We start from the raw sequence: 72,089 nt of genomic DNA, 5'->3' as shown, positions 1-72,089 counted from the left end.
CCCGGAGCAAAGCTCCCGCGGCGTGCGCGGCGGCTCCGCGCGCTGCCGCCGGAGCTGAGCGAGATCCTCGCGCCCAAGCTGGTGCCCGGCTCGCCGGCCGACACCGGCGACGTCTCCTCGCTCATCCCGATCAGGCGAGTGCGACTGTAAACTCTGTGCCGCGTACGCGGCTGGCGCTCTGGTTTTGTCGCTGTGTTTTCTGACTTTGCATGGTGGTGTTCGGGGGCGCAGTGCCGTCATGCTGCTCTTCTACTTCGTGTCCAACTGGGTGTTCCCGGCGGTGGTCATGCGGGGGATGCAGCCCAACGCCGAGGACGAAGCCGCCGCTGCAGAAGCAGAATCCATGGGGTCGTCGTCGCAGCCGCAGCCAGGGGATGCCGTCGGCGGTAAGATCCGGCGCAAGGTCAAGAGGAAGAAGAACAGAAAAGCCGTCACGGAAGGGTAACTCGCTTATGCATGTCGTCAGAAAGGCCTTGTCAGAAATTCAGAATAGACTCCTCTTGTTGCTCTGACAGTAATGTCAAAAAGATCAGGACAGCGGAGTTTTTTTTGTCCTCCAAGAGAAGAACAGACTGATAATCTCTGTGATCAGAAATATCGGTGCTTATTTTTTGCATCTCATATTACTATATTAGTAGTAGTAGTCTAGTATACCACCAAACATATATTGGTCGTGTAAATGGTGGTGAACATTTCTGGGGGGAATTGTCAGGATGTGACAAGAACTTTCTGAATCCAGGTTTAGCTAGGTGCAGAAACGAATATAAACAGAACTGATCGGTAGAACGCTCATATATTCGCTTCAAATCTTTTGAGTTCATGTTAGTTGTAGTTTTCTAGAGAAGATGGGGGAAGGAGAGAGTGACAGCTGGCATAATACGTATACAGTACTACTTACTGCTTACACGACGGTGAGACATGTTGGTATAGCTGAACCGAGGTTTAACTGTTCAAGGTTCAGAAAAACATTTCGCAGCTAGTTGTTGAGTTTAAGAGACTGGCATCCCCGGGAGAAGGCAAAGAACAGCATTGGCGCACGTCGTGTTCGGCTTATTTGTTTGGTGGGCTGAACTCCACCATTATTCACGTTTACCATTCGGAGTATCAGCAGTTGTTGCCATCGACAACAGCATGATGGAAAATGCTCGAGGTAGGCAGGATCATGAACTTGCAACCATGCACGCAGATGCAGGGCACGGTTTCCTGCTTTCACATAAGCATCGATCTCTGTCTCTCAGACTCCATGATACCGGTTTCTCACTATAATTTCTATACAAGAAACTCTGTGATGAACAAAAATAGTTTGCACCAGCTGTGTAACTCATCGAGTGGAGTGACTCGGCAGCGAAGAGGTGAGGTTGTAGAGACAGTCATGGGCATCCATACAATGAAAGAGGATTATTTGGTACGACTGAGAGACCTTTTTCTTTTCTTATGCCCACATTTATACACACATGTGTATTTTCAGTAAAAACTTGGTGTGATTTATGAATATATGTTCGGTCCCTATCAATGCTAGAAGCATGTTTCAAAGGCAGACGTGCGTATGTGTGTGATTGTGTTTTCCTCTTGGTATGAAAAATGACAAGTAGAAGCACTCGACATCACCCATCGGAGTTCAAACCATCACACTCATGTTTATACTATAGTGAGTTTGCCGGAAATCAAGTGAGATCCTCATAGTGTGTCTAGCCCCAGTCAATACAAGCGGTTGAACACTCCCGTCCGAGAGGTTAGTATAATGTCCAAGCAAAACACAGTTAATCTAGAATCTTGAGATTTCTACAACTATGATTGTGTAAATGAATAAAGTATGTTTCTTCAAAATGTATCAGGATAAATTGACCCCGCGGTCACATATGAGCATACCTAGACGACAATGGTTCTAGTTAGCTCGCTTTTTCTCGTGAGAACGAAAACTTAGCCATTGGATTTTATTTTTCAAGAACTTTGGAATGTTAACTTTGCCATTTCTAGGTGCAACATTTGTCTCGACGACATATAAAGCCCATTGTTTGTCTCGACGACATATAATCTCTATTGCCTCTGACCTACCCAAGGACAGGTTTCACAACAAAAGAATTCTCCACTATTCACCTAGCAAAGGACTGATGACTTATATCACTGCATACCATTCAAGTCGTCTATAAGGAGCAAGGAAATGTAAGGAAGGGATAGATAAATAGCGCTTCACATCGCTCATATTACTCCTCAATGGTAATACTTCCCAATCACATTTCAGGTGCTTTTTGTTGTGTCTCTGCGCATTAGCGATTTGAATATAATATCTTTAGGCATAGAAGACACTGGGAATTACTGATGTGTTACCGGAATTAATTACAACTTGTACTCCAGGATTCATGTCGCTATTCTGAGGTTGTCTTTTGCTCTACAGCCTCAGCTAGTTTCCATCTGCCTCGTCCTTCAGTGGACATCAAGCAATCCTACTCCAACCATTCGATACTCCGATACAACATTCTTGTGTGTGATCTGTAGGAACCTTGGAGTCAGTGTTGGACTTGGAGGAGCAGTGAAGCTCATCAGGTCTTGCTTCTGCTCACCAATAATTACTCTCGCTAGATTTGTCTTTCACAGCTAGCCTATAAGAAATTGAGAAATAATTTTTTTCCTCGTAGGAATCGATACATAAATAGCACCAAGGTACGCACAACAGCATGGTGATTTTGGTTAACACTTGAGAGATTTTTCATGTAAACTAGAACTTCGGCTAGTTAACTAACCGAAATAATAAACTACTCCCTCCGTAAACTAATATAAAAGCATTTAGAACACTAAAGTATTAATCTAAACGTTCATTTAGAACACTAAAGTATTGATTTAAACGCTCTTATATTAGTTTACGGAAGGAGTAGTAACTTAGTTGGCTCATTCAATCGCAAATATAGCCAGACAAGCTTATCTTTCGTACTTTGCTTCTGAATCTAGAACACTCTGGTTCTTGGAACAACTCAGGTAGGAAAGAGGAACACAAAAGCCTAGTCTTTCTTGCGAAGAGTACCCTTGTCTTTTCCTCTTCTAGCAAAAAAAAATGAGCCTCTTCTAGCCGTAATTGAATAAGAAATTCATGGACATCTTTTTGTGGTAAAGAAATTCATGGTCATTACTTGTAAAGTCATATGAACCTTACTAGATCCGACTGTACCTCATCAAGTGAGTGAATCGGTAACGAAAACGGGCATCCTCTCATCGGAGAACTCGTCGGAGCCTGGAGGTTTGTAGGGATAGTCAAGGGTGTTCATACAATAAGATAATATTTAGCACGACTTAGAGCCACCTTTTCCTGCATTACACAGTACAACTCTAAAGATGGACTCGTGGTAGGTGGCTGTGGCGGCCTCATACCCGGCAGGCGTCCTGGTTGAGAAGTGCGCCGGACTGGTAGGTGCCCCATACCAGGCAGGCGTCCTGGTTGGGACCTCAGGTCTTAGATGTTTAGGTTTGGCTGCGATGTCTGTTTGGTATTAGGCCCAGGCTATCAGCGCCCCTACATCATTTGGATAGGTGTAGCGACAGTTGTTGCTTAGACGGTGGCTTTAGTCTTGCTGTCGTATTACTTTGTAAGGTCTTGTGAGTATAATTAATAAAGTGGCCGTATGCATCGCCCAGATGCAGAGGCCGGGGGTCATCCTCCTTTTCTAAAAAAAAAACTTGGCCGATGTGCCAGATGTCACGCCGCTTCTCCGTCGCGAACACCATCTGTTTCCACTGGTCTCATCCCCTCCGCCTGCAATTCCTCTAACCGAGCACCCAAACGCTTCAGGCGGCGTCTTTAAGAAGGGTATGACACACGTAGTGCCATCGCCGCCCAATCTAAGAAGATTTTAGGTTTTCACCCAGGCATGGGGTCGGGGTGGAGGGCAGGGACCTCGGTGGCGCCTGCGAGGAGAACGGCGACCCTGGTCGTCGCCATCGTCGGGATGAACGAGTCATCCAGAGTTTTCTCCGGTCCGATGTCATCTCTACCAGCCCCCGCGAACACAACGAGGCCGACGACCGCGATCGTAAGCCACCAAATGCAGCGGGAGAGAGCCTGCAGCGCGGAGGAGATCCACCAGCAACTCACCGCCCACGCGGTCAAGACGCCGTCCATCCATCCCCCGCGAATGTCGCCAGCCGAGGACACCGTCGCCATGCCTAACGGGGCCGCCGCCCTAGGTCTAGGTTCCTCCACGATGGCCGGAGTGGCGAGATCCCCCACGAGCGACAAGATCCCACCATGCAGCCGGCGCCATTGTCCAAGCCCAACGTCGACCGATCCCGCCGCTGCCGGGAGCTCGCACGCTGCCAAGAAGCCCACACCCATGGATCTGGGCGCTCGTGCACCGCCGCGAGCCCGCCGCCACACCATCGGGAGGGCCGCACCCCGCGGATCAGGACGCCTGTGCCACCAAGGATCCGGGAGAGGGAGGAGAGACCCTCTGTCACCGTCGGAGCACGCACGGGCTTTGCCCGGCGCCGACCATCGGCAGTGGCGGAGGGGGAGAAGGGCGCTAGACGGTTACTAGGTGGCGGCGGCTGAGCCCTCCTGAGCCGCCCGCGGGGGAGGCGACGCGGAGCTCATGCCCATTCTCCTATGTTTCAAAATTCAAAATGTTATCTCGGTATAAATCTTGCAAAGTATGTATTGTTGTCACGTATGATTTTTTAGTGACTACAACATGATTTGACAATCTCCTAAGCCAGTCATAACTTCTCCTAAGCCAGTGGTCATTACTTCTGGCGGGACGTAGACTGACCCCATAAATTAATACTAATCTTTTCTGTGCACTTTATCATGACTTGTGCGCATCCGGGAGCAAATTTCCGATCGATCACCCATCCTGAAATTACTCCAAGCTAAGCACACTTAACTTTAGAGTTCTGTCCGAATGGGCTTTCGGAAAAGAAGAATTTCCTTATCGATATGATTAGTCTATCATCCCTATTAAGGGAGGCTATCATATACACCCTCACTCAGAGGAACCGACGTCCTCGTCGGGCCACAGGAACGTTCCATCTTGGCACATACGTCTGTGCTTCCAGTCCGGCACATGTGCATGTCGTGTGCCACGATGGGTCACAAACGTCATGCACAACATGACCGCGCAACTATCCGCAAACATCTGTGTAACCGTGAGGGTCGGCTCTGATACCAATTTGTAACGCACCGGACACATCTGCCGATGGTCGTTACTCCTGGCGGGATCTAGAATGGTCTCACAGATCAATACTAGTCTTTTCTGCGCACTTTGTCCTCACTCGTGCACACTCGGGAGCAACTTTCTGGTCGGTCACCCATCCCGAAATTACATCAAGCTGAACACGCTTAACTTTGGAGTTCTGTCCGAATGGGCTTTCAGAAAAGAAGGAATTCCTTATTGATATGAGTAGTCTATCATCCCTATTAAGCCAGGCTATCACATTCTATTGCCTCTGATCTATCCAAGGACAAATTTTATACAAAATAATTCTTCGCTATTGACCTAGTGAAGGACTGATGACTTATATCATTGCATACCATTCAAGTCGTCTATAAGGAGCAGGTTAAGCAATGGATAAATAGTGCATTCCTCTTCTTACTCCTCAATCCTAAATCTTCCCAATCATATTTCAAGTGTTATTTGTTGTGTCTCTGCGCATTAGGGATTTGAGTAGAATATCCATAGGCATATAGAAGACACCGGGAATTACTGATAGGCTGCCCGGATTAATTACAACTTGTACTCTCGGATTCATATTGCTATTCTCTTAAGCTATTCTACATTCTCAGCGCATCCATCTACCTCGTTCTTCAGTGACATCAAGCAATCATGTCGAACCATTCGATACTCCAATACAACATGCTTGTGTGTGATCTGTAGGAACCTTGGGGTCGGTGTTGAACTTGGAGGAGCAGTGATCAGGTCTAACTTCTGGCCACAAATAATTACTCTCGCTAGATTTGTCTTTCACAGCTAGCCTATAAGAAATTGAGAAAGAATTTTTTTCCCTCGTAGGAATTGATACATAAATAACACCACGGTACGCACAACAGCATGGTGATTCTGGTTAACACTTGAGAGATTTTTCATGTAAACTAGAACGCCAGTTGGTTAACTTATTTTTTCTGAAAAGGGGATTGATTCCCGGCCTCTGTATCAGAACGATCCATACGACCATATTATTAATAAGCAAAAGGTTCAACGTAAATCTTCAGGTCTAAAAAATGAAAGGAAAAAGGCTCACAAAGAGCTAACAAAATAACAGGATAGCCACAACTGGCTGGCATAAAAAAGATAGGAAACAATAAATGCATATTCTATTACATGACCGCCATCCAAACCGGTTGAAGATAGCCCGAGCTACCGTCTCCCATCGGATAGATTCAGTAACCATACGCTCCCTGGCCTCCGCCGGAGTGAGTAGTGGCCACATACGGATCAGTGCAGTGGCTCGGAAAATAACCCGCAAGAAATGAATATTTGTTATTCTGTTAAAAACCAAATAATTTCTGCAGTTCCAGACTGCTCATAATAAAGCACATGCTCCTACATGGATGTGTCTCGCTGTTTCTGAATCTATCCCGTCTAGCCACGTCCTAAATAATGTGTTGATAGTATTCGGAGGAGTAATATTAAATGCTATGTGGACCGACCGCCATATTTTTTTTGCCAAAGGGCAGTCGAGAAAGAGGTGTTTGATGGATTCATCACGGTCACAGAAGCTACATCTTGTAGATCATGTCCAGTTGTGTTTTGCCAAATTATCCTTAGTTAACATGACTTGTTTATGGACAAACCACGTAAACACTTTATTTTTCAAAGGCACTTTGACTTTCCAAACATGTTTCGAATGCGGAATAGAGATAGAGTTGATAACATCCAAATACATGGATTTAACTGAAAGCTCTCAATTCTTAGTTTCCAGCGCAACTGATCGCGCTGTTGAGATAGCTAAACATCCATCAATCTTCTGACAAGATGGAGCCAGGCTTCCCAATGGTTTCCCACTAGTGTCCTCCTAAATTGAATATTAAGAGGATTGGACTGTAATACTGTTGCAACGTAAGCGTCTCTTCGCTGAACAATATTATAAAAAGAAGGATATTGAAGTGCAAGGGGCGTCTCCCCTAGCCATGTATCTTCCCAGAATCTTGTGGTAGTACCACTTCCAACTACAAACTTTGTCCTGTTGAAAAAACTGATTTTACTCTCATCAGTCCTTTCCAAAAAAGGCGAGTAATTCGGCCACACCGTCACCTGGGATAAGGTTCTGGATTGAAGGTACTTATTACGCAGAATCTGGGCCCATGTGGCATCCGTCTCTACAGATAGCTTATACAACCACTTGCTGAGAAGACATCTGTTCTTCACCTCTAAATTTTCAATGCCGAGGCCCCCTTGGTCTTTCGGCCTACAAATGATATGCCATTTAGCGAGTCTATACTTTCATTTTAGTTCATCGCTCTGCTAGAAGAAGCGCGATCAATAGAAGTCAAACCTTTTTCGGACTCCAACTGGTACCTAAAAAAAGGACAAGAGAAACATAGTCATACTTGTGAGAACGGAGTTAATGGGAATTAGTCGGCCTCCGTATGACATAAGCTTGCCCTTTCAGCAACTTAGTTTTTTCTCAAATCGATCATCAATTCACTTCCATTCTTTGTTAGAAAGCTTGTGATGGTGGATTGGTATACCCAAGTGCGTGAAGGGTAAAGACCCCAATTCGCACCCGAACAATTGTTTGTAAGCTTCTTGTTCGTCTTTAGCTCTTCCAAAGCAGAACAATTCGCTTTTATGGAAGTTAATCTTTAACCCGGTCAATTGTTCAAACAACCATAACACTAGCTTCATGTTCCTTGCTTTTGCCAAATCATGCTCCATGAAGATGATAGTATCATCAGCGTAATGTAGGATAGACACACCTCCGTCAACTAAACGCGGAACGAGGCCACCTACCTAGCCAGCATCCTTAGCCCTTCCTACTAGAATTGTCAACATGTCGACCACTATGTTGAACAGAATAGGTGACATCGGATCTCCTTGCCTCAGACCCTTGTGTGTCTGAAAGTAATGACCTATGTCATCATTCACTTTGATTCCAACACTCCCTTTTTGCGTGAAAGAGTCTACCTGGTTTCTCCAGGACTGATCGAAACCTTTCATACACAAGGCCTGTTGAATAAATGGCCATTTGACCTTATCATACGCTTCCTCAAAATCCACTTAGAAAACTACCCCATCTAGTTTTTTTGTGTGGATTTCATGAAGCATTTCATGTAGGACCACAACCCCTTCTAGGATGTTTCTATCCGGCATGAAAGCAGTTTGAGACGGCTCTACCACATAATGCGCAATCTGCGTAAGCCTATTAGTCCCAACCTTGGTGAACATTTTGAAGCTGACATTAAGAAGACAGATCGGCCTGAATTGCTCAATTCACACAGTCTCTATTTTCTTAGGAAACAAAGTGATCGTTCCAAAATTCAAGTGAAATAACTGCACCTGTCCAGAAAATAAATCATGGAACATCAGTAGCAAACCCTCCTTAATAATGTGCCAACACTTTTTATAAAACTCCACCAGAAAACCATCAGGTCCTGGAGCTTTATTATTCTTCATTTGTGAAATTGCTTCAAACACCTCTTTCTCCGAAAATGGGGCAGTCAAAATATCATTCTCAACCGCAGCAAGTTGAGGGACATCCTCAACGCTGGACTCATCCAAGGATACGAAATTATCCTCGGGAGGCCCAAACAGCTGCTTATAGTAATTGGTGATGTATAATTTTATGTTCTCATGTCCTAAAATCGTCTCCTCATCCCGCTCAAGCTAAAATATTCTCTTATTTCGATGCTTGCCATTCGCAATCATACGGAAGAATTGAGTGTTATCATCCCCTTGGACGATATTGCGAACCCTAGCTCACAGTGCCCACTTCAATTCCTCCTCTTGAAGCAGTTCTTTCAGTCTCATTTCCGCCTCCACTTTAGTTTCTGATAACCCATAAGTATAGGGGATCGCAACAGTTTTCGATAAGTAAGAGTGTCGAACCCAACGAGGATCTAAAGGCAGAACAAATATTCCCTCAAGTTCTATCGACCACCGATACAACTCTACGCACGCTTGATGTTCGCTTTACCTAGAACAAGTATGAAACTAGAAGTACTTTGTAGGTGTTTTTGGATAGGTTTGCAAGATAATAAAGAGCATGTAAATAAAAGCTAGGGGTTGTTTAGCTAAAGACACAACTAAATTAGTTTTAGTAGAGAGCTTTTTGTCAAGAGAAAGTTATTTGTCCCTAGGCAATCGATAACTAAACCGGTAATCATTATTACAATTTTATTTGAGGGAGAGGCATAAGCTAACATACTTTCTCTACTTGGATCATATGCACTTATGATTGGAACTCTAGCAAGCATCCGCAACTACTAAAGATTCATTAAGGTAAAACCCAACCATAGCATTAAAGCATCAAGTCCCCTTTATCCCATACACAAACAACCTACTTACTGGGGTATGTGCTTCTGTCACTCACGCCACCCACCATAAGCAAATCATGAACATATTGCAAACCCTACAACGGGGATCCCTCACGTTTGCGTGACACGGAGAGCACCATAGGACAGCATCAATAATAAAACATGCAACTCAAACCAATCTTGATCATCAAATAGCCATTAGGACAAAATGGATCTACTCAAACATCATAGGATAGCCATACATCATAGGGAAATAATATATAGCGTTGAGCACCATGTTTAAGTAGAGATTACAGCGGGTAAGAGAGAGGTTACACCGCTGTATAGAGGGAGGGAGAGTTGGTGGTGAAGGCAGTGAAGTTGTTGGTGAAGATGACAGTGATGATGATGGCCCCCGGTGGCACTCCGGCGCCACCGGAAGCAAGGGAGAGAGGGCCCCCCTTCTTCTTCTTCCTTGACCTCCTCCCTAGATGGGAGAAGGGTTTCCCCTCTGGTCCTTGGCCTCCATGGCGTGGGAGGGGCGAGAGTCCCTTCGAGATTGGATCTGTCTCTCTGTCTCTCTCTGTTTCTGCGTTCTCAGATTCTACCCTTCACCGTTTCTTATATTTCCGGAGATCCGTAACTCCGATTGGGCTGAAATTTGAACACGATCTCTATCCGGATATTAGCTTTCTTCTGGCGAAAGAAGGGCATCAACCGCCTTACGGGGTGGCCACGAGGGTCAGGGGCGTGCCCCCTACCTCGCGGCCCCCTCGAGCATTATCTCGCGTTGATTTCACTTCCCAAAAATCACATATATTCCCAAAAAATCTCCGTCCGTTTTTATCCCGTTTGGACTCCGTTTGATATGGATTTTCTGCGAAACAAAAAACATGCAACAAACAGGAACTGACACTGGGCACTGGATCAATATGTTAGTCCCAAAAATAGTATAAAAAGTTGCCAAAAATATATGAAAGTTGAATAATATTGGCATGGAACAATCAAAAATTATAGATACGACGGAGACGTATCAGCATCCCCAAGCTTAATTCCTGCTCGTCCTCGAGTAGGTAGATGATAAAAAAGATAATTTTTGATGTGGAATGCTACCTAGCATAATCTTGATCACATATCTAATCATGGCATGAATATTAAGACACGAGTGATTCAAAGCAATAGTCTATCATTTGACATAAAAACAATAATACTTCAAGCCTACTAATAAAGCAATCATCTCTTTTCAAAATAACAAGGCCAAAGAAAGTTATCCCTACAAAATCATATGGTCTGGCTATGCTCCATCTTCACCACACAAAATATTCACATCATGCACAACCCCGATGACAAGCCAAGCAATTGTTTCATACTTTTGACGTTCTCAAACCTTTTCAACTTTCATGCAATACATGAGCTTGAGCCATGGACATAGCACTATAGGTGGAATAGAATGGTGGTTGTGGAGAAGACAAAAAGGAGGAGATAGTCTCACATCAACTAGGCGTATCAACGGGCTATGGAGATGCGCATCAATAGATATCAATGTGAGTGAGTAGGGATTGCCATGCAACAGATGCACTAAGAGCTATAAGTGTATGAAAGCTCAAACTAAAACTAAGTGGGTGTGCATCCAACTTGCTTGCTCACGAAGACCTCGGGCGTTTGAGGAAGCCCATCATCGGAATATACAAGCCAAGTTCTATAATGAAAATTCCCACTAGTATATGAAAGTGATAACTCAAGAGACTCTCTATATGAAGAACATGGTGCTACTCTGAAGCACAAGTGTGGTAAAAGGATAGTAACATTGCCCCTTCTCTCTTTTTCTCTCATTTTTTATTTTTTTATTTTTTTATTTTTTTGTGGGCTTCTTGGCCTCTTTTATTTATTTTAAAAGTCTGGAGTCTCATCCCGACTTGTGGGGGAATCATAGTCTCCATCATCCTTTTCTCACTGGGCAATGCTCTAATAATGATGATCATCACACTTTTATTTACTTACAACTCAATATTACAACTCGATACTAGAACAAAGATATGACTCTATATGAATGCCTCCAGCGGTGTACCGGGATGTGCAACGATCTAGCATAGCAATGACATCAAAAAACGGACAAGCCATGAAAACATCATGCTAGCTATCTTACGATCATGCAAAGCAATATGACAATGAATGCTCAAGTCATGTATATGATGATGATGGAAGTTGCATGGCAATATATCTCGGAATGGCTATGGAAATGCCATGATAGGTAGGTATGGTGGCTGTTTTGAGGAAGGTATATGGTTGGTTTATGGTACCGGCGAAAGTTGCGCGGTACTAGAGAGGCTAGCAATGATGGAAGGGTGAGAGTGCGTATAATCCATGGACTCAACATTAGTCATAAAGAACTCACATACTTATTGCAAAAGTCTATTAGCTATCGAAACAAAGTACTACGCGCATGCTCCTAGGGGGATAGATTGGTAGGAAAAGACCATCGTTCGTCCCCGACCGCCACTCATAAGGAAGACAATCAATAAATAAATTATGCTCCGACTTCATCACATAACAGTTCACCATACGTGCATGCTACGGGAATCACAAACTTCAACACAAGTATTTCTACAATCCACAACTACCCACTAGCATGACTCTAATATCACCATATTTATATCGCAAAACTATTGCAAGGAATCAAACATATCATATTCAGTGATCTACAAGTTTATGTAGGATTTTATGACTAACCATGTGAATGACCAGTTCCTGTCATCTCTCTAAATAGATATAAGTGAAGCAAGAGAGTTCAATTCTTTCTACAAAAGATATGCCCACGCTCTAACAAATATAAGTGAAGCAAAAGAGCATTCTACAAATGGCGGTCGTATATGTAAAGAGAAACAGGCAATCCAAGCTTCAAATGATATAAGTGAAGCACATGAAGCATTCTATAAAGCCATACTAAAAGAATATAAGTGAAGTGCAAAGAGCATTCTATAAATCAACCAAGGACTATCTCATACCAGCATGGTGCATAAAAGAAAAATGAAAACTAAATGCAAAAGACGCTCCAAGATTTGCACATATCACATGAATGAAACGAATCCGAAAACATACCGATATTTGTTGAAGAAAGAGGGGATGCCTTCCCAGCATCCCCAAGCTTAGACGCTTGAGTCTCCTTGACTATTTTCTTGGGGTGCCTCAGGCATCCCCAATCTTGAGCTCTTGCCTCTCTTCCTTCTTCTCACATCGAAACCTTCTCAATCATCGAACACTTCATCCACACAAAACTTCAACAGAAAACTCGGTAAGATCCGTTAGTATAATAAAGCAAATCACTATTCTAAGTACTGTTGCAAACCAATTCATATTTTGTTTTTGCATTGTGTATACTTTAATATAACTTTTTCGTGGCTTAATCCACTAATATAAATTGATAGTTTCATCAAAACAAGCAAACTATGCATCAAAAACAGAATCTGTCTAAAACAGAACAGTCTGTAATAATCTGAACATTCACCATACTTCTGATACTTGAAAATTTCTGCCAAAATTAGGAAAAATAAAAAATTATATAGGAAGACAGTGCAAAAAGGATCAGAACCAATTGATGTTCCAGCAAAATATGTAAAATCGCGCACTACAGCCAAAGTTTCTGTCCTGCACCATACAAACCATCAAGCAAATGTAAACATCCTAAAGGCAAACCTTGGCACATTATTTTTATTTCTAAACTTTATAAAAGCACACAAAATAAATAAATGACTCTCTAAAACTTCCGAGTTTTCTCCCTGGCAGCGCTTTCTTTAAAGCCATTAAACTAGGCATTTAGTGCTCAAGTAATGAATCCACCCGGATCCCAAGGTATATCAAAGCCAATTTTAATTAACAATGATTTAGCATTTAGTAGTGATCACAAAGTAACATATATCATGTAACAACGAAGTCTAACTCTCTTCATATGCATCGGCATGTCATAAAAGAATAATTCATGCACACATAGTAAAGGCCAATGCATAGTATAAATAGTTTCTTGCAATTTTATCATATTGGAAACATAGAGAGGTGGAGATATAGTTCCTCTCTCATAATAATTGCAAGTAGGAGCAGCAAGCACATGCATATTATATTCATCAAAATCATCATGTGCAACGGTATAAGGCAACCCATCAATATAATCCTTAATAAGCACAAACTTCCCCGATATAGTGTAGTTTGGAGAATTCAAAAAGATAATAGGACTATCATGCGTGGGTGCAATAGCAACAATTTTATGTTTAACATAAGGAACTATAGCAAGTTCATATCCATAAGCATAATTCATATTGGCATCTTGGCCACAAGCATCATCAAAAGGGGATATTTCAAAAGAATCCAAGGGATCATAACAGTCATCATAGCAATCATCCTTCGGTAAGCACGAAGGGGAATTAAACAATGTATGAGTTGAAGAGTTACTCTCATTAGAAGGTGGGCACGGGTGATCAATCCTCTCTTCCTCCTTTTGTTCTTCTCTCTCTTCCTCATCTTTTTCATCCAATGAGCTCACAGTTTCATCAATTTCTTCTTCCATGGACTCCTGCAAAATATTAGTATCTTCTTGGACAGCGGAGACTTTCTCAATAAGTGCATTAATTTCGTAATTGTATTCATAATTCTCATAGCAATACTTGAGGATAGCTAAATTTTCAGATCTATAAACAACATCATCAAAATCTTCAAACTCTTTACACATAGATTCAATTTCATAAGCACCCATAAAAGCAACAAATTCTTCTATTTGTTCCACATCATAGTAATCATATATACCATTAGCATAAGAAGCTAAGGTTTTATTATCATTGGATTTGCATGAAAAGGGAAGGTGTGGAGCCTTCATCCTAGAGCAACAAGTATAATCATAACTCACGCATAATTGCCAAGCATACCACTTCAATATATGAATTTGATCCCATAATAGTTTCCCTTTTTGTGTCAAGCGACAATCCCTAAAGTATTCACGTTGATCTCATGTTACTCCCATTACATAATTAAATGGGGTTTTCTCAGGATTATTAAAGTAGTACATAATATCTTTCACATAACCAGCATCGAGGGTTTTAGGAGGTTCCCCATCTCCATGAGCAGAAAGTACACCTAATTTTTTTGGTATTTCATGTTCCATATCCATAACTAAAGATAGATAACAACTAAGAACAACAAATAAAAATTACTTAGTGATAAAGCAAACAAGCACACATGAGAATATTCACCCCACACTATTGCTCCCCGGCAACGGCGCCAGAAAAAGGTCTTGATAACCCACAAGTATAGGGGATCGCAACAGTTTTCGATAAGTAAGAGTGTCGAACCCAACGAGGAGCTAAAGGCAGAACAAATATTCCCTCAAGTTCTATCGACCATCGATACAACTCTACGCACGCTTGATGTTCGCTTTACCTAGAACAAGTATGAAACTAGAAGTACTTTGTAGGTGTTTTTGGATAGGTTTGCAAGATAATAAAGAGCATGTAAATAAAAGCTAGGGGCTGTTTAGGTAAAGACACAACTAAATTGGGGGAGAGGCATAAGCTAACATACTTTCTCTACTTGGATCATATGCACTTATGATTGGAACTCTAGCAAGCATCCGCAACTACTAAAGATTCATTAAGATAAAAACCCAACCATAGCATTAAAGCGTCAAGTCCCCTTTATCCCGTACGCAAACAACCTACTTACTCGGGTATGTGCTTCTGTCACTCACGCCACCCACCATAAGCAAATCATGAACATATTGCAAACCCTACAACAGGGATCCCTCACGCTTGCGCAACATGGAGAGCACCATAGGACAGCACCAATAATAAAACATGCAACTCAAACCAATCTTGATCATCAAATAGCCATTAGGACAAAACGGATCTACTCAAACATCATAGGATAGCCATACATCATAGGGAAATAATATATAGCGTTGAGCACCATGTTTAAGTAAAGATTATAGCGGGTAATAGAGAGGTTACACCGTTGCATAGAGGGGGGAAGAGTTGGTGGTGAAGGCGGTGAAGTTGTTGGTGATGATGATGGCCCTCGGTGGCACTCCGGCGCCACCAGAAGCAAGGGGGAGAGGCCCCCCCATCTTCTTCTTCTTCCTTGACCTCCTCCCTAGATGGGAGAAGGGTTTCTCCTCTGGTCCTTGGCCTCCATGGCGTGGGAGGGGCGAGAGCCCCTCCGAGATTGGATCTGTCTCTCTCTGTTTCTGCATTCTCAGATTCTACCCCTTCACCGTTTCTTATATTCCTGGAGATCCGTAACTCCGATTGGGATGAAATTTGAACGCGATATCTATCCGGATATTAGCTTTCTTGCGGCGAAAGAAGGGCATCAACCGCCTTACGGGGTGGCCACAAGGCTCAGGGGCGCGCCTGCCCCCCTGGGGTGCGCCCCCTACCTTGTGGGCCCCTTGAGCATCGTCTCGCGTTGATTTCACTTCCCAAAAATCACATATATTCCAAAAAAAATCTCTGTCCGTTTTTATCCCGTTTGGACTCCGTTTGATATGGATTTTCTACGAAACAAAAAACATGCAACAAACATGAACTAGCACTGGGCACTGGATCAATATGTTAGTCCCAAAAATAGTATAAAAAGTTGCCAAAAGTATATGAAAGTTGAATAATATTGGCATGGAACAATCAAAAATTATAGATACGACGGAAACATATCAGTTTCCAGCTCCCTGGTATCTAGAATGGAGGACTCGGCTTTTAAATCTAGGGATTGAATAAGTATAAGGAGCCTTTCCTTTTCAACCTTATATATCCCACTCAAATGTTTGGCCCACCCACATAAGAATCTTCTTAGGTGCCTTATCTTATTCTGCCATCTTTCAACATTCGACCTCCCTGCTGAATCTTTAGCCCATTCTCTTGCTATCAGATCCAGGAACCCTTCTCTTTCAAACCACGCTAATTCAAAATAAAAAGTATTTTTATTCCCCACATGTGTTGCCTCTTCAGAGTCAACCAACAATGGGGTGTGGTCAGAGATCGAGCGCGATAACGCTTGGACTGTTACCAGGTGAAACTTCTGCTCCCATTCGAAACGATGAATTAGTAACTTAGTTGGCTCATTCAATCACAAATATAGCCAGGCAAGCTGATCTTTTGTACTTTGCTTCTGAATCTGGAACACTCTTGTTCTTGGAACAACTCAAGTAGGAAAGAGAAACAAAAAAGGCCTATTCTTTCTTGCGAAGAGTATCCTTATCTTTTCCTCTTCTAGCATTTTTTTTGCGAGGCTCTTTGTCGGTGCCAAAACCGGCGGATCTCGGGTAGGGGGTCCCGAACTGTGCGTCTAGGCCGGATGGTAACAGGAGGCAAGGGACACGAAGTTTTACCCAGGTTCGGGCCCTCTCGATGAAGGTAAAATCCTACGTCCTACTTGATTAATATTGATGATATGGGTAGTACAAGAGTAGATCTACCACGAGATCGAGGAGGCTAAACCCTAAAAGCTAGCCTATGGTATGATTGTTGATGTGTACGTTGTCCTACGGACTAAAACCCTCCGGTTTATATAGACACCGGAGAGGGTTAGGGTTACACAAAGTCGGTTACAATGGTAGGAGATCTTCATATCCGTATCGCCAAGCTTGCCTTCCACGCCAAGGAAAGTCCCTTCCGGACACGGGACGGAGTCTTCAATCTTGTATCTTCATAGTCCAGGAGTCCGGCTGAAGGTATAGTCCGACTATCCGAACACGCCCTAATCTAGGACTCCCTCACTCTTCCAGCGGTAATCGAATAAGATATCCATGGTCATTTTTCTCGCGGGAAAGAAATTCATGGTCATTACTCATGAGGTCATGTGAACCTTACTTGATCTCATCATTCATCAACTGAGTGAATCGGCGAAAAAATGGGCATCCTCTCATCAGAGAACTCATCGGGGCATAGTCAAGGGTGTGCATGCAATTAGATAACAGTTAGTAGTACGACTTAGTACACCTTTTCTTATGATCACATTACACAAAATGGGCGTTTCTGTAAAAACTTGGTCTGATGTACAAATATATTTTATTTCCCATCGATGCTATAAGCATTCTTCAAATGCAAAAATGGCGAAAACTTGAAACATATCTTGGTAGGAGTTACATGGATATAAATCATTTGACTCCACCCACCAGAGATCAAAACATGATAGGAATTAATTTTATTAACTAAGTGAGATCCATGTAATACGTCCGGTCTCCGTCAATATTAGTATTCCCTTGGTTCGGAAATACTTGTCAGAGAAATGGACGTATCTAGACATATTTTAGTTCTAGATGTATTTCATGAACTTTGTAGTAGTAAATTATTTGTTGGCTAGACGCATCATACTAATCAAGAAAAATATTCTTTTCAAAAGGAATGGCTAAAAAAACTAGCATAGGTATGAACGAACGTTTAATAAAGCAAACTCTCATATTTTTGACATACCAAAAGATAAATTCGCAAGATTCTTATATTAAATATTGACGTACCAGAGGATAAATGGCTTAATGTCACCGGTCATGTCTTTTATAGCCAAAGTCTTTTATAGGGCAAAGACTTCTACAAGCAGATGATAAATAGCTCATTCCTCATTTTACTCGAGTGTCTTATAATATTTCAACCCTAGTTGGTTTGGTATTTTCTTTGTCTCTACTCATTAGAGATTTGAATTTGATATCCATAGGCATAGAAGGCACCAGGAATTTCCAAAGAATCGCCAGAACTACAACATGCACTGGTATGATAGCATCAACGTCATGCCGCTCCCTCCTACTTCTCCGACCCACCTATTTTCCCTTTGCCTTGTCCCTTCGCTCCCCATCAAGCAATTCTGGCGCAACTAGCCTATACCCCACACTCTAATGTGATCTTGAGAAACTAGCTTGGTAGAGAAGCCTCACTTGGCTTGCATGGAATGAATTGGGATACACGGCCGAATGATTAGTATCTTCATTTTGTGACGGGTATGTGCATCTTCGGGTATGTTGTAGGCGGATAATACTAATTGTGGACGCTTGCTAAACTGGTCCATTAAAACCTAATGATGCAATGAGAGACATGATGGGCTCAGAACTACATCTAGCAAAACACAGTTGTCAGATTCATGTTTGTGCTTATGCAGAATGATTAGCCTAAAATTAACATTGTCCCTGCTATACATCGTGTGACTTATTCAACCAATTTTGGCTACTAGCTAAATAATAAGGTCAAGGACCGTAATACCATTTGTGGTACATACCATTGCGTTATTAAGTTGCAAAACCTGGTTGTCGCGCCTCACTGGCACGGCTTCATAATAGCTTCTGCCCCCACACGCCCCACGAAGCTAGCGCACTAGGTGGGTTGTTGCTCTACAGTAAATATTCAAAAAAAAAACTAGCGCACCAGCTAATGCTACTTCCTGATATGCTCTCTAGTGAGCAATCAGCATGGGCAGTTGTGCATGTTTGTTTATTTTTTATCAGCCATTTTTAACAATGAATTTGATAGTGCAACTATCAACATTCCAAAGTAAACATGGGCAGTTGTACATGTTTGTCGGTTCTGAGTTTGTTATACATTTTGAAATCAAATTTCATATAGCTATTACAGTTGCAATTATAGCAAAAAACCACAGTCCGCTTCTTTTAATTCATGGGAGTTTGTGGCTCTTCGGAAGATTGCTTGTATGCCAAAAACACCTGTTGGGTAGTCCTTTTAACAACAATTCATGGCAGCATCAAGATACCAAGTTTGGCTAGATGCACTATAGAGAATTCTAGGCAAGAAAATTATACTCAATAAACTGTTGATAGCATGTTGCGAGAATTTTGCTATGGTACAAAGTATGCACACAACGAAGGAGAAACAAAATGACAGCCTTGGAATACTGCATTGGATGCATGCAATGAAATTTGGTAACCGAAAACCACATCAGAAACGCAATTCTTCTCCTGCCTCCAAGAAGCAACAACCACACTCCATGTACCCCTTCAAATGTAGCCCACTCAGCTAACTCGCACAATATATTATGATTCCTATTCATCATCATTGAGGTTGTCCAAAGGGACCTCACTCGGTTTAGCGACGTCAGTATCCTTCCTAGTAAACAAAACATTTTGCACTGACATAAGTAATGCAAAATCCCACGAGTTTTTACCTGTGCTATATCCTAGTCCTTCAATTTGGAACCAAGCATGTATGTGCCACATAGAGGGGCCCACCCTGGCTCATCTTCGTGCTCACCAATATTTTGGTAAGCCGATCAATTATGAGATATTACATGCACATAAGTACATGAATTAAAATTTTGCAACATTGTTCAAAAATATGTTGCAAAATACTCCTCTGTACTAACTATGTACTAAATCTGCGAAACTTATTTTGGGATGGAGGGAGTACTTAGGAACTAGGTAGTTCAGCTAATTAACTACACCAACCAGTGAACTGCAGCTTAGTTGGCTTAATCAATGATCCACCTTTTATGATTGATGTTAGCATCCATTGTTCACCTGATATTTATCCCCTAACTATTTGATATATCCTGCAGCTTTTATCGCCTTATGGCTCGTGATAAATCCTCATTTTCAAAATTATTAGCTTCAACAAAGAAGACATAGTGTGCTCAGACTCCACTATACCAGGATGGTTGGTTTCATATGGAAAACAACAGGGTGCACTGCGGGCTTTGCTTTATGTTTCATGTCAATTAAATTGCACTGAGGTAAAACTCCACTATACTCTATAAACCAAATAATTTATTTCAAAATCGATTCGTATTTGAAGCTTAGCGCGAGTGCTTGATGCACTAGCAACAATGACTTCCATAGTCCACTAAATTGAATCGGACGACACACTATTAGTACTTAGTATCGTAAGCCCATAAACTAAATGGCCACACTTTACTGAAGAAAGAATCAGGTATAACTACCTTTGAGAAATTGGAAGATTTCTGGCTTGTTGTGCTTGGTTAGATGGTAAGACGAACAGGAAACCAATCAACCCATTTGGATGTCGGTATAGAAATGGTTGTGAACATCAAAACTGAATGCAGAAAATAAGCATGATGTGCATGACCATGGGCCAACATGAATATATATGATGGTGTACTCCATCAAAAGAACCATAGCATGTGACATCTCCAGCTGTTTTCAGTTAGAATTGATCAATACTAGTAGTTGATTAAAGAAGTCCTCCCCTAAGTGTGTGAGTATAATGTCCAAGTAAGCAAGAGACAGAGGACTGCAAAGTGTTTTGGTGGTGATTTCCTCGTGTACCTCGTGGATGATGACACTCGCAGTTCCATTTCAGAAGCTTATGCATCTCCGGATGCTGACTACTGGAAGGATGCGGTCCGTAGCGAGATGGATTCCATCTTGGCTAACGGGACATGGGAAATCACTAATCGTCCTTATGGTTGCCAACCATTGGGATGTAAGTGGGTGTTCAAGAAGAAGTTTAGGCCCGATGGTACTATTGAGAAGTACAAGGCTAGGCTTGTGGCCAAGGGTTATACCCAGAAAGAAGAAGAGGATTTCTTCGACACTTATTCACCTGTATCTAGACTGACAACCATTCGAGTGTTACTCGCTTTGGCTGTCTCGCATGGTCTTCTCATCCACCAGATGGACGTCAAGACGGCTTTCCTTAATGGAGAGATAGACGAGGAAATTTACATGCAATAGCCAGATGGCTTTGTAGTAAATGGTTAGGAAAGAAAGGTGTGCAAGCTAGTGAAATCTCTGTATGGCCTGAAACAAGAGCCTAAGCAATGGCATGAGAATTTCAACACTACTCTAACATCTGTTGGCTTTGTTGTGAACGAAGCTGACAAATGTGTATACTATCGCTATGGTGGGAGCGAAGGAGCTATACTGTGTCTGTATGTCGATGACATACTGATATTTGGGACCCACCTCAAAGTCATTGAGGAGGTCAAGGCTTTTCTATCTCATAACTTTGAGATGAAAGACTTTGGTGTGGCTGATGTTATCTTGAACATCAAGCTGCTGAGAAATTATGAGGGTGGAATTACACTTTTGCAATCCCACTATGTTGAGAAGATTTTGAGCCAGTTTGGATATTTGGACTGCAAACCTGTGCAACATCATATGATCCTAGCGCGCGGATTTGAAAGTTCGAAGGCACGACTATAGATCAATTGAGATATTCTCAAGTGGTTGGTTCACTGATGTACCTAGCATGTGCTACTCATCCTGACATCTCATTTGCTGTGTGCAAACTGAGCCAGTTTGTTTCCAATCCGGGAGATGTGCATTGGCATGCCGTTGAACAAGTGATGTGTTATTTGCAAGGTACTGCGAACTATGGAATTCACTATTCTGGGTACTCGACGGTACTTGAGGGGTATAGTGATTCGAATTGGATATCTAATGCTGATGAGATGAAAGCCACAAGTGGACATGTCTTCACACTTGGTGGTGGTGCTGTTTCCTGGAAGTCTTGCAAGCAGACGATCTTAACCAGATCGACTATGGAAGCAGAACTCACAGCATTAGACACATCATGCGTCGAAGTAGAATGGCTTCGAGAGCTTTTGATGGATTCGCCCGTGGTTGATAAACCAGTGCCGGCTGTCCTTATGAACCGTGACAATCAAACGGTGATTGCCAAGGTTAAGAGTTCAAAGGACAACATGAAATCCACAAAGCACATAAAAAGAAGATTGAAATCTGTCAGGAAATCAAGAAACTCCGGAGTGATAGCGTTGGATTATATGCAGACGGCTAAGAATCTGGCAGACCCTTTTACAAAAGGGCTATCACGGATTGTGATAGAAAATGCATCGAGGGAGATGGGTATGAGACCCACGTAAGTTGCCATGGGGGTAACCCAACCTATGTGATCGGAGATCCCGTGAATTAGGACCTGGGAAAACAATCCAGCGATCAACTGAGGAGAGTATCCTTATTAAACCCACTCCGTTGGAGATGTAGTAATACTCTCAATTCTGTAAGGCAGGCTAACTTTTGTCTTGATGTGTTCCAAAGCTTATGTAAGCAAGATTCTAACCTATAGAGCATTCTTTGGAGGAACACACCTATGTGAGCCTGACTGCTGGTTGCAACGTCTTGAGCTTGCGTTGGTTTTCCCCGAAGAGGAAGAAATGATGCAGCAAAGTAGCGTAAGTATTTCCCTCAGTTTTTGAGAACCAAGGTATCAATCCAGTAGGAGCCCACGCTCAAGTCCCTCGTACCTGCACAAAGTGATAGCTACTCGCAACCAACGCGATTAGGGGTTGTCAAGCCCTTCACGGTCACTTACGAGAGTGAGATCTGATAGATATAATATTTTTGGTATTTTTGATATAAAGATGCAAAGTAAAAAGTAAAGGCAAAGTAAATAGCAAAACAATATAAAAGTGATGGAGATTGATATGATGAGAATAGACCCGGGGGGCATAGGTTTCACTAGTGGCTTCTCTCAAGAGCATAAGTATTCTACGGTGGGTGAACAAATTACTATTGAGCAATTGATAGAATTGTGCATAATTATGAGAATATCTAGGCATGATCATGTATATAGGCATCACGTCTGTGACAAGTAGATCGAAACAATTCTGCATCTACTACTATTACTCCACTCATCGACCGCTATCCGGCATGCATCTAGAGTATTAAGTTAAAAATAGAGTAACGTCTTAAGCAAGATGACATGATGTAGAGAGATAAATTCATGCAATATGAAATAAACCCCATCTTGTTATCCTCGATGGCAACGATACAATACGTGCCTTGTTGCCCCTTCTATCACTGGATAAGGACACCGCAAGATCGAACCCAAGGCTAAGCACTTCTCCCATGGCAAGAACTACCAATCTAGTTGGCCAACCCAAATGGATAATTCGAAGAGACTTGCAAAGATAACCAATCATGCATAAAAAAATTCAGAGAAGATTCAAATATTATTCATAGATAGACTTGATCATAAACCCACAATTCATCGGTCTCAACAAACACACCGCAAAAAGAACATTACATCGAATAGATCTCCACGAGAGAGGGGGGAGAACTTTGTATTGAGATTCAAAGAGAGAGAAGAAGCCATCTAGCTACTAACTATGGACCCGAAGGTCTGAGGTAAACTACTCACACTTCATCGGAAGGGATAGGATGATGTAGAAGCCCTCCGTGATGACGGCCCTCTTCCGGCGGAGCTCCAGAACAGGCCCCAAGATGGGATCTCATGGATACAGAAAGTTGCGGCAGTGGAATTAGGTTTTTGGCTCTCATTCTGATCGTTTGGGGGTACGTGTGTATATATAGGAGGAAGGAGTACGTCGGTGGAGCACCGAGGGGCCCACGAGGCAGGGGGCGCACCCTAGGGGGGCGCCCCCACCCTCGTGACCACCTCTTTGATCCTTTGCAGTAGGGTCTAAGTCTCCTGGATCACGTTTGGTGAGAAAATCACGTTTCCGAAGATTTTATTCCGTTTGGACTCCATTTGATATTCTGTTTATCCGAAACACTGAAATAGGCAAAAAAACAACAATTCTATGCTAGGCCTCCGGTTAATAGGTTAGTCCCAAAAATAATATAAAAGTGGAAAATAGAGCCCAATATAGTCCAAAACAGTAGATAATATAGCATGGAGCAATCAAAAATTATAGATATGTTGGAGACGTATCAGGCATCCCCAAGCTTAATTCCTGCTCGTCCTCGAGTAGGTAAATGACAAAAAGAGAATTTTTGATGCGGAGTGCTACTTGGCATAATTTCAATGCAAATCTTCTTAATTGTGGTATGAATATTCAGATTAGAAAGATTCAAGACAAAAGTTTATATTGCCATAAAAAATAATAATACTTCAAGCATACCAACAAAGCAATTATGTCTTCTCAAAATAACATGGCCAAAGAAAGTTATCCCTACAAAATCATATAGTCTGGCTATGCTTCATCTTCCCCACAGAAAGTATTTAAATCATGCACAACCCCGATGACAAGCCAAGCAATTGTTTCATACTCTAACTTTTTTAAAACTTTTTCAATCTTCACGCAATACATGAGCGTGAGCCATGGATATAGCACTATAGGTGGAATAGAATGGTGGTTGTGGAGAAGACAAAAAAGGAGAAGATAGTCTCACATCAACTAGGCGTATCAACGGGCTATGGAGATGCCCATCGATAGATATCAATGTGAGTGAGTAGGGATTGCCATGCAACGGATGCACTAGAGCTATAAATGTATGAAAGCACAAAAGAAACTAGTGGGTGTGCATCCAACTTGCTTGCTCACGAAGACCTAGGGCAATTTGAGGAAGCCCATCATTGGAATATACAAGCCAAGTTCTATAACGTAAAATTCCCACTAGTATATGAAAGTGACAACATATGAGACTCTCTATATGAAGAACATGGTGCTACTTTGAAGCACAAAACATGGGACTCGCTATATCATGGTGCTACTTTGAAGCACAAGTGTGGAAAAAAATATAGTAGCATTGCCCCTTTTTTATTTATATATTTTTGGGCCTTTTTTGGCCTTTTTCTAGGACAATGCTCTATTGAATGATGATCATCACACTTCTATTTATTTACAACTCAATGATTACAACTCGATACTAAAACAAAGTATGACTCTATATGAATGCCTCCGGCGATGTACCGGGATATGCGATGAATCAAGAGTGACAAGTATGAAAGAATTATGAATGGTGGCTTTGCCACAAATACTATGTCAACTACATGATCATGCTAAGCAATATGACAATGATGGATGTGTCATGATGAACTAGATGGTGGAAAGTTGCATGGCAATATATCTCAGAATGGCTATGGAAATGCCATAATAGGTAGGTATGGTGGCTGTTTTGAGGAAGGTATATGGTAGGTGTATGATACCGGCGAAAGGTGCGCGGTATTAGAGAGGCTAGCAAGGGTGGAAGGGTGAGAGTGCGTATAATCCATGGACTCAACATTAGTCATAAAGAACTCATATACTTATTGCAAAAATTTAAAAGTTATCAAAGCAAAGTATTACGCGCATGCTCCTAGGGGGATAGATTGGTAGGAAAAGACCATCGCTCGTCCCCGACCACCACTCATAAGGAAGACAATCAATAAATAAATCATGCTCCGACTTCATCACATAACGGTTCACCATGCGTGCATGCTACGGGAATCACAAACTTCAACACAAGTATTCTTTAAATTCACAACTACTCAACTAGCATGACTTTAATATTATCACCTCCATATCTCAAAATAATTATCATGCTTCAATCTTTTGTTAGTATTCAACACACTCAAAAGAAAGTTTCACAAATCTTGAATACCAAGCATATTATTATTAGGCAAATTACCATGCTATTAAGAGACTCTCAAATTAATTTAAGTGAAGCATGAGAGATCAATAGTTTCTTTAAAACGAATCCACCACCGTGCTCTAAAAGATCTAAGTGAAGCACATAGAGCAAAATTATCTATCTTAAAGGATATAAGTGAAGCACATAGAGCAAAATTATCTAGCTCTAAAGATATAAGTGAAGAACATAGAGCAAAATTATCTAGCTCAAAATATATAAGTGAAGCACATAGAGTATTCTATCAAATTTTAATTCATGTATGGCTCTCTCAAAAGGTGTGTACAGCAAGGATGATTGTGGCATACTAACAACAAAATACACAAAATAATACAAGACGCTCCAAGCAACACATACCATGTTGGTGAATAAAAATATAACTCCAAGTAAATTACCGATGGAAGTGGACGAAAAGAGGGGATGTCTTCCGGGGCATCCCCAAGCTTTGACTTTTTGGTGTCCTTGGATTATGTTGGGGGTGCCATGGGCATCCCCAAGTTTAGGCTCTTGCCACTACTTGTTCCATGATCCATCAAAAGAATTCACCCAAAACTTGAAAACTTCACAACACAAAACTCAAGATAGAAAACTTGTGAGCTCCGTTAGCGAAAGAAAACAAAAGACCACTTCAAGGTACTGTAATGAAATAATTCTTTATTTGTATTGGTGTTAAACCTACTGTATTCCAACTTCTCTATGGATTATAAACTATTTTACTAGCCATAGATTCATCAAAATAAGCAAACAACACACGAAAAACAGAATCTGTCAAAAACTGAACAGTCTGTAGTAATCTGTAGCTAGCGCAAAATCTGGAGCCCCAAAAATTCTAAAATAAATTGTTAGACATGAGGAATTTATCTATTAATAATCTGCATAAGAATGAACTAAATATCACTCTTCAAATAAAAATGACAGCAGTTCTCGTGAGCGCTAAAGTTTCTGTTTTTTACAGCAAGTTCAACAAGATTTTCCCCCAAGTCTTCCCAACGGTTCTACTTGGCACAAACACTAATTAAACACAAAAAACACAAACAAAACAGAGGCTAAATAATTTATTTATTACTAAACAGGAGCAAATAGCAAGGATTTGCCTCCCAACAAGCGCTATCGTTTAACGCCCCTAGCTAGGCATAACGAGCAAGAATAGATCTAAGTATTGCCATCTTTGGTAGGTAATCCATAAGTGGCTCTCATGATAGTTTCATATGGTAATTTTATTTTCTTTCTTGGAAAGTGTTCCATGCCCTTTTGTAATGGAAATTGAAATCTAATATTCCCTTCCTTCATATCAATAATCGCACCAACCGTTCTAAGGAAAGGTCTACCAAGAATAATAGGGCAAGAAGGATTGCAATCTATATCAAGAACAATGAAATCTACGGGCACATAATTCCTATTTGCAACAATAATAACATCATTAATTCTTCCCATAGGTTTCTTAATAGTGGAATCCGCAAGATGCAAGTTTAGAAAGCAATCATCAAAATTACGGAAATCTAGTGAATCACACAAAGTCTTGGGAATAGTAGAGACACTAGCACCCAAATCACACAAAGCATAAAACTCATGATCTTTAATTTTAATTTTAATAGTTGGTTCCCACTCATCATAGAGTTTTCTAGGGATAGAAACTTTCAACTCAAGTTTTTCTTCATAAGATTGCATCAAGGCATCAACAATATGTTCGGTGAAGGCTTTATTTCGACTATAAGCATGTGGAGAATTTAGCACAGATTGCAACAAGGAAATACAATCAATCAAAGAGCAATTTTCATAATTAAATTCCTTGAAATCCAATATAGTGGGTTTAGCAACATCTAGATTTTTATTTCTTTCCATCCCACTTTCATCAATTTCATCATTAAGATCTAAACACTCCGAATTTTTAGAATGCCTTCTAGGTAAAGGAAGATCATATTCAGTTTCATCAAGATTCATATTGCAAAATAAAGATTTAATAGGAGACACATCAATAACTTTTAGATCTTCATCTTGATTTTCATAAGAATTAGAAGAACACGCTTTAATAAAGGCATCTTTGGAAGCACGCATCCTAGCGGTTCTTTCTTTACACTCATTAATTGAAATTCTCATGGCTTTTAGAGACTCATTAATATCATGCTTAGGTGGAATAGATCTAAGTTTCAAAGCATCAACATCAAGAGCAATTCTATCAAGGTTCCTAGCCAAATCATCAATCTTAAGCAATTTTTCTTCAATCATAGCATTAAAATTCTTTTGCGAAGAAATAAATTCTTTAATATTAGATTCAAAATCAGAGGACATCTTATTATAATTTTCATAAGAGTTGTTGTAGGAATTCCCATAATTATTAGAAGGATTACTAGGATATGGCCTAGGATTAAAATTCCCTCTATAAGTGTTGTTACCAAAATTATTCCTACCAACAAAATTCACATCCATAGATTCATTGTTATTCTCAATCAAAGTAGACAAAGGCATATATCATTAGGATCAAAAGAAACACTCTTAGTAGCAAACTTCATAAGTTCATCCATCTTTCCACTCAACACATTAATTTCTTCTATCGCAGGCACTTTTTTATTAGAAGTTCTTTCAGTATGCCATTGAGAATAATTAACCATAATATTATCTAGGAGTTTAGTAGCATCTCCTAAAGTGATTTCCATAAAAGTGCCTCCCGCGGCCGAATATAAAAGATTTCTAGAAGCAAAATTCAATCCGGCATAAAATTTTTGTATAATCATCCACAAATTCAAACCATGAGTAGGGCAATTATGTATCATTAATTCCATTCTCTCCCAAGCTTGTGCAACATGTTCATGATCAAGTTGTTTAAAGTTCATTATATCGTTTCTAAGAGAGATGATCTTAGCGGGAGGAAAATACTTAGAGATAAAAGCATCTTTGCACTTGTTCCATGAATCAATACTATTCTTAGGCAAAGACGAAAACCAAGCTTTAGCACGATCTCTAAGCGAAAAAGGAAATAGCTTCAATTTAACGACATCATTGTTGACATCTTTTTTCTTTTGCATATCACATAAATCAACGAAGCTATTCAGATGAGTAGCGACATCTTCACTAGGAAGGCCGGCGAATTGATCTTTCATAACAAGATTCAACAAAGCAGTATTAATTTCAGCATCGGTAAGAGGAGCAATCGGCATGCTAAGAAAATCATTATTATTGGTATTGGTGAAGTCACACAATTTAGTAGTCTCTTGAGTCATCGCGACAAACAAGCAATCTAACACACGAGCAAACAAAAAGCAAGCGGACAAAAAAGGCAAATAGAGAGGGAGGATAGAGAGAGAGGGCGAATAAAACGACAAGGGTGAATTGGGGGGAGAGGAAAACGAGAGGCAAATGAAAAATAATGTAATGCGAGAGATAGGGATTGTGATGGGTACTTGGTATGTTGACTTTCGCGTAGACTCCCCGACAACGGCGCCAGAAATCGTTCTTGCTACGTCTTGAGCTTGCGTTGGTTTTCCCCGAAAAGGAAGGGATGATGCAGCAGAGTAGCATAAGTATTTCCCTCAGTTTTTGAGAACCAAGGTATCAATCCAGTAGGGGCCCACGCTCAAGTCCCTCGTACCTGCACAAAGTGATAGCTACTCGCAACCAACGCGATTAGGGGTTGTCAAGCCCTTCACGGTCACTTACGAGAGTGAGATCTGATAGATATAATATTTTTGGTATTTTTGATATAAAGATGCAAAGTAAAAAAGTAAAGGCAAAGTAAATAGCAAAACAATATAAAAGTGATGGAGATTGATATGATGAGAATAGACCCGGGGCCATAGGTTTCACTAGTGGCTTCTCTCAAGAGCATAAGTATTCTACGGTGGGTGAACAAATTACTGTTGAGCAATTGATAGAATTGTGCATAATTATGAGAATATCTAGGCATGATCATGTATATAGGCATCACGTCCGTGACAAGTAGATTGAAACGATTCTGCATCTACTACTATTACTCCACTCATCGACCGCTATCCAGCATGCATCTAGAGTATTAAGTTAAAAAAAGAGTAACGCCTTAAGCAAGATGACATGATGTAGAGAGATAAATTCATGCAATATGAAATAAACCCCATCTTGTTATCCTCGATGGCAACGATACAATACGTGCCTTGCTGCCCTTCTGTCACTAGGTAAGGACACCGCAAGATCGAACCCAAAGCTAAGCACTTCTCCCATGGCAAGAACTACCAATCTAGTTGGCCAAACCAAACGGATAATTCGAAGAGACTTGCAAAGATAACCAATCATGCATAATAGAATTCAGAGAAGATTCAAATATTATTCATAGATAGACTTGATCATAAACCCACAATTCATCGGTCTCAACAAACACACCGCAAAAAGAAGATTACATCGAATAGATCTCCACGAGAGAGGGGGGAGAACTTTGTATTGAGATTCAAAGAGAGAGAAGAAGCCATCTAGCTACTAACTATGGACCCGAAGGTCTGAGGTAAACTACTCACACTTCATCGGAAGGGCTAGGATGATGTAGAAGCCCTCCGTGATGACGGCCCTCTTCCGGCGGAGCTCCGGAACAGGCCCCAAGATGGGATCTCGTGGATACAGAAAGTTGCAGCGGTGGAATTAGGTTTTTGGCTCTCATTCTGATCGTTTGGGGGTACGTGTGTATATATAGGAGGAAGGAGTACGTCGGTGGAGCACCGAGGGGCCCACGAGGCAGGGGGCGCACCCTAGGGGGGCGCCCCCACCCTCGTGACCACCTCTTTGATCCTTTGCAGCAGGGTCCAAGTCTCCTGGATCACGTTTGGTGAGAAAATCACGTTTCCGAAGATTTTATTCCGTTTGAACTCCGTTTGATATTCTGTTTATCCGAAACACTGAAATAGGCAAAAAACAACAATTCTGGGCTGGGCCTCCGGTTAATAGGTTAGTCCCAAAAATAATATAAAAGTGGAAAATAAAGCTCAATATAGTCCAAAACAGTAGATAATATAGCATGGAGCAATCAAAAATTATAGACACATTGGAAACGTATCACTGGTCACAGTCTATGCGATTGGGTAATCTCTAGTAAGCTCATGAGAAGGTACAGAGTATGACTAGTAAGCTCCACCTGTGGGGTTTAGCCTTCGACAGCCACGTATCAGCTGACAATAGGTGAAACTTCTGTACGCCAAACTGACAATTCAAGGCATAGTCCATTGTTCAGTTGTGAAGAAGTCTAATCCTGTTGCTCTAGGTGGAAGTTCAACTTAACAGTCTCCACTGAAATTTCTGATATATCAAACATTGTTTGGAACAGTTGACAAACTTATGTGCCTCGAGATCTGATGGGGGATTGATGGATTATGGATGGGCTTAGGCCCATATAAGACACTAATCCCCGGTTAATCTTGAGGCACATGTATGAGATGGCAGGTGGTGGAAAGTTTAGTCCCACCTTGCTAGTTGAGGAGAGCTGATACCCCTTTATAAGGGCTGCTCTACCACTTGCCATTGGGAGCTTGGGAAGAGGAGTGGTACACGCACGCACGCTCCTCCGCCTCCCGCCTTGCCTCGCCCCGCCTCGTCACGACGCGCACGCACCGCAGGTTGCGGGAATGAGCTGAGCCGGAGCTTATTTTTGCCGCTCAGGAATGAATTAATTAATCAAGGATTAATTAATGAGTTACTAACAGGTAGGCCACTGTCCGAGCTGTGGGGTCACTGACTTGCGTTCCCGGGATTCGTCGACTCCGTTCGCGGGTGTGCGACCCTTCTCCGGGAACGACGACTCCCTTCCCTGCAGTGCGTCGACTCGGTCGTGGGCCTCCGCCCAGGCCCACGACTTCCTGCCCGACGGCCTATATAAGAAGGATCTGCCCAGTGGAGTGACCTAGTCCGGTTCACTCACCCCTTCTTGCGTAACCTAGCCGTCATCTACTGTTCCTCACTTTGTGCTGTCTCCGGCGACCCCATCCCGACGACGTGCATGGTTGGTCGGGAGAGCAGGTGCCTCCGGAACCCTGTCATTCGAGATCCTGCCAAGGAGAACGGCAATAAGGTTTTTGGGGAGCGTCTCGTCGCGACTGCTCCCGATCCGTCCCCAACTCCGCCCGCCTCTGCTTCCACTGTTTCCCCTGCATCGACACCATGGCTGACGCCGCAGCCGCCAAGAAGAAGGCCACGGACGACGCCGAGGCCGCCGCTGCCGCCGCCGCGTTGGCCTGGCCAACCGAAGGGTATGATCTGTTCATCCCTCGTTTACTCGTACGTGTACTAGCCGTATATGTGCTCCTCATAGATGGTTCGCTTCTATGTTCTGTACGTGCTAGTATGCTTAGGTATCACTATGAGATGCATACCTTTTACGCCATGCTTACTGTTTACTCGTGGATTAGTCTAATCGGAAAAGTGATAATATTTCCAACAAACCATACACATCATTGACTCTAAAAAAAAGTATACATCGTTGCGGCAGAAATCAGGTTTGGCTTAATGCACTACAAAGAATTCCGGCAAAAAATTATACTATATAAGCTGTGATAAAGTTAGAAGTTGAAAATAGTTTGTGGATTTGAAAAAAGGTTCACGGATTTGAGAACAAAGTTCATGGGTTTAAGAAAATGTTCATGAATTTGAAAAGTTAAGAAAAAGTTCATGATTCAAAAATAGTTCATGAATTATAAAAAATAAAATTAAATGAAAAAATAAAAAGAAAGTGAAAAATAAAAAAGAAGAAAAGGTGGACAAAAAAGGGGCTCGTGTTGGTTAATATTATATTTAAAGAAAAAAAGGTAACTAGATACAACAAGAAAGTAGTCCAGTTGGTTACCGCGGTTGAACTAAGCGTACGAATGTTGGGTTTGTATCTCGTCGGGCACTCGTATTTTGAAGGTTTTACAGAAGAGGAAAAAAGTGTAAAATGAGCCGGCCCAGGGTGGTACGTACACAGGCATGTATTGCGCTTGACGTGCGCGACGTACTTTAAAAAAAGACTATCTTACTCTTCATTATGAAGGGTATGAAGAGATCTCCAGATACAAGTCCATCGCTTGTCTCTTCCACATACGAGCTCTATTACCTCTGACCTACCCAAGGACAAATTTCATAACAGAAGAGTTCTTCTCTATTGACCTAACGAAGGATTGATGACTTATATCGCTGGGTACCGAGTTGTCTATAAGGAGGAAGGACTCGTATTGCATTCATATGCATCGCATTCCTTATCTTACTCCTCATTCTTCAAACTTCCCAATCACATTTCAAGTATTATTTGTTGTGCCTCTGTGCATTAGGGATTTCAATATAATATCTATAGGCATAGAAGATACCGGGAATTACTGGTGGATTGCCAGAATTAATTACAAATTGCACTCCCGGATTCATATACACCAATAATTGCTCTCGCCAGATGTTTTTTCATATAGCTAGCCTATAGGAAATTCAGAAAGAATTCTTTTCCTCATAGCAATCGATACAATAATAGCCCTATGGTACAGGTACACACGAAAGCATGGTGATTCTGGTTAACACTTCAGAGGTTTTTCATGTAAACTGGAACTTGAGCTAGTTAACCACACCGAACAATGAACCAGTAACTTAGTTGGCCCATTCGATAATCCAGCTTTTATGACCACAATTAGGATTCATCCGGCTGTCCTAGTATTTTGATAAAAAAAATATCGCCAGGCAAGCCAAGTTTACGCACTTCGCTTCTGAATCTGGAACACTCTAGTTCTTGAAACAACTCAAGGTTGAAAGAGAAACACAAAAGGCTAATCTTTCTTGTGAAGAGTATCCTTGTCGTTTCCTCTTCTAGTGGGCTTTTTTCGAGGCTCTTCTAGCGGTAATTGAATAAGAAATTCATGGTCATTGCTCATGGGGTCATATGAACCTTACTCGATCATACTAGTACCTCATCAAGTGGACTGAATCAGCGACGAAAACAGGCATTCTCTCACCGGAGAACTCGTCGGAGCCTAGAGGTTGTGGGGATAATCAAGGGTGTGCATACAATAAGATACTAGTAATAACATTTAGTACAACTTAGAGCCAGCTTTTCTTATGCTCGCGTTACACAAACATGGGTGCTTTCTGCCAAAACCTTATGTGATTTACAAATATATTTTATTTCCATGTCAATGCCAGAAGCATACTTTGGAATAAAAAAAAAGGTGAATGGAGACACATATTGGTAGGAGTTTACGTGGATATAAATCATGTGACTCCACCCACCGGAGTTCAAAACGTGGTAGGAAGTAACTAAGTGAGAACCATGTACTGTAATACGTCCGGTCTTCATCAATACTAGTAGTTGGTTAAGGAATTTCACCCCTGAGTGTGTTACTATTATTAATGTCCAAGTATATATGGGGTAATCATTTTTTTTTTGAAACTGGTAATCATTTTTCTTGTAGTTAAAAAGTATGAGTAGCCTAAACTCTTGCGATTTCTGCAACTGTGAATCTGTGATTATATACATAAATAATATAGTTCTACAAAATGTATGAGTATAGTCCACAATCACATATGACCAGACCTACATGATATTGTTCTACTTAGCTCAGTTTTTCTCGTGAGGATGAAACATTTGCCGATGGGCTATATTTTCATGAACTTTATAGTACTCAAGAAAAATCATACTAATCAAGAAAAAACTTTCTTTTCAAAAGGAAAGGCTAAGAAAATTCATCGCTTGTATGAACGAACGATTAATAAAGCAAAGTCTCATACTTCTGACCTACAAAAGGACAAAGTCACGAGATTCTTAGATATTGACCTACCAAAGGACCAATGGATTTATGTCACTGTTCCACCGCCCATGTCTTCTACAAGGAGCAAGGCTTTTGCAAGCAAATGATAAAAAGCGCATTCCTCATTTTACTCATGTGTCTTACAATATTTCAACCCTGATTGGTGTGCTATTTGCTTTGTCTCGATATGAGTTTGATATCCATAGGCATAGAAGGCACCAGGAATTTCCAATGAATCGCCTGAACTATAGCATGCACATGAAGAAAAATGTCATCGATGTACCTCTCCCTCCTACTCTGCCGACGCAATTATTTTCGCTTTGCTTCGTCCCTTCTCTCACCACCAGGAAATTCTGCTCCGATTAGCCTATACGCCACGCTCTAATGTGATCTCGGTCACTTGGCTAGAATGTAATGAATGGGGATACATGGGCAAAAGATTAGCATCTTCATTTTGTGCCAGGTGCGTGCATCTTCGGGTATGTCGTAAGCGGATAATGCTAATTGTGGACACTTGCTAAACTGGTCCACTAAGACCTAATGATGCTACGAGAGTGGAGAGATCTGGTGGGCAAGCGACTACGTGCTGCAAAATATAGTTGCTTCCTAGTGATTTTTATGCAACACGATTAGCCATCAGTCACACTGTCCCTACTATACATCCTCCTATGACTTGTCCAGCTGTCTGGTAGCCAAATAATAAGATCGAGGACACGGTGACACTGCACTGCTTGCAAGTTGCAAAACCTGGTCCTCTCGCCGAAGCTCCATCATTGCGCAGCTCCGTCGTTGCTTCTGTCCCCCCACACGCCGCAAAGAATGAGCAATCAGCATGAGCTATTGGGCATGTTCGTCAGTTCTGAGTTTGTTATACATTTTGAAATCAAATTCATATAGCTAATCCAGTTACAATTATAGCAAAGCACTGCTCGCTTCTTTTAATTCATTGGAGTTTGCCCATCGCCAGTGGCTCTACGGAGGATTGCTTTTATGCCAAAAACATCTCTCCGGGGAAACTGGGCTCTTTTACAACACATCATTGCAGCAGATATCAGGTTAAAGAATTCTGGCAAAAAAAAATTGTACTCCATAAGCTGTGACAACGAGTTTGCAAGAGGTTGTTGTAATACAAAGGATGAAGAGAAACTAAAGCTACATGTTTTTCTTAGATGAAAACTACAGGCTTCGCATTAAGAAATCTTGCGCTCTTGAAATCTACTAGCACGGAGTACTAGCAGAAAACCACATCAGAGACGCCATTCTTCTCCTGCTACCAGGAAGCATCAATCACACTCCATTGAAACCATAGCCCCTCAGCCAACCATATATCCCAGTCTTTCAATTTGGAACCAAGCATGTGTCACATAGAGGTGCCCGCCCTGGCTCATCTTCACCTTTGCCAATATTCTAAATTTCTAATAAGCAGATCAATTATGAGAAATTACATGCACAGAAATCCACGAGTTCAATTTCAGTTATATATGCAACATTTCATAAAAAAATATGTCGCAAAATACTTAGAAACCAGCAGTTCAGCTTGTTAACTGCACCAACCAGTGAACTAGAAATGTAATTGGTTTAATCAATGATCCACCTTTTATGACTACTATTAGGATCCCTTGTTCATCCGGTGGTTCTGGTCGGTATAACGGTATTTATCTCTTAATAACTATTGGATATATCCTGCAGCTCTCTTGTCTCTTAGGGCCCATGTCAAAGTCTCTTATTTTTTTCAAAATTGCTAACTCCGTATTCTCGAATTATTATTATTTTCGCAAAAAAGAAATCAAACTGTACTGTACTTCAGTATATGCAAGAGAGCAGGAGTGCATAACGGGCTTGCTTTAATGTTTCATGCCAACCTGCACTGTGGTAATTTTTTCAAGCTATTATTTTACATGTTTCGGCTATGCAAATTATTCATTTACTCCTTTGATAAATTGGAAGATGACTGGCCTTTGCTGTCCTTGCTTAGATGGTAGAGTGTTTTGTCAAAGCTGCTAGGGTGAACATGAAAGTAATCATCCCATTTGGAAATCAGTATAGAAATGGTTGCATACATTAAAACTGAATGTAGAAAATAAGCATGATGTGCACAATCATAGGTCGATAACTCGATATGATAGTTTGTGACATCTCCAGGGTTTTCAGTTCTGCTTGATTTTCAAGATTCTGTGCAAACTATCAAACAAATGTATGTGTACTATTCTTACACTAAAACATCAGGTTGTCAATTCAAACATTCTAAGATGCTAGCAGTTCTATGCCTTTCCCAACACTTGTTCATTCAGTGGACCATGAAATGGTATGGTTTTCATAGGGTAGATAGCAGAATTGTATCCTGCTCCACGAAAACACTAAGCAATCTCAACCTGAACTTTGAAGCTCCAGACAGCACCTAATAATTAGGTAAAGGCTTCTGAGTCACCAAATTTCAGTGGTCACAAGTTGAACTCTGCCGTTGAGATATTTGAAAACAAGATTTCATATAATCCTTTTCAAGCTTGATTAAACAAAAACTATTCTCAAGACTCCAGAAATACACATCACTAATTAATGGCTGTGTGCTGATGTTCTTGGATGCAAAGTGCAAGCAAATAATAACAGTTCTTGTGTTAACAACTTAATAATACGGTTCATGCGGTCACAATAAAAACTAAAACAAACTAACAACCAAAAGTGACAACACTTGTAACACACTTCACTGTTAAATCAACACCTTTCTACCTCAGAGAAAATCATTTTTTGCCTCCAGCAGTGAGCACTTTGGGTACTCCCTTCTTTTTAGATGATCAGTCCTCATGTTAGTAGCATAGTGAAATATGGCAAACGACTCAATCCCAGCGGTCATTCTCTTCTTCAGTGAGATCCTCTGCCTTTTAGTCCAGGGGTACCTGCCAGGCTTCTTGTCCGGGCAATTGTCACACTCCAACCCACAACACAGGAACACATCCTCTAGATTGACTGCCGCCGCGAGAACACGTCTGACATAACTCACAAAGCAATCTTCAGATTCAAAGCCAAACATGACGAGTGTGACCAAACTGTGGTGTTGGAAATCTGCCGCGGCTGAGTCCCACTCTACACCCTTGTTCTCACTATATGATTCTTCTTTCCTCTTCTCCTCGTCCATTTCCATTTTACACTCATGATCCCATACCTGCATGGCAGCAAAAAGGGCAAAGACGAAAATAAATTGTCAATAGAGCAGCCACCTTTGGTATCTGGTGAGACAATATTGCAAAAACTTAAGCCCATGTGGCCAAAAAAAATATCTTTAGGTAAACACATACCGTTATGTATAGCTCCTTCAGTAAGGGCGCAGCTTCAAGAAAATACATTGTCCAGGTGAGATCATACCCTTCAGGAAGATCAACTATATTCAAAAACCTTAGTTGGCGGAAAACAGATGCCAAACATTGCGTCGGACATTCTGGCTGCACCCAAATCTGCAACGAACAAGCACATGATGAGATGGGCAGAGAAAAAGTGAAGGCACACAGCTCGCAAAGCAGCAATCACGACTTACCTTTTCGGAACAAAATCGCAACTTCAGGTCTCGTATAGAGCTACCACTAAGAAACTCACTTAACTTCACCATCTTGTGGTAACTAAGGCTGAGATTTGTGAGGCTTACAGCCTCCAGCAATGGGACATGACAATGAACAGTGGATCTTGGAATTGCAGCCAGCCTTCAAAGACCATCCTTGTGAGTTGAGGGAGCCAGTTCAGCATAACTCGTTCGAGACTACAGTGGACAATACTAAGCTCACTGAGATGAGAATGTTCAACTGGCAGTGTGCTGCAATCACCAGAGTCGCAATTGTACAAACGAAGACGCTTCAACCGCTTGCAAGTGATGAGGACATTGGATATGTCTGATTCACCAAATCTCAAATTCTCGAGGTCGAGGGCAGTGAGACCACCAAACTCACTTGGACAGGCATCAAAGAACAGCATGAAATTTCTCGCGGAGGTGACCAGATCATCCTCAACCATGTCAATGATGTCATACGTCCCTGTCATAACACTGAATTTGACATCCTCGACCAAGTGTGCCATCATGGCATGACAAACAGCATGCCCAATGGATATGGGGACATCGTCTCTCAAGTAGAACGTGGTCGACAGAAGGCGGATGGTGTGTTCTCCAGGATTTCTGCGTGTCAGTATGCTCTCTTCAGGATTTTTTGTCGAAAGAGACCCTCTGCCCACTGGAATTGCTAAAAGAGACCCCCTACGGACGAAATTGACAAAAGAGACCCCCTCACAAGTGGCGGCAGGCGACATGTGTCACCTGCCGCCACGCCATGAGGCGGCGGGCCCGGCCGCCACCGCAGGAGGCGGCCGCGCGGGGCACAACGGCTTCTGCACAGTGCAGCGTGCCGCGACAGAACGGGCCGCGCCAGGTGGGCCCGGCCGCCACCGGGTGAGGCGGCCGCCGCTGCCGCTGTCACTCCCCGGCCGACACGGCCTGCTGCGCGTGGGCCCAGCAGGTGGGTCACGCCGCCACCAGCCGAGGCGGCATGTCTTGTGCTGCTGCACGCGCGACAGTGCGTAAACGGCGCTGATTCCGAGGCGCGACAACGACACTGACGGCGGTGACTCCGACGCGCGAGAATATGGACGCTTTTGGTTCTTTCGCCCGGGAATCAGTCCTGGCTTTGCTTCTTTTGCCTCAGCGGATGCGATGGCACTGGGAATCCGATGCTGCGGGAAGATGTTGTGCCGACACTACAGGGATCCTAAATTTCCCCGCTTAATTTTCTCGCCATCATTTATCGTCTGAGCTTATAAAAGGAGACACCGAGGCTCTCGTCCAGCCATACTCAAAATCGGCACTACGCAAAGTGTGTAACACATTTTTTCAGTCGGTATGAGTTTGCCTTGCTCGGATCAAAGCATTAGGCCGAGGAAAATGAAGAATGCAAGTTTGCCTCCGGGGGTGGCAGTCCTGCGGTGTTGGTGTGGCGATCTTTGCAAGGTGAAGGAGGTTACGGATTTTTCAGATTGGTTGGGCATGAAGTTTTTCATGTGCACCAATTATGAGGAAGATCCACCCATAGCTATTTCAGAGTACGACAAGCCTCCGGTATGCTTTAACCATCACAAATAGATATTGTTGGTATTTTGATAGATTCTTTAATAACATTCTGGTTTCTTGTTGTAGTCTCCTCCGCCTCTGTACATGTACTATCGTTGGATTGACACAGAGATGTCGACTTGGGCAGTGACTGAGATTCGTGAAATAGTTTCTATGCGGAAGAGCGACGCGAGAAGGCGGGAGCTGAGGAGAAAGCAGAGCAAGAGAGAGAGTTAAAGGAATACTATGCGGAGCAACACCGGTTTTTTCAGGATTTAGGAAAGAAAAACGGGGAAGAGGCTCATCGCATGGAGGAGCAGGAACGACAGCGAAAGGAGGCTCGTGAGGCGGAGAGGCAGAGAAAGAAAGAAAGGGCTCGTCAGGCCAAGACAGCAGAAGAAGCTAGCGATGGAAAAGGAAAATATCCATGTTGGACTCAGTAGATTCCTGTGGTAGTATTTTAAATTTCGCAATCATTTGTATCTTTATTTCTGCAGTTTAATGTAGCTTTATTTCAGTAGTTAAATGTAGCTTTATTTAAATTCTACGATGTATCTTATTTTCAGTTGTACCTTGTCGTGTTGTATCTTGTTTTCAGTTGTACCTTGTCGTGATGGAAAAAATATAGTCTTAGAATAAAGTAGTGGCATTTTCTTTCCCTCCACTAATTATCGAACATCGTGCAACAACTACAAAATAAAATTAAGATAGAACATAATGCCTTACAATAAGAGAGTACAAACTAATAATGCAAGTACATCTGAATTAAACGGTACAACTGGAATACAACTTAAAAACTACATGAAGGCATCATCGTCATCCTCCATCGATGCAGAAATCTTGCCCTTCGAGGATGCAGAACTCTTACCCTTGGACGATGAAGAACTCTTGCCCTTCGAGGATGCAGTACTCTTGCCCTTGGACGATGCAGAACTCTTGCCCTTTGACAATGCAGAACCCGAAAGCGGCGGCATGAAGATATCATCTTCGTCCTCGCTCTCCTCAGTCCATAAAAATGGATGCTTTTCTGCAGTCCTTCTAAAAGTTTCACTCTTCGGCTCCACTACCTTCTTCCACCTTGCATTCAACCTAAGAAGTTCTTTGCGTACCTCCTCATAGGTCCTTTCAGGCCATCCAGACCTACGTAATTGGTGAGCCAACTCATTCATTATGGTGTCACTACCGGTGAGTTCGTCCCATGGAACTATCCTATTATCCATCTTGAAATCGGTAGCTAGCCTCAGAAGAGTGCTGCTCATCCCAAGGTGAAAACTACGATCGAAAGGATAATGGGACATCTCGCCTACACTACACTCGAATGATTATCAACCTCCGTCTGAAGGGGGTTTTATAGGTAGAGAGGAGAAAATGGCGGGAAAGAACGACTGCGGTATGGCGGGAAAGGGTTGGCGGGAACATATGGCGGGAAGGGGTTGGCGGGAAACGGGTGGCAGGAAGATATGGCGGGAAGGGGTTGGCGGGAAACGGGTGGCGGGAACATATGGAGGGAAAGCGTTGGCGGGAAAATATTGAGGGGAAAGCGTTGCCTGAAAATATATTTTTCCAATGTCTAAGATGGGCAATGGTTGCACAGTATTCATTAGCCAAAATTAAAAAAAAATCATTTCAGCCTAACATAAGCAAAAGAGTGGAGCGGGATAGTATGGCGGGAGATATAGGCGGGAAAAATTGTTCCTGACTGGTGCACTTTTATTTCAGCATACATAAATGTTCAAATCGAAAAGTCGGATACAGACATATGTAGATACAATGGGTCGCGCATGTGGATAGATGAATCACTCTACTTTACGATGACCACCTGGACTTTCCTTACGACCGGAAGGCGACAAGCGATTAGGTGGCCGAGTTACACGAAGACCGCGACCGTACTCGAATTCGGCTTCATGTGTCTGCGAGTCCTGCGTAGGTGGTGGAGTCGCGAATCCTTGTTGCGAACCTAAAGCGTAATTGTAGGCGTATGGTTGTGACTCCGCGGGGATAAAAGATGGGCCAATAACGTCCCCTCCGAAGAACTCTGTAACTAATGATGTAACCGTGTCGCCATGATCATGTGATGCTCCCCAGAGGCCTGTGTTGACGTCATGATCATGTGATGCTCCCCGGAGGCCTGTGTTGACGCCACGTTGGGTGTTCTCATCGCCCCAATTAACATCAGGTATGTCCTGCACATAAAAACATTGTAAACAAACTGTTAGAGGATAATATATGATATCATTGTAAATGCATTGAAATGTAAACATGACTACCTGATCAGATCCCTCTCCTATACTGTCTGGCCATTGTACGTGGTGCTGGTTTAAATCTGGTACACGAGTCTCCTCGGGCATGGGGATCCCTCGCGTGGAGAGATACAGCTGAGATCCCTCACCTTGGGTGTATGCATCATATCCTGTGTACGCATATGGGTTAGGGGAAAGAAACTGCTCGGGCATCGAATCCAAGCCCGTGCCATGGTCCTAAGAAGTCTGCCCCTGACGAAGCTGCATCGAAAAAGAGCGATGCAGTGGCAGAGATGAGTCATGTCGTGGCAATGTCGTTCTAGTACTCGGACCCTCCCCGCACTGCCCATGGCTTGTACGCGCCTCGCTCGGTCTGGACGACGGCGCCGCACTCGGTCTAGCTGACCTCGCTACCGGCATGTTGTATGCTCCAGTGACAACGTCGTCGCCTCTACCGCATCTGAACTTCTTTGCCACGTATTGTTGAAAACGTTTCTGGAATGTCTTGTGAGATGGGCCCTGGGCCGGCATGCTATCCGTAGCCATCTGCCCTACTTCATTGCAATTTTGAAGCTGAACAATATTTGGATGTTATTTAGTTCAAATGATTATGAAATGATGGACATAAAAAAGTTATAAGTGATTACCATCTGGTCATGATAATAAGCTGCATGCAGCTCAACATGTCTCCGCGCCTGCTCCTCGTGTGTGAGATGTGTTGGTATAGTAGTTGGCTGACTGGCTAGGCTAGCACGTGTGTTCATGCAGTACCACTGCTTGTACGCTTGATCTGTACTTCCATCGTATGGTCTGCAAAATTAAATAATTACATAAACTGTTATGATGAAAGCAAAGCATCTTCACGCATCGTATGATCATCGTAATAAAATAATGTACATAAAATAATGTAAATAAAATATACCTAAGTTGATGCACTATATCTGCTAGCGCTTCATTTTCCCACTTGTGTACCCATTCAATGTTCTCTTCCCTCCAATCGTATAAACTCCAACCCCTGCCCATATTGGTTAGCCTGCAAATTATGTAACGAAGTGTGAGTTTAGTAAATTAAAAATGACACTAACTATTTAGGGATGTCACATCTTACTTATGTGTCTCCTCGTCGATACGTCTGGGAAAAGGTGGTGGAATTTCTTGATAGAGACCGAACTGTCTCATTACACGCTTTGGGTTGTAAGGCTCAACACACCATAGGAACAATAAGTTGCAGCGAGTCAGCCAGAATGCACTATCGGTCAACATGCCTGGTGTGAAGTGTCGAGCATCAAAGACCATTTGTAGCTGGTCCTGAGTCCACGGGTTCCATGTGACTTCTGCCTCATCAAGTATCTCAAACTGCTGGTGGTACATAGGGTAACAATTTTTCGCAATATCTGGAGACCAACGTTTCCGTGCCTTTGTCCACCTGGTGGCCATAGTTGCGCTGGCACCCTCGCTAAAGTCATATGGGTATACGGGTTGTACTATACGAGGTCGTCCTACAGGGAGGTATTCCCAGGACCACAACTGTAGAAACTCATAGGCGACACAAAGTAATGGAGCTTTTTGTGCGAAAGAGGTTTTTTGCGTGGCATCACACAAGCCTCTGTGTGTATGAGATAGCATGGCAGAACCGAAGCTGTATTTTGGCTGCTCGGGTAAAGGTTCATCTACCATATTCTCTGCAATGTAGATGAGACCAGGGACAACAACGTCCCCATGTGAATTTGGAAATAGATTCCCGAGGAGCCACAACAAATACGCAAACAGATGTCTTTTCATTGCGATGACGCCTAGACTGACGTCGTCCCTTTGTGGTTCTCATCAAGTCGGTGTTCGGAACCCATTTCGGCCCATCTGGCCACAACATTTTGTAGTTCATATCAATGCCCCAAGCCCAGAACTCACCATTCCAAGTGTTGTACAGATTGTACATGTTGAAGTATGGCGGTATGTATGGCTCGACGCTGATTTTTTGATCAGCAGCCGCCCGGAGCACATGACTGCAAGGGTAGCCCTCAAGTTTGGGCTTGTTATAAGTGCACTCACAGGAGGTTGAGCCAAGGGTGACAGCTTGCTTTTTTGATCCTCTGTGGTGACCCTTAACGTACTTGGCTCGCACATTGACCTCCCACTTATTCCTAAGTGCGTCCACTTTCCTGTAGCCATGACTTTGGGACTTCTTTGCTTTCTCGTCCAGATGTCTTTGCATCTTCTCGGACCATGGCTTGTTCAATTCAACTTGTGCTTTGGCGACGGTGGCCCTGTCTGCAAAGTATGACAGGGTCCGGTTCCAAGTTTCTTCAATTAGGGTTGTGATAGGCAGTGCTCGCACCCCTTTAAGAACACCATTGTACACCTCTGACATGTTGCTGGTCATTATTCCATACCGAGCCCCGGTGTCGTGAGCCTGCGCCCACTTGTCCAAATGAGGGCAATTCTCGCGGATCCACTGGCTCAAATTTATGGGCGTCCCACGACCCCTCCGGTCTTCTCTCTGCGGCAAGGCCGCGCGGTCGATCTCAGCATTGATACCTGCCCAGATCGCATTCATTTTGGCTTCAATTTTTTTCATGCACATCCTCTTGAATAACTTGAACCAATCCTTGTTTTTGAATTTGGAGTAAAAGTTTGCTGTCAAATGCCTCATGCACCACCTTTCCTCTAGATCGGGCCATCCCCACTCTTCTTCCGACGCCTTAATTATTTCAAGAGCGCTTAATAATCCAGTGTTGCGATCAGAGATGATGCAAACACCTTTACGCTCTTTCACGACACCAATCTTCATGCAGCTCAGGAACCACAACCAGCTATCTTTGTTCTCGCTCTCGACCAATGCATATGCAATAGGAAGAAGCTGATTATTTGCATCCGCTGCAATCACCACCAATAGTGTGCCCTTGTACTTTCCAGTGAGAAAGGTACCATCAACAGATAATACCGGGCGATAGTGCCTGAAGGCTTGTATAGTCTGGGCGAATGTCTAGAATAAGCGGTCCAGGATTAGCTCACCCAGGTTCATTGGGTTTGGACGTTCTCTCCGCTAAACTTGAGTCCCCCTATTAGCACTTGCTATTTGATGAAGCATTCTAGGGGCATAAGAATATGCCTCCTCATAGGTACCATACAAGTTCTTGAATATATTTTCCTTCGCACGCCTAGCCTTGCTGTAGCTAACAGGGAATCCAATTAGATCCCCTGCATCTTTTTGCAGAGCCCTAACACTAATGTTGAGACTTCCCTACACAATTGTTTCCATCGTCTGTGCCACATATTTTGCTGTCACATTGCAGTGATCTGAAAGAGTCTCAGTTTGCTCACAGGTATGCTCCACTATTTTTGTGATATGCCATGACTGACATACCCCAGGCTTCAGTCTAGCGAGAACTCTTCCGCGGCAACCTTTCGCGGTGTGGATGCATATGACCTTCAACTCTTTTTTATCAGACTGCTTCACTCTATGTTGGCGGTGGATGCCGATTGCATAGCTACCCATTGCCTGGTAAGCAGACTTCTTGTCTGGGGAAAACTTACCCAACCTCCAGGCTCCCTGCTCCTAGGCCAGAAGCAGAGTGAAATTCATTGGTGATGCTCATATCCTGTAAAAACCCAGGTTGCAGTGCCGCCGCGACCGCCCTCTGAGGAGGAACATCTTCTTCTTCGCTTGACTCTGAAGACGCAGAAGAATGATCATCATCATCTAGCGCCTCCAGCAATCCCTCCACGTGTTCGCTCATGTCAACGGCCGCAGACCAATATCCTGTGTCATACACAGGCTGGCCGCCCGTCGGTTCCGATGGGCCGACGCTAGGGGCTGATGTGATGGCCAACTCGACCTCACCACCCCTGCTACTGCATCCGGCAACATCAGTGACTGAAATGAACTCCACATACACCATCGGCTGACCATACATTGAGTTATTGGGATTGCTTGCAAACCTCATGTACGACCCCCACGACCGATCACCTGTGACCGGCCGCAAACCCCAACGGGCAACTGTCCCATCATTTCCTCCGTCAACGACGAAGGCCTCCATTGTCATTTTTTTTCTCCTGCATCTCTGGGCCAAACACCGCTCGGATGCACCTTTTAACTGTTGTGTAACCCACGTTGACCATGTCTCTCACTACAACTGTAGTCGACTCACACAAGGACACATCCACCCCCAATGGACCGTCGCGTAAGACGTTCCCATAGTACACTACTAAATTTTCCATAGTACCTAACCAACATACATATTTACATTGCAAACAATTAGTAACAGAACATTTAGTAGTAGTACGATGACAACATACATATCATACGACTAAAATAATAATCGTATTTTCGTTACAAATATTCGGTTTGTTTCTAGAATCATTTGCTTAGACTTTCCGGGGTTGTTTGGTTAACTAGTATTTAGAGATCTAATTGTTCTCAAACTCGTCTACTAGCGTCACAAACTAAAACTCTGTTTGCTTTTCTCTAACTACTCCTAAAATATCGTAAACTGGTTCTCGTAACATGCAAAAACCGAGCTTTTGAAAAAACGACTACTAGTAAAAGCTAATTTTCTTACAACAGGTTATGACAAAACCGAGGGTAATTACTCGTTATTCAAACAACCACAAAACATAATAGTACGATAATAACATTTTAATATCATATGAGTAAAACATTTAATTTCTTCCGGCTTTATAATTTTTTTTCATATCATACGATAACAATCATTTATTTACAAATAATAATATTTGCAGGGGCATGCACATTATTCACAACAGTACATCAATATAAAAAATATTAACAACATTAAGGTGTCATTTTATACCTTAGCTCCAATATGGATGTGCTTGCGAATGCAATTAAGAGTCCAAATAGTTCGAATAAATATCCGTCACCAGTATTATATGAACACAGTCAACCTATTATCATATAAACATCAATATTACACATGGATTTTTCTTTCTGCTATCAAAAGTATGAAAATAGCACTTGCATGTATGTGGTCATCACCACAAAAGGGACAGCGAAGATGGAAACACAATTTCTTCAATCACGTCATCTCCTCCTTGTTTGCTATTAAGATGAAGTATTTTACCTAATTACATACATCATCAAGTACATTAGCACATTATCGTAATATATAAAATTTAGATTATTGCGACATAACAAAGTAGACCTACGGCTTTCTAACTATAGACTTATTAATAAACATACCACATGAAATAACATACCACATGCAATGAACAATTACAGTATAAGTTTTTCTTAATTACCGTATTAAGATTTCTCGCATGTCAATACTAATGGACGCACCTAACATTGATAAAACATCTTCAACCTACTCTTCTAAAAAATATATTATAAATGCTACATCTGTCGTCTGAAATTATTTCTAACCTCTAAGCACTAACATTGCATAGCTAATGATGAGTTAAAAGACTAACTAATTACCACCCTGCATGCACAAAAAAATCAATTTATTGCAAAACTCATACCTTGATCTTCAACTTCGTAGTTCACTTCACTAGGCAAATCGTACTCCTAAAGCTCTAAATGACTCCAAAAAGTGATGAAATAATGCCTAACAAAACAGAGAATACATAGTTATGAACTAAACAAAAAGAGTAAAAACATCATGCATGCGAACGAAACCAACAAAAATGGATAGACCTTGCCTTCATCTATCTTTTCTTCCACTTCAGCATATTCAAAATACAACTCTAAATCGCCCTAAATCACGAGTGAAAGTGCTTAGTGAGTATTTCTTTCTCTCTGTTCTTACCACTTAGAGAGCAGAAGAGGAGGCCAGAGACAGTGTGCTTGCGCACGGAGCAGAAGCGTAGTATATAAAAGGAAGAGGATTCCTGTAGTGTCGGCACAACAGGATAAACTCACCTACCACAGCCTCGGATTCCCGCAGCGAGTGAGTGTATTTCTGCAGTGCCATCGCGTCCTTTGAAGCAAAAGCCAGCACTGGGTGAATGATTCCCGTAGTGCCGTCACGTCCACTCAAGCAAAAGGCAGTTGAGTCCCTAGGCAGCAACACAGCGGAATCAGTGCGGGTGCATACAAAGCAGACGCAAAAGCCAGCTCACGGGCAGCAGAATCATCGCGAATAAAGAAATAAAAGGCGTAGATTCCCGCCCTCTACAGCATCGGATTCCCGCGCGTGGGAATTAGCGTTGTCTGCAACAGTGAGGCTGTCGGCGCGCATGCAGCAGCAACAGTGTCGCCGCCCCCCTACAGTGGCGGTCTGGCCCACGTCTCGCTTTCCGTGCATAAGAGTCTGTCGGCCTGCGAGCGACAGGACCAGCGCCGGCCGCCTCGTCTTGTGGCGGCAGGGCCCGCAAGGCCCGCCCCGTTCCGTCCCGGCGATAGACACTGTGCAGATAACGTTATACCCCGCGCGGCCGCCTCCTGTTGTGGCGGCAGGGCCCGCCGCCTCCTGGCGTGGCGGCAGGTGACACGTGTCGCCTGCCGCCACTAGTGAGGGGGTCCTTTTTGGCAATGTTTTCGGCATGTGGTCCTTTTTGGCAATTCTGTTTGCCAGTGGGTCCTTTTGGACAAAAAATTGGCGGATGGTGTGTTCTCCAGGATTTCTGCGTGTCAGTATGCTCTCTATCGCTTGAACCACGGCTTCATCGATGCGAACCAATTCAACATCAGAGATGTCGGTGCATGACACGCCCTTGGGCAGGAAGTGCTAAGCGCTTATTATAAGCCAAGACAGCTTGGCGCAGAGTTTAGTCCACCGTCTGGAGAGGATGCTGGTTCTTGCAGCATCGCGGACAGTGGGTCGGTCAAGAATGTTGACCAGAACGTCATCAGGCAATACGCTGAGCGCATCAACTTTCTTGCCTTTCTGCATTTGGCATGAATACAAATTAGAGTTGATTCCACACTAGTCGCAAATAAGCAAAAAAAATGATATTCTCCGATACGCAACATCTAGACAGTTGCAAGCATGTAATTTCAACGGCGCAAGACACTCAGACTTGACATATTCGTTTGCAACCCAAAAATTGCAATTATCAAATATACTACAATTTTGATGTAGAAGTGGAAAATTTTCAACTTTGATTACAGATCTATATAACGTGTTCTCTCTGAAAACAAAAGATCCGCCAAGGAAAAGAGGAGAATGAACTCGCCCCCATGGCCCCATTGCTCCCGCGTAGATCGGCCGAGGCCCGAGAAGAGTTGGTCAGCCTGAATTTGGTAGCTGACGGCTCAGGAGTTGCCGTGAATTCGCCTCCTCCGGATATTGGTGTCCTCACGAGTTGCTTCATCAGCTAACAGGAAAACCATATATACTCCGGCCTGCAATTGAGGAATGTGGCACGGATGGCCTGGCCGCTATTTCCTTCTCTCTCTTTTTTTGAGACAAACCCCAAAGCTTTTTATTCCGACGTCACAATGTTTACAGGGACGAAAGAGAGACCGTCCGGCTGTCCCAACCAAACATGTCGGCCAGCCGAAAGGGATAATGCATGCTTCGCGAGCTTGTGAGCCTCGATATTCGAGCTCCTAAATTCGTGAGAAATATTACAGACTTGGAAAGATAGTGTATGCTCTATTATTTCATGTATGATCGCATCATACTCTGTCGGGTTCTTCTCTTGGATATCTTGTACCACCACCTTCGCATCGGAGGCCACCTGGATGTTTGCCACGTTCAAATCATCAGCTAGAGCTAGAGCCTCCCTGATCGCCATGCATTCGAGAGTCGCCGGTTCTGATATACCTCTGAAGACCACACAGTCGAGGCTCCCAAGAAGTGTCCATCTGAATCTCTAGAAATCGCTGCTACAGCTCCATGTCCTCTTCCTCTCCCCACTGCAGCATCAACATTAAACTTTGCCAGCCCCCCAGGTGGAGCGATCCAACCTGATCGTCGTGGCGCAGGTCTTGCGATCTGAGTCGATTTGATGGACTGCAATGCGTTGAGTTCATTCACGTATGAGTGTACAAATGCTTGAACAGAAGACGGGCTCTGATTGATATGCTCATAGATTGCCATGCAGCGTGCTCCCCACAGTGCCCAAAGAGTGACCACAAAGTTTGTAAACTCATCATTAGGTAGCGCCTCTTGCATGAAGAAAAGCCACCTCTTCGGATCTGGTTCCTCGTTTCTGTTCAGCACATCAATAATATGTTCAGAAGACGGTGCCCATGCGCTTCGAGAAACAGTGCAGTTTAACAACGCGTGTCTCCAAGTGTCTTCAGCTCTGCATAGGCAATACGCGGCTGAATCCGCCATGTTTCGGTGATGCAAAAGTGCGGCCGTCGGAGTGGTACGCCTAGCAAATCTCCACAGAAAGACCTTGAGCTTTGATGGTACCTTGATTCCCCAAAGTCTTGTCCAACCATCGCCATGTTAGGGAACGAGCGTATGATCTACGTACCCTTGTAGATAGACAACGGAAGCGTTTGGTTGATGTAGCCGTACGTCTCCACGGCCCGACCGATCAAGCACCGAAACTACGGCACCTCCGAGTTCTAGCATACGTTCAGCTCGATGGCGATCCCCGGACTCCGATCCAGCAAAGTGTTGGGGAAGAGTTCCGTCAGCACGACGGCGTGGTGACGATCTTGATGTACTACCGTCGCAGGGCTTCGCCTAAGAACCGCTACAATATTATTGAGGACTATGGTGGAAGGGGGCACCGCACACGGCTAAGAATATGATCACGTGGATCAACTTGTGTCTCTATGGGGTGCCCCTGTCTCCGTATATAAAGGTTCAAGAGGGGGAGGTCGGCCGGCCATCATAGGGCGCGCCAAGAGGAGTCCTACTCCCTCCGGGAGTAGGACTCCCCTCGTTTCCGAGTTGGAATAGGATTCGTGAGGTGGGAAAAGAGAGAGAGAGAGAGAGAAAGAAGGAGGGGGCGCCGGCCCCCTCTCTCCTTGTCCTATTCGGACTAGGGGTGGAGGGGCGCGCGGCCCAGCCCTGGCCGCCTCTACTCTTCTTCCACTAAGGCCCACTAAGGCCCATATACCTCCCGGGGGGTTCCGGTAACCTCCCGGTACTCCGGTAAAATCCCGATTTCACCCGGAACACTTCCGATATCCAAATATAGGCTTCCAATATATCAATCTTTATGTCTCGACCATTTCGAGACTCCTCGTCATGTCCGTGATCACATCCGGGACTCCGAACAAACTTCGGTACATCAAAATGCATAAACTCATAATATAACTGTCATCGTAACCTTAAGCGTGCGGACCCTACGGGTTCGAGAACAATGTAGACATGACCGACACACGTCTCCGATCAATAACCAATAGCGAAACCTGGATGTTCATATTGGCTCCTACATATTCTACGAAGATCTTTTGTCGGTCAGACCGCATAACAACATACGTTGTTCCCTTTGTCATCAGTATGTTACTTGCCCAAGATTCGGTCGTCGGTATCTTAATACCTAGTTCAATCTCGTTACCGGCAAGTCTCTTTACTCGTTTCGTAATATATCATCTCACAACTAACTCATTAGTTGCAATGCTTGCAAGGCTTATGTGATGTGCATTACTGAGAGGGCCCAGAGATACCTCTCCGACAATCAGAGTGACAAATCCTAATCTCGAAATACGCCAACCCAGCATGTACCTTTGGAGACACCTGTAGAGCTCCTTTATAATCACCCAGTTACGTTGTGACGTTTGGTAGCACGCAAAGTGTTCCTCCGGCAAACGGGAGTTGCATAATCTCATAGTCATAGGAACATGTATAAGTCATGAAGAAAGCAATAGCAACATACTAAACGATCGGGTGCTAAGCTAATGGAATGGGTCATGTCAATCACATCATTCTCCTAATGATGTGATCCCGTTAATCAAATAACAACTCTTTTGTTTATGGTTAGGAAACATAACCATCTTCGATTAACGAGCTAGTCAAGTAGAGGCATACTAGTGACAGTTTGTTTGTCTATGTATTCACACAAGTATCATGTTTCCGGTTAATACAATTCTAGCATTAATAATAAACATTTATCATGATATAAGGAAATAAATAATAACTTTATTATTGCCTCTAGGGCATATTTCCTTCAGTCTCCCACTTGCACTAGAGTCAATAATCTAGTTCACATCGCCATGTGATTTAACAGCAATAGTTCACATCACCATGTGATTATCACCCATAGTTCACATCGATATGTGATCAACACCCAAAGGATTTACTAGAGTCAGTAATCTAGTTCACATCGCTATGTGATTAACACCCAAAGAGTACTAAGGTGTGATCATGTTTTGCTTGTGAGATAATTTTAGTCAACGGGTCTGTCACATTTAGATCCGTAAGTATTTTGCGAATTTCTATGTCAACAATGCTCTGCACGGAGCTACTCTAGCTTATTGCTCTCACTTTCAATATGTATCTAGATCGAGACTTAGAGTCATCCAGATCTGTGTCAAAACTTACATCGACGTAACTTTTTACGACGAACCTTTTTGTCACCTCCATAATTGAGAAATATTTCCTTATTCTACTAAGGATAATTTTGACCGTTGTCCAGTGATCTACTCTTAGATCACTATTGTACTCCCTTGCTTAACACAATGTAGGGTATACAATAGATCTGGTACACAGCATGGCATACTTTATAGAACCTATGGTTGAGCCATAGGGAATGACTTTCATTCTATTTCTATCTTCCGCCGTGGTCGGGCTTTGAGTCTTACTCAATTTCACACCTCGCAACACAGGCAATAACTCTTTATTTGACTGTTCCATTTTGAACTACTTCAAAATCTTGTCAAGGTATGTACTCATTGAAAAAACTTATCAAGCGTCTTAATCTATCTCTATAGATCTTGATGCTCAATATGTAAGCAGCTTCACCAAGGTCTTTCTTTGAAAAACTCCTTTCAAACACTCATTTATGCTTTGCAGAATAATTCTACATTATCTCTGATCAACAATATGTCATTCACATATACTTATCAGAAATGTTGTAGTGCTCCCACTCACTTCCTAGTAAATACAGGCTTCACCGCAAGTCTGTATAAAACTATATGCTTTGATCAACTTATCAAAGCGTATATTCCAACTCCGAGATGCTTGCACCAGTCCATAAATGGATCGCTGGAGCTTGCACACTTTGTTAGCTCCCTTTGGATCGACAAAACCTTCCGGTTGCATTATATACAACTCTTCTTCTAGAAATCCATTCAGGAATGCAGTTTTGACATCCATCTGCCAAATTTCATAATCATAAAATGCGGCAATTGCTAACATGATTCGGACAGACTTAAGCATCGCTACGGGTGAGAAGGTCTCATCGTAGTCAACCCCTTGAACTTGCCGAAACCCTTTTGCGACAAGTCGAGCTTTGTAGACAGTAATATTACCGTCGGTGTCAGTCTTCTTCTTGAAGATCCATTTATTATCAATGGCTTGCCGATCATCGGGCAAGTCCACCAAAGTCCACACTTTGTTCTCATACATGGATCCTATCTCAGATTTCATGGCATCAAGCCATTTATCGGAATCTGGGCTCATCATCGCTTCCTCATAGTTCGTAGGTTCGTCATGGTCAAGTAACATGACCTCCAGAATAGGATTACCGTACCACTCTGGTGCGGATCTCACTCTGGTTGACCTACGAGGTTTGGTAGTAACTTGATCCGAAGTTACATGATCATCATCATTATCTTCCTCACTAATTGGTGCAGGAGTCACAGGAACAGATTTCTATGATGAACTACTTTCCAATTATGGAGCAGGTACAGTTACCTCATCAAGTTCTACTTTCTTCCCACTCACTTCTTTTGAGAGAAACTCCTTCTCTAGAAAGGATCCATTCTTAGCAACGAATGTCTTGCCTTCGAATCTGTGATAGAAGGTGTACCCAACTGTCTCCTTTGGGTATCCTATGAAGACATATTTCTCCGATTTGGGTTTGAGCTTATTAGGATGAAACTTTTTCATATAAGCATCGCAACCCCAAACTTTAAGAAACGACAACTTTGGTTTCTTGCCAAACGACAGTTCATAAGGCGTCCTCTCAACGGATTTTTGATGGTGCCCTATTTAACGTGAATGCAGCTGTCTCTAATGCGTGACCCCAAAACGATAGTGGTAAATTGGTAAGAAACATCATAGATTGTACTATATCCAATAAAGTACGGTTATGACGTTCGGACACACCATTATGCTGTGGTGTTCCATGTGGCATGAGTTTGTGAAACTATTCCATATTGTTTTAATTGAAGACCAAACTCGTAACTCAAATACTTGTCTCCGCGATCAGATCGTAGAAACTTTATTTTCTTGTCACGATGTTTTTCCACTTCACTCTGAAATTCTTTGAACTTTTCAAATGTTTCAGACTTATGTTTCATCAAGTAGATATACCCATATCTGCTCAAATCATCTGTGAAGTTCAGAAAATAACGATACTTGTCGTGAGCCTTAACACTCATCGGACCGCATACATCAGTATGTATTATTTCCAATAAGTCAGTTGCTCGCTCCGGAGAACGGAGTCTTAGTCATCTTGCCCATGAGGCATGGTTCGCAAGCATCAAGTGATTCATAATCAAGTGATTCCAAAATCCCATCAGCATGGAGTTTCTTCATGCGCTTTACACCAATATGACCTAAACGGCAGTGCTACAAACAAGTTGCACTATCATTATTAACTTTGCATCTTTTGGTTTCAAATTTATGATTATGTGTATCACTACGATCGAGATCCAACGAACTATTTTCATTGGGTGTGTAACCATATAAGGTTTTATTCATGTAAACAAAACAACAATTTATTCTCTTACTTAAATGAATAATCGTATTACAATAAACATGATCAAATCATATTCATGCTCAACGCAAACACCAAATAACACTTATTCAGGTTCAACACTAATCCCGGAAGTATAGGGAGTGTGCGATGATGATCATATCAATCTTGGAACCACTTCCAACACACATCGTCACTTCACCCTTAACTAGTCTCTGTTTATTCTGCAACTCCCGTTTCGAGTTACTAATCTTAGCAACTGAACTAGTATCAAATACTGAGGGGTTGTTATAAACACTAGTAAAGTACACATCAATAACATGTATATCAAATATACTTATGTTCACTTTGCCATCCTTCTTATCCGCCAATCACTTGGGGTAGTTCTGCTTCCAGTGACCAGTCCCTTTGCAGTAGAAGCACTTAGTCTCAGGCTTAGGACCAGACTTGGGCTTCTTCACTTGAGCAGCAACTTGCTTGTTGTTCTTCTTGAAGTTCCCCTTCTTCCCTCTGCCCTTTTCTTGAAACTAGTGGTCTTGTCTACCATCAACACTTGATGTTTTTCTCGATTTCTACCTTCGTCAATTTCCGCATTACGAAGAGCTTGGAAATCGTTTCCGTTATCCCTTGCATATCATAGTTCATCACGAAGTTCTACTAACTTGGTGATGGTGACTAGGGAATTCTGTCAATCACTATCTTATCTGGAAGATTAACTCCCACTTGATTCAAGCGATTGTAGTACTCAGACAATCTGGGCACATGCTCACTAGTTGAGCGATTCTCCTTCATCTTTTAGCTATAGAACTTGTTGGAGACTTCATATCTCTCAACTCGGGTATTTGCTTGAAATATAAACTTCAACTCCTGGAACATCTCATATGCTCCATGACGTTCAAAACGTCTTTGAAGTCCCAATTCTAAGCCATTAAGCATGGTGCACTAAACTATCAAGTAGTCATCATATTGAGCTAGCCAAACGTTCATAACGTCTGCATCTGCTCCTACAATAGGTCCATCACCTAGCGGTGCATCAAGGACATAATTCTTCTGTGCAGCAATGAGAATAAACCTCAGATCACGGATCCAATCCACATCATTGCTACTAACATCTTTCAACACAATTTTCTCTAGGAACATATCAAAATAAACACAGGGAAGCAACAACGCGAGCTATTGATCTACAACATAATTTGCAAAATACTACCAGGACTAAGTTCATGATAAATTTAAGTTCAGTTAATCATATTACTTAAGAACTCTCACTTAGATAGACATCCCTCTAATCATCTAAGTGATCACGTGATCTAAATCAACTAAACCAAAATCGATCATCACGTGAAATGGAGTAGTTTTCAATGGTGAACATCGCTATGTTGATCATATCTACTATATGATTCACGCTCGATCTTTTGATCTCAGTGTTCTGAGGCCATATCTGCATATGCTACGCTCGTCAAGTTTAACCTGAGTATTCTGCGTGTGCAAAACTGGCTTGCACCCGTTGTAGATGGACGTAGAGCTTATCACACCCGATCATCACGTGGTGTCTGGGCACGACGAACTTTGGCAACGGTGCATACTCAGGGAGAACACTTTTATCTTGAAATTTAGTGAGAGATCATCTTATAATGCTACCGTCAATCAAAGCAAGATAAGATGCATAAAAGATAAACATCACATGCAAACAATATAAGTGATATGATATGGCCATCATCATCTTGTGCTTGTGATCTCCATCCTCGAAGCACCATCGTGATCACCATTGTCACCGGCGCGACACCTTGATCTCCATCGTAGCATCGTTGTTGTCTCGCCGATCTTATGCTTCTACAACTATCGCTACCGCTTAGTGATAAAGTAAAGCATTATAGGGCGATTGCATTGCATACAATAAAGCGACAACCATATGGCTCCTGCCAGTTGCCGATAACTCGGTTACAAAACATGATCATCTCATACAATAAAATTTAGCATCATATCTTGACCATATCACATCACAACATGCCCTGCAAAAACAAGTTAGACGTCCTCTACTTTGTTGTTGCAAGTTTTACGTGGCTGCTACGGGCTTAAGCAAGAACCAATCTTACCTACGCATCAAAAACCACAACGATAGTTTGTCAAGTTGGTGTTGTTTTAACCTTCGCAAGGACCGGGCGTAGCCACACTTGGTTCAACTAAAGTTGGAGAAACTGTCACCCGCAAGCCACCTATGTGCAAAGCACGTTGGGAGAACCGGTCTCGCGTAAGTGTACGCGTAATGTCGGTCCGTGCCGCTTCGTCCAACAATACCGCCGAACTAAAGTATGACATGCTGGTAAGCAGTATGAATTATATCGCCCACAACTCACTTGTGTTCTACTCGTGCATATAACATCAACATATAAAACCTAGGCTCGGATGCCACTGTTGGGTAACGTAGTAATTTCAAAAAAATTCCTACGCACACGCAAGATCATGGTGATGCATAGCAACGAGAGGGGAGAGTATGATCTACGTACCCTTGTAGATCGACAACGGAAGCGTTTGGTTGATGTAGTCGGACGTCTCCATGGCCCGACCGATCAAGCACCGAAACTACGGCACCTCCGAGTTCTAGCACATGTTCAGCTCGATGACGATCCCCGGACTCCGATCTAGCAAAGTGTCGGGGAAGAGTTCCGTCAGCACGACGGCGTGGTGACGATCTTGATGTACTACCGTCCCAGGGCTTCGCCTAAGCACCGCTCCAATATTATCGAGGACTATGGTGGAAGGGGGCACCGCACACGGCTAAGAATATGATCACGTGGATCAACTTGTGTCTCTATGGGGTGCCCCTGCCTCCGTATATAAAGGTTCAAGAGGGGGAGGTCGGCCGGCCATCATAGGGCGCGCCAGGAGGAGTCCTACTCCCTCCGGGAGTAGGACTCCCCCCTTTTCCTAGTTGGAATAGGATACGTGAGGTGGGAAAAGAGAGAGAGAGAAGGAGGGGGCGCCGGCCCCTCTCTCCTTGTCCTATTCAGACTAGGGGTGGAGGGGCGCGCGGCCCAGCCCTGGCCGCCTCTACTCTTCTTCCACTAAGGCTCACTAAGGCCCATATACCTCCTGGGGGGTTCCGGTAACCTCCCGGTACTCCGGTAAAATCCCGATTTCACCCGGAACACTTCCGATATCCAAATATAGGCTTCCAATATATCAATCTTTATGTCTCGGCCATTTCGAGACTCCTCGTCATGTCCGTGATCACATCTGGGACTTCAAACAAACTTAGGTACATCAAAATGCATAAACTCGTAATATAACTGTCATCGTAACCTTAAGTGTGCGAACCCTACGGGTTCGAGAACAATATAAACATGACCGAGACACGTCTTCGGTCAATAACCAATAGCGAAACCTGGATGTTCATATTGGCTCCTACATATTCTACGAAGATCTTTTATCAGTCAGACCGCATAACAACATACGTTGTTCCCTTTGTCATCGGTATGTTACTTGCCCGAGATTCGATCGTCGGTATCTTAATACCTAGTTCAATCTTGTTACTGGCAAGTCTCTTTACTCGTTCCGTAATACATCATCTCACAACTAACTCATTAGTTGCAATGCTTGCAAGGCTTATGTGATGTGCATTATCGAGAGGGCCCAGAGATACCTCTTCGACAATCGGAGTGACAAATCCTAATCACGAAATAAGCCAACCCAACATGTACCTTTGGAGACACCTGTAGAGCTCCTTTATAATCACCCAGTTACGTTGTGACGTTTGGTAGCACAGAAAGTGTTCCTCCGGTAAACGGGAGTTGCATAATCTCATAGTCATAGGAACATGTATAAGTCATGAAGAAAGCAATAGCAACATACTAAACGATCGGGTGCTAAGCTAATGGAATGGGTCATGTCAATCACATCATTCTCCTAGTGATGTGATCCCGTTAATCAAATAACAACTCTTTTGTTTATGGTTAGGAAACATAACCATCTTCGATTAACGAGCTAGTCAAGTAGAGGCATACTAGTGACACTTTGTTTGTCTATGTATTCACACAAGTATTATGTTTCCGGTTAATACAATTCTAGCATGAATAATAAACATTTATCATGATATAAGGAAATAAATAATAACTTTATTATTGCCTCTAGGGCATATTTCCTTCACGCCATCTGTGTGTGTGTGAGAAGACCCATCTTGCTCATATAACCAAGCTTCACGACTTAATTTTCTCTGCTGAATCATCCTATAGGCGGTTCTCACCGAGAATATCCCCCGCCTATCTTCGCTCCATGCCCAAAAGTCGTCAATCTGTCTGGTGCAAAGTGGGATCTGCAATATTGCCTCCGCATCAATTGGTATAAAGGTCAAAGTGGGATCTGCAATATTGCCTCCGCATCAATTGGTATAAAGGTTGACCGAACTAGCTGTTCATTCCACGAGGATGTAGCGTGGTTGATTAGTTCTGAAACTTTCTATGGCGGATGTTGGATAAGAGATGTGATCGGTCTCTTTATAAGTGAGCGAGGTAGCCAATTGTCAAGCCATATGTCGGTAGTTTCACCGTTGCCAATTCTCCTTACTAGTCCTTGCACCATAATGTCTCTCCCGTCCAGAATAGCCCGCCAGATCTGTGATGGATGGTGGCCCAATTCTGCTTCAAACAAAGATACGTCCACATCCTGTAAGCTACTGATAGTTCCTATACAGTCCGGCCCATGTAGTTTTTCTTCTCATTGGTTTTGGGAACCTTCTCCGATTTATTTTTTCGGGCGGTTTTTCCAGGATGAGTGACGTTCAGTTTTATTTTATATTATTTTCTTAAACAAATTCAAAACCTTTTTGAATCCGTGAATTTTTAAAAAATCATAAAAACTTAAAATTTGCGAAGATTTTTCAAATTTGTATTTTTTAATGCATGATATTTCTAAAATCCATGAAAAAAATTAACCTTGTGAACATTTTTCGAATACATGGATTTTTTAAAATTCCACGAAGTTCTCTGTAAAAGTCAACGATCAATGGTCAAACACTTAACTTATGGCCATGATCACGAAAATAGAACCATCATGCAACAATTAAACTAATCTAAGAGTTGAGACTAGGAATGTATTTACCGTTTATTATTCTACACGTGCATATGAGTTTTCCTCTGAGCTTCATGGTTATTGCATACTTAAGAACCATAACAGTTGTAAGATAGAACATAAACATTAAATACGCATGAAACTGAACAATAACTTTTATTACTGTCTCTAAGGAATATTCCAACACAGTTATCGTCGACCGCCATGTGGGCCAACCATGTGACCCCGTGACCATGTGTGTGTGTGCGCGCGCGGAGGAAGATGGTTTAGGGGTTGCTCAATCCGGCTCCGAACAGGCTCCCATGAGCCTGAGACATTGAGGTCGGTGTTCCCAGTGCAGGTTGAAGTTTTTTTTTTAAGTTGCATACATTTTTTTGACATGTAGGAAGCTCATATGTTTTGTTGCAAACACATGGACGACATGTTGGCATGTTGTGATGATCATGGGCGTACGTTACAAATTGTGTCTTTATGTTGCAAGTTATTTTTTGCGATGTTGCAAGCTTGCATGTTGTATATGTATAAACCCTAAAATACTATGTATTCTGAAATTACTTTTCAAGAGAATTTACTGCTTGTATGAATGGTTGGTAAACTTCTTATAGCATCTTGACCTACCCAACCGAACTAACGGGGTATTTTGATAGGGTCTTATTGGTGGAATTACCAATGGAGTGGATCTTGCTAGTTTTTGTACAGGTGAAGAAATTAAATATGTAGGGGCGTAAGTCCATCCAACAGAGATAGGTCGAGGAGAAATAAAGGAGAAAACTAACCTTGCAAATCGGTACTTCGCTTTCCTCACTGTACACACCATAGTAAGCAATATGAAATGAGTAACTTCATACTAGACTAAAATTAATGTTCGATAAAGTTTCTGGTGAGCTACCCAAGGACAAAGTCACAACAAAGAGATTATTAGGCATTGACCCACTAGAGGACGAATAACTTTATGTCAATGTCAACCGCCCAAGTATTTTATATAGGATCAGGCTTTTCTATGCAGAGGATACATAGCTCATTCTTATTTGTGTTAACAGCTTTCTTATTTTTGTGGGTTATATGTTGTGTACCTACTTACTGGAGATATGAATTTGATATCCATATAGGCATAGAAGGCATCAGGAAGTTTCAATGAATCGCCAGAATTACAACATGCACAATATTGGCGGCTGTTGCTGCTTCCTGGTACACTTTATGATGGGTGATAGAGGTTCTCAAATCAAAAGAAAACTAAGTGTTACCACTGCTTCCTGGACTACTGGTGCATTTTTCAGTTGCATTTTTCAGGCAATAAGGATTGGCGCCATAGTTAGTCGTTTGTGTATATGTGCAGCTTAGCAAAGCATGCAGTGGCTAGCTGGTCTCCATTTTTGTTAATCCTGAGTTATATATTGTGAAATCAAAAGTCATATATCTATTCCAACTAAAATTGTCTGTATGCCAGATAAACCTCTTCGGGCAAACTAGTAGGAATTTGACCAACAAATCATTGCAGCACCAAAATATCAGGTTTGTCTTGATGCACTACAAAGAATTCTGGGCAAAACAATTATACTCATTAAGCTGTGACAACAGTTCTGCAAGAACTTTGTTGTGATACAAGGATGAAGAGACTAAAAACTACAACGTTTGCATGGAGAAATATTGCGCTCTTGGATGCACGCAATGAAACCTAGTAAACCAGAACCACATCAGAGACGCCATTCTTCCCTTCTCCAAAATCTTGCGCTCTTGGATGCATCCAAAAGCATCAACCGCCCTCCATTCCCCCCTTCAAAATGTAGCCCCCCAGCCAACCGGGCAATAGATTTCGTTGCCTATTCATCATCAGAAAAGTTGTCCAAAGGGACCTCGCTCGGTTTAGCCACATCAGAATCCTGCCGAGTAAACAAAACATTAGTTAATTATACAGGTGCATGTGTTGTTGTACTCGCACAAATAATGCTATATCCAGATGATTTTTACCTGTGCTTTATCCCAGTCCTTCAATTTGGAACCAAGCATGTATGTGTCACGTAGAGGGGCCCACCCTGGCTCATCTTCACCTTTGCCAATATTCTAATAAGTAGATCAATTATGAGTTACATGCACAGAAATCCACAATTAAAGTTCAGTTATATATGCAACACTGTAGTAAAAATATGTTGCAAAATACTTAGAAACCTGCAGTTCAGCTACTTAATTACTCCAACCAGCGAACTAGCAGCTTAATTGGATAAACCAATGATCCAGCTTTATTTTACTATACTGTTAGGATCCCCTGTTCACCCGATGATTATGGTAGGTATACTGGTATTTATCCCCCAACTACTCATATATCTTTTTCAAAATTGCTAGCCTCAATAAATTAGACAGTGTTCAAACTCCACTATGCCACCACGGTCACGTTCATATGCAAAAGAGAATGGGGACGCAACGGGCTTTGCTTTAATGTCTAATGTCAAGTTGCACTGTGGTAATTTTTCCAGCTATTAGCTTACATGTTTCAACCATGCATAGTATCATTTTCTTTGTACACCAAATAACTAGTTTCAAAATCAAGTCTTGTTTGAAATTTAGTGTGACTGCTTGATACACTAGCAACGATGACTTCCATTGTCCACAAATTTAATCAGACAACACAACATTAACACCTACTCCCTCCGTCCCATAATATAAGAACGTTTTTGACACTAGTGTAGTGTCAAAAACGTTCTTATATTATGAGACGGAGGGAGTAATACATAAGCCCCTAAACTGAAGGGACAGACTTTTAGGGGTTGTTTGGATAGCATGTTCTGACAGAATCCGTTTAAGTAAAACTGATTTCACCCCGAGGTTGTTAGCCCGAACTGAGTGCTCAGAGCCAAACTGCGAGTACTCGGGGGACACTATGAGCAAGCTAGCAAAAAAATTGTGGACTAGCACAGGGGAGACTCTTGATTGGTGAATGGAAAACTGATTTCTATTGCCAGCAGTTGGGCTGTATTTATAGTACAATGGAGGGTCGGTTCCTGAAGTTTAAACCGACTATGGCTGCTAGTACAAGCAAACCCTGAATTTGCTACTACCTGTCTAGATGCATTCACTTCCTTATTAAGAGAGCTCTACCTGACCTGTATCTTATCCTGAAATGCTGCTACGATAAGATAACCTGCTCCTAGCAGCATATTTTGACTTATGTTGCTGTGTTGAAGAGACTTCTGTTGACAGGGTTTAACCCACAGAGGTTAGCGCAAACTCTGTTTGCATATCATAGTCCATCTGTGGATTACTAGAACTTATTTTGTCTAAACTCATAATTTTGCGTTTATGGAAAATCGACTATCGTTTTTACAAAAATGCATTCTCTCATGAAGCAACAAAAGCCAGTCTCAGATAGTTTCTTCCGTGACATTAATGCCGCCGCCATGAAGGATTGTGCCACCTCTTGCCAGTCATCATTTTTGCAACGATTACTCATCGTCGCCACCGACGTTTCCCCCCTCCACCACTATCGGCCCTCGGCCATCGTCGCCGTCGCTTACGCCCCACGCCACTGCTGGCCCTCGCCCATGGTCATCGCCGTTGCTTCCGCCCTACGCCACTACCGGCCCTCGCCCATTGTCACCAGCGACGCCTCAGCCTTACGTGGCTATGCCACTGCCGACCCTCACCCAGAGCCGCCGACGCCACTCCCATGGTCCTCGTTCAGTAACTACAGTTTCTATGTGAATCTGCTGTTTTGGCTGTCCGTGGAGGATGTATAAGAGCAAGCTACTGCTTGAGGAGATCGAATCTTCCTACCACAGAGCATGCGGACGACGTGACAATAGCTCCAGGGAGTCCCTTGCTGGATGTTGCTGCCACCAGCAACGCTGATGCTACTTCCTACAGTTCACATGGTGCTGCTCTCAGGAGGATGGAGAAGACATCTTGCTCGGCCAAAGCTGTGATTTCGATCTCAGCGAGATAAGCAGGATGCAGCTGCTTATCGCAGCGGCCTCACAATCAGAAAGGTAATGCAGTATTTCTTCAATAGCATCATCATGCTCGGCCAAAGCTGTTGCACAGAGTCGATGATTACATGTGTGTCCGTCAAGGGAGAGAGAGTTCAGGGACAAAGGAAAAACTATTTAATACTCTCATCCAAATTTGAAGTTTTCAAGTCCAAACGACATCCTATAAATCAGCTTCAACAAAACAACAACCTAAAACTGGTTTTCCTAAAAAATCCTATCAAAACTGGTTATGCTAACACTTCCTCCAAATACTAGTTATCCAAACAATCACTTCAAAAGAAAGAAGTAGGTGTAACTACCTTTGAGAACTTGGAAGATCCCTGGCCTTGTTGTCCTTCGTTAGATGGTACAGAGTGTTTTGCCAAAGCTACAAGGACGAACAGGAAACCAATCAGCCCATTTGGATATCATTCACAGTTCAAAAAAAAAAGTATAGAAATGGTTGTGAGCATCAAAACTAAACACAGAAGATAGGCATCATGTGCACAATCATGCGTCAATATGATGGTGTGCTAGCATCAAAAGAAATATAGCATGTGACATCTCCAGCTGTTTTCAGTTATAATTGATTTTCAAGGTTATCTGCAAATTCAAACCCTCTAAAAATGTAAGCAGTTATATGCCTCTCCCAACACTTGGTCATTCAGTGGCCCATGAAATGGTGATGTTTATAGAGTAGAAAGCAGACATGTATCATGTCCATTGCAACACTAACTAACATCAAGCTGAGCTTTGAAGCTCCAGATTGCACCTAATTAGTTAAAGGCTTGATAAACTATGAGTCCAGATCTGTTTTCCACAAGTTTCACTCTGCAATTGAGATGTTTGAAAAGAAGATTTCACATAATTCTTTTCAAGCTTGATTAAACAACAACCATTCTTACAAGATTTCAGAAATAACAACACCCGGATCGCCAAGTTATATGTCATATTGTGATGACATGGGGTCATGGATGCATGCTGATATTTCATTCTTGGATACAGATTGAAAGCGGAAAGGAAAGAAGAGGCAGTTAACATGTTTTGCATAAGGCTGATCTGTTTCAAACAAAAATGGATAAAGATAACCAGATTGTAATAGTGGTGACTAACTGGCATTTCATACAGCAAATTGTATTTCAGACTACTATCCTGTCTAATAGGAAACATGTTCGATCATCCTGTCAACAAATTATTTGAGTTGTCCCATGCCCACTAAAGCTTTTCTTTTCAAGATAATTAATAGATAATGATAATACAAAGTTTGACCATCCACAAATTAGAAGTCCAAAAAAGTAGGCAGAATCAGATGAATTTTAAAATATTGGAGGAAGTCAATAGCATTGAAAAGGAAAAGGTCATACATTTGACATCTTTACTTGATGGATTCAAACCTTTCCTAGTCTGTCGCTTGCTCACCTGAAAAAAAAACAAATTTTAAGACCTACTAATTAGCTAACACGAGGTTTTCCAAAGTATATACAAAATAGAGTGCAGGGCCATATTTAGGAAAGAACCTAAACGTTCCAATAGGTTCCAATTCTTAAGGATTCCAATGAAGTTAATCAAGTAACCTACACCAGAAGAACTCCTAAGGATTCAAATCCTCCAAAACCGTAATGAAATTCGTTTGAATCAAATAAGCGCATAGTAGGTAAGTAACTAAGTGTGGAACTAATTGCAGCTTGAACTAAGCAAATCTCTTTCTCGAATATATACAGGCAACTGAACCGAGTGTGATATGTATGAGAGAGAGTTGCCCTATGTTGTTCATTAGAAAGCGATGTGAAAGGTATCACGGAGCCCCATCCAAGTCTTAGGATAACTGGCGTTGCATAGCATATTTTGCTGAACGCCCCAAAAAAATTAGAACCACAAATTCACCTTAGGATGAGAATCCATGGAAGATCCCTAGAATGAGTAATTATATACACAACAAACAGAGCAACATATATGTCTAGCAGTTAAGAAAAGACAAGTGTGCTTACCTCATTGAACAACCTGACAACTGCATCATCAATAGAGTACATGAAAAGATGTTGGAGAACAAGCGGTGAGTTTAGAGAAGTTTGATATTAGACGGAAGCAAAATGACATAGTAGAAAACAGAACATTACCTCCTTGGGTTGCAACCTTGATAAGCATCTTTTCTTTGTTGTCAATAGCATTCTCGGGTATTTTATGACCCTTCTGCGCAGCCTACATTTGCCACGAAACAAGAGGTCATGCCCTGAACACAAACGCATTCTAAGTGCAAGGTGAATTAGCGAGCAAGCGTATGAGGTGTAGCATACAATGCGCTTCTCCTTGCGGGCCTCTCCCTTGGACTTGTGCTCGTCCGCCTCCTCGGCCAACTTGGCGGCGACCAATTTCTTGTCCGCTGACAGAATCGGACCCTAGCAACAAGAAGAAAAGGTGTTAGCCCCCCCTTTTATGTTATGCATCATCATGACAGAAATGTAAAAACGTTGAGAACTAGCGGAGTATAACCAACCAATGGGTTGTCGGCGAGCTTCTTCTCCATGATCTTGGTGAAGGCGGCCTGGAAAGCCCTGCAGCCTTCCTGGAACATGGTGACCGCCCTTTCCCCGTCGGATTCCCCGCTGGAGCTGGAGGCCTCCTCCTCGGACGAGGGGGCCTCTTTGAGGTCGTCGTCGCCATTGGGAGCAGCATCACGTTGCTTCGGCGGCGGCCGTGGCTGCGACCTTCGTGGTCGGGCTTCGGCATCGTCGTCGTCGTCGGAGTTGTAGTCGCGGGCGCGCTTCTCGAGCAGCTTGAGGAACTTGGCGCTCGGCTTGCGGCGGCGGCGGGTGGCGTCGTCGGGGCCCTTCAGCTTCTTGTTCTTCTTGTTGGGGTTGCCCTTCCCCTTGTTCTTGCGCTTGTGGGGGTTCCCGGCGGCGGCGGCGGCGGCGGCGGCCGGTGCGGGTTGCGCGGGGGAGTCCGCCATGGACGGAGCCCGTTAGGCTGTAGGTTTTGCCTCTCGGCGGCGGCCTCCTCTTACTTCGCAGGTCAGTGACGACGGCTAGCTTAGCGTGCGGCGGTGGCGAACTTGGTGAGGGCACGGCGGTGGCGGGCTCGCGCAATGGGGAATTGGGGAACGGGGATTTAGGATTTAGGGTTTAGGTGCGGTAAGGCCGGATGGAGAAGTACGGTGTTGCCCTGGGCTGGGCTAAAAGCAAAGGAAATGTGCCGCTGGTAGTCCTCGGTTTTTATCCTGTGGAGTAGCAGTTGTTATGGGCCGTAGTGGTTTATGTATCTCTTCCACCGGCTTTTCTCCTGTTTTATGTGTTTCTGCATTGGTTTTTATGGGTTTCCCTATTATTATTATTCTTCAACGCATCACGTGGAATTTTTTTATCAGTTTTGCTAAAGCACATCTAGATGTGCCATAAATATTGCACATCTAAGTCATATGTCATTGATCTTACACTGAGATTCGTGTGAATATTTTTTTCTCTTTTTTCTTTTTCTCTTTATGCCTGATTCACTCACTTAGATGTGCAATAACTAGAGCCCATCTAGATGTGCCCTAGACACACCCTTTTTTTATACATGTCAAACACTTTTTAAATGCCTTATGTACATTTTTAGATACATGTTTTTGAAATTTTAAAAATATGTGTTAAAACATTTAAGTAGATGTTGAAATGTTTTTTCAAATGATAAAAGATAATTTATTTAACTAGGTCAACATTCTTGTCGCATAGTATAAATATTATTTTAAATATCACCAAAACTTAAAATTTTGTTACAATTTTCTAAATGTGACTTATATTTTTGTGAATTTTATGCAACATTTTTTAGTTAAGTGAAATTTTTTTACATTGTATAAACTTCTTTTGAAAATGTCACCAACATTTCTACGAAAAGCTTGGACATTTTTTATGTACATAATTTTAATGCCATTAAATTTTTAAAAGTTGCATCAATATGTTTCTAACATTGAATAAACATTTTTTTAATGTCACAAACATTTTCCTGAAACATGTGAACTTTTTTATGTATAATTTATTAATGCCATTAACATATTAAAAATTCTGTGAAGATTGTTTTAGCACTGCATAAACATTTTAAATATAAATAATTACAATCTAGGATATTTCATAATATAAGTTAAATTATAAAAGAACAAAAATAGGAATAAACGAGCGAACGAAGCAGCATCCCACTCGGCTATGTTTAATGGGCCAGCTGTAACGCCCCGAGACCGAGCCCGTTGCGCCAGGTGTCTTCCAGTTATTCGTTGTTATTGCATTGTCATTCGCTTGCGTGTTGCATCTTGTCATGTCATCATGTGCATTTGCATCATCATGTTTTCAAAACTTGCATCCGTCCCGGCCTCCCCGTTCCTTCTGTTGTCCGTTCTGAGTCCAACCACGCTTGCACGAGCCCGCGGCATGTCCGAAATATTATTTTATAAGTGGCCGAAAATGTTCTCGGAATGGGTTGAAAGTTGGCGTGTGGTCTTATTATAGTGTAGATAGACCGCCTGTCAAGTTTCATCGCATTTGGAATCCGTTTGACGCCCCAACGGTTAACTATAGCGACAATATAGTCGGTCAAAACGTCGGACGTTTTCGGTCTCCGGAAACAGATGCCGGGCCCTCTCTCTCTTCTCCCCTCGCAGTCTCGCCACAGCCCACCTAGTCCATCCTCCTACCCCTCTTCGCGTCCGGAGCCGTCCGATGCGATCGCACGGTCCGAAAACCCTCTCTCCGCAGTGCATCGAACCCCTCGCGCGCGTCCGGAAGTTGTCCCGAACCCGACCCGAACAGTTGTCACCGTTGGACTCAAAACATCCCCGGACATCTACAAAACGTCTCCGTTTTTCTATTTGGGCTACCTAACCTATTTTTCCCGTCCGTCCGATTAAGATCGGAGGGACCAAATGCCCCTATCCAAAAATCCACTTACTATATATAGACCAATCCCCTAGGCAGCAACCCTAAAATCTAGGTCTTTTGTCCTCCCTCAGCCGCCGCCACACTCCACCGAATCCACATCGGGATCCTCCCATTCCTCCTCCCACCAACCAGAGCTCGAGCCCGAGCTCTTCGATTTGAAGCCACCAGAGAACCTCGCCGTCGGTGACCTCGTTCCTCTCCCTTCCTCGTTTTTCTTTCAATTCCCCCTTGTTCCTCTCCCTCACCCCGCAGCCATGGGGCTTCGCAGGTCCCATCCATGGCCGCCCGATGGAGTACAGCACCGTCAACCGCAAGAACCGTCTGCCTCATCTCCGTCTATGACCGGAGCCGCCGTCCTCGCCCAGATCCGCGCCGCCTGCAGTCCTTCTGCTCGATCCGGATGGGATCAAGGCCGTGCCCCTCGTCCGCACGCCCTTGTTTAGCTCGATCCAGAGGAGAGGACCCCGCCATCGTCAAGCTCCTCTCGAAGCTTTTCTTCGCCATTGTTGTTCGGCGCCGTCGATGCCCGCCATGGGAGAAATTCAAGCAACTCCTCCCGTGAAGCCCTGATGCGCCAAGTTCCGCCTCCGGTCGATCCTGCTGCGGCAAGTCCCGCGCCGCGCCGTTCTGCTCCGCTCCCGGCAGCCTCCACCTCGCCTGCCCGTGAAGCTCCATCCGCCGCTGCTGCCCCGTTTCGCCAAGCACCGTGCCCCTGCTTCGTCTCGCTGCGGGAGGAGCAGCGAGTCAGCGCCCAGCCTCCCTGAACAAAGGACGAGCGCCTCGCCCACTCGCGTTGACCAGCCCTGCCTCGCTGACCTGCTCGACCGCCAGATCCGCGCGCGCCTGGGCCGGCCTCGCCTCGGCCCAGCTGGCGGCCTACCAGCTCCTCCACTGACTGGGCTTGGCCCATGGTGTGGCCCAGTCCGCCCCAGTTTTGGCCCCGTAGTGTTTTTTTATTGACTGGCGATTTGTCTATTATTCCAGAGACAACAGTTTTGCAGGAAACCCCCTAAACAACATGCATATAATAACTCTCAATTGGTGCATCGGATTAAAATGATTTATATATGAAAAATGCTTAGAATTATGTGTAGGTTAATTATATCCAACTTTCATGCATGTTTGAAATGTTTAAAAGTGCTGTTTGTTTAATTTTGCCCCTATGTCATGTTAAAATGCTTTAATTCATAACTTAATAACCGTAGCTTGGTTTTAAATAAACTTTATATGTAAATGGCGTGGAAAAATGCCTTTGCATGTTTAACAACTATAAAATATGGTTTAGGGCAGAACAGTATCAAACTTAATATATGCATATGAGGATTTTCCGGACTTGTTGCTTGTTGTTCCGGCCTCATTTAAACTTGCCTAGATAGGTAGTTTTCATTTGCTTCACCCTCTTGCCATGTTTAACAACATTTAATATTATTGGGTACATAAACAAGATCGAACTAAATAAGTCACGTGGTGTTTCGTCAATATGCAACGGAGTTGCATATTGAGCTCCACTTAATTTGTAGGGTTGTTTGTGCACTTTGCCATGCCATGCTTCAATAAACCGGACATGCATCATAATTTCTTGTGCATCATGCCATGTCTATGTGGTGGTTGTTTAGTATATTGTTTGCTTTCTTTCCGGTGTACTTCTTCTCGGTAATCCGGTAATGTCGCGTTTGTGAGAATCCGTTCGACTTGTTGGGGAATGTAGTAATTTCAAAATATTTTCCTACGCACACGCAAGATCATGGTGATGCATAGCAACGAGAGAGGGGAGAGTGTTGTCTACGTACCTTCGTAGACCGGAAGCGGAAGCATTAGCACAACGCGGTTGATGTAGTCGTACATCTCCACGGCCCGACCGATCAAGTACCGAAACTATGGCACCTCCGAGTTCTAGCACACGTTCAGCTCGATGACGATCCCCGGACTCCGATCCAGCAGAATGTCGGGGAAGAGTTTCGTCAGCACGACGGCGTGGTGACGATCTTGATGTTCTACCGTCGCAGGGCTTCGCCTAAGCACCGCTACAATATTATCGAGGATTATGGTGGAGGAGGGCACCGCACGCGGCTAATAGATCTCAAGGATCAATTGTTGTGTCTAGAGGTGCCCCCCTGTCCTCGTATATAAAGGAGCAAGGGGGAGGGGCGGCCGGCCAGGAGGAGGTGCGCCAGGGAGGAGTCCTACTCCTACCGGGAGTAGGACTCCCTCCTTTCCTTGTCCAACTAGGAGAGGGGGGAAGGAAGGGAGAGAGGAGAGAAAGGAAAGGGGGGGCAACGCCCCTCCCTCCTTGTCCAATTCGGACTAGAGGGGGAGGGGGCGTGCAGCCTGCCCTGGCCGCCCCTCCTCTGCTCCACTTTGGGCCCATGAGGCCCATTAACCCCCGGGGGGGTTCCGGTAACCCCTGGTACTCCGTTTTATATCCGATAACTCCCGGAACCATTCCTGTGTCCGAATATAGTCGTCCAATATATCAATCTTTATGTCTCGACTATTTCAAGACTCCTCGTTATGTCCGTGATCACATCCGGGACTCCGAACAACCTTCGGTACATCAAAATATATAAACTCATAATGAAACTGTCATCGTAACATTAAGCATGCGGACCCTACCGGTTCAAGAACAATGTAGACATGACCGAGACATGTCTCCGGTCAATAACCAATAGCGGAACCTGGATGCTCATATTGGCTCCTACATATTCTACGAAGATCTTTTATCGGTCAGACCGCATAACAACATACGTTGTTCCCTTTGTCATCGGTATGTTACTTGCCCGAGATTTGATCGTCGGTATCTCAATACCTAGTTCAATCTCATTACCGGCAAGTCTCTTTACTCGTTCCGTAATACATCATCCCGCAACTAACTTATCAGTTGCAATGCTTGCAAGGCTTATGTGATGTGCATTACCGAGAGGGCCCAGAGATACCTCTCCGACAATCGGAGTGACAAATCCTAATCTCGAAATACGCCAACCCAACAAGTACCTTCGGAGACACCTGTAGAGCACCTTTATAATCACCCAGTTACGTTGTGACGTTTGGTAGCACACAAAGTGTTCCTCCGGTAAATGGGAGTTGCATAATCTCATAGTCATAGGAACATGTATAAGTCATGAAGAAAGCAATAGCAACAAACTAAACGATCAAGTGCTAAGCTAACGGAATGGGTCAAGTCAATCACATCATTATCCTAATGATGTGATCCTGTTAATCAAATGACAACTCATGTCTATGGTTAGGAAACATAACCATCTTTGATCAACGAGCTAGTCAAGTAGAGGCATACTAGTGACACTCTGTTTGTCTATGTATTCATACATGTATTATGTTTCCGTTTAATACAATTCTAGCATGAATAATAAACATTTATCATGATATAAGGAAATAAATAATAACTTTATTATTGCCTCTAGGGCATATTTCCTTCAGTCTCCCACTTGCACTAGAGTCAATAATCTAGTTCACATCGCCATGTGATTTAATACCAATAGTTCACATCACCATGTGATTAACACTCATAGTTCATATCGACATGTGAACAACACCCAAAGGGTTTTCTAGAGTCAATAATCTAGTTCACATCACGATGTGATTAACACCGAAAGAGTACTAAGGTGTGATCATGTTTTGCTTGTGAGA

At 42.9% G+C, this 72,089-nt stretch overlaps 4 protein-coding genes across 4 annotated transcripts in view; 1 reads left to right on the top strand and 3 right to left on the bottom strand.

The window, feature by feature from the left end:
• LOC123091412 (uncharacterized) overlaps positions 1 to 809 on the top strand; it is a 1,029-nt gene extending 220 nt beyond the window's left edge. Inside the window, exons 1-2 of the mRNA XM_044512945.1 lie at positions 1 to 134; positions 232 to 809. The exon at positions 1 to 134 is cut by the window's left edge and continues 220 nt beyond it. Coding sequence (XP_044368880.1) covers positions 1 to 134; positions 232 to 445 — 348 coding nt within the window. The 3' untranslated portion in view covers positions 446 to 809. The remainder of the gene's footprint in view (positions 135 to 231) is intronic.
• A 36,381-nt stretch (positions 810 to 37,190) lies between these two features.
• LOC123122436 (uncharacterized) lies at positions 37,191 to 38,636 on the bottom strand. Its single transcript, XM_044542984.1, has 3 exons — positions 37,992 to 38,636; positions 37,756 to 37,911; positions 37,191 to 37,622 (listed from the first exon to the last, which is right to left on the bottom strand). The coding sequence occupies exons 1-3, from the start codon at positions 38,061 to 38,063 to the stop codon at positions 37,191 to 37,193; spliced, it is 660 nt and encodes a 219-aa protein (XP_044398919.1). The 5' UTR covers positions 38,064 to 38,636.
• A 2,608-nt stretch (positions 38,637 to 41,244) lies between these two features.
• Positions 41,245 to 42,343, bottom strand: LOC123091334 (uncharacterized). Its single transcript, XM_044512854.1, has 2 exons — positions 41,813 to 42,343; positions 41,245 to 41,728 (listed from the first exon to the last, which is right to left on the bottom strand). Exons 1-2 carry the CDS (start codon positions 41,996 to 41,998, stop codon positions 41,342 to 41,344), a joined length of 573 nt encoding a protein of 190 aa, XP_044368789.1. The 5' UTR covers positions 41,999 to 42,343; the 3' UTR covers positions 41,245 to 41,341.
• An 18,707-nt stretch (positions 42,344 to 61,050) lies between these two features.
• Positions 61,051 to 66,687, bottom strand: LOC123189482 (RRP15-like protein). The gene is made up of 8 exons (XM_044601913.1): positions 66,035 to 66,687; positions 65,835 to 65,936; positions 65,658 to 65,739; positions 65,529 to 65,548; positions 64,905 to 64,959; positions 63,861 to 63,928; positions 61,547 to 61,639; positions 61,051 to 61,458 (listed from the first exon to the last, which is right to left on the bottom strand). The coding sequence occupies exons 1-8, from the start codon at positions 66,485 to 66,487 to the stop codon at positions 61,399 to 61,401; spliced, it is 933 nt and encodes a 310-aa protein (XP_044457848.1). The 5' UTR covers positions 66,488 to 66,687; the 3' UTR covers positions 61,051 to 61,398.
• Positions 66,688 to 72,089: the final 5,402 nt, after the last annotated feature.

This window comes from Triticum aestivum, chromosome 1A (genome assembly GCF_018294505.1).
Source record: "Triticum aestivum cultivar Chinese Spring chromosome 1A, IWGSC CS RefSeq v2.1, whole genome shotgun sequence".
Lineage (NCBI taxonomy): Eukaryota > Viridiplantae > Streptophyta > Magnoliopsida > Poales > Poaceae > Triticum > Triticum aestivum.
This window is presented reverse-complemented; position numbering and strand designations above follow the sequence as displayed.

Bases quoted from the DNA above. Each gene is read 5' to 3' on its own strand.
- LOC123091334 (XM_044512854.1), bottom strand. From the start codon at position 41,998: ATGCCCGAGCAGTTTCTTTCCCCTAACCCATATGCGTACACAGGATAT. The intron at 41,729-41,812 runs GTAGTCATGTTT...TTTTATGTGCAG, and splicing joins TAGGAGAGGGATCTGATCAG to GACATACCTGATGTTAATTG.
- LOC123189482 (XM_044601913.1), bottom strand. From the start codon at position 66,487: ATGGCGGACTCCCCCGCGCAACCCGCACCGGCCGCCGCCGCCGCCGCC. The intron at 65,549-65,657 runs GTAATGTTCTGT...TTGATGATGCAG, and splicing joins CAAGGTTGCAACCCAAGGAG to TTGTCAGGTTGTTCAATGAG. The intron at 63,929-64,904 runs GTATGACCTTTT...TCGTCCTTGTAG, and splicing joins ATCAAGTAAAGATGTCAAAT to CTTTGGCAAAACACTCTGTA.
- LOC123122436 (XM_044542984.1), bottom strand. From the start codon at position 38,063: ATGGTGAAGTTAAGTGAGTTTCTTAGTGGTAGCTCTATACGAGACCTG. The intron at 37,912-37,991 runs GTAAGTCGTGAT...TGTTCGTTGCAG, and splicing joins TGCGATTTTGTTCCGAAAAG to ATTTGGGTGCAGCCAGAATG. The intron at 37,623-37,755 runs GTATGTGTTTAC...GCTGCCATGCAG, and splicing joins TGAAGGAGCTATACATAACG to GTATGGGATCATGAGTGTAA.